Raw genomic sequence first — 72089 nt, forward strand, 5'->3', positions numbered from 1 at the left:
ATTCTTTACAGAATCATAATGCAGCAGAGTATCCTAGCCATGAACTAGTGGTTCTAAACTACCTCATATCCTAAGAGCTCAGTATCTTTAATGGATATGTCCTGGCACTAACACTACATGCAGACATTTTGTGTGGAGAACCACAGCTGCTCTTTAGTGCTAGGCTATATAACATGGACCCATTCTCTGTCCTGAAGGCCAAGTTTTAACTGTAAACCCCAGGTTCAGGAGGATTGCTCACTGAACATTGTGTATGTCAAGCTGCCGATCCAGTCATATCAGCCAAGCCAGCCGTACTCATAGAGGTTTGCTGACACTAGTGTGGAATAGCATCATCTGTCAAATAGTTTACTGCCCCTCAGTTCTCATTTTATACTCAACAATATTTCTCTCTTTCAGACAACCAGTCCCAGGACTTGTCTGGTATGCTTCTCTTTTCCCTGCTCTTAAAGACTCAATACCCCAGGGAACCCTGGACCATGAGAACCTATTATATCAATAAGAATGTGAAGATTCATTTAGTGAGTTCTGAAGTAAATACTCAGTTCAAAGTCACAATCTTGGACATTTCAGGTCAAAGACCACAGAAGGAGACCACGTTGTCATTAGGTCCATTCCCCTTAATCCTACATCACTTTGAAGCTTTTATACTTAGGAAGCTGTACAATTAAATACACATTAAAGTTTCATTTCCTACCTGATATTGTCACAGAGATAAACAGGAGTAAATGTGTGGGATCTGGATAAAGGGATAAAATAAAGGCTTGTTGGGTTTCAGCTGCCTCAATTGGAAAATGATGTCTTGAAACAGGTGAAAGCCATAAGAGTTTCAGGAGTCAGTTATTAAAAGTGCCAAGTGGACAGCCTGCTTGAGAGAAAGGATGAGAAGCCCTATATGCCACAGTATGGACAACTGAAAACACACAACCCAGAGATGTCAGTTCATGGGTCCAAGACTCTTCAGGAAATGTGTCACATATTTCTTTCAAATGGTCTTTAATAAAGTCACATATCCTTGACATGTGACTTTCACATTATCACAGATTCTATTCTTATTGGTTAAATGAAGAGTTATGTCCTCGGTCAGCTAATTACTTACTATAAAAATTGTACCTCCCCATGGTAACTGTACATAAAGTGAATAATCGGGCTTGCTTATATTTGTCGAGAGACTCTCCATGGTGTCATGTCATCAAGCAGTCATCTTGTTGTACTCCTCAGAAGAATTGAGAGGATTTCATACTGAACCACAAGGGGCACGCAGAGAGACAGAGAGAGAGACAGAGAGAGAATGAGAAAGAGAGACAGATTCAGAAAGAGAGAGACCAAGACCAACAGAAACAATGATAGAATGTGACAGAAATCAAGAGACAAAGACTTTATCTTGTCTGGTCACATTCATTGGCATATCAAACTCATATGAAATCCTCCTGTAATGTAATTCCAATTATATTATCTAACAAGACCACACCTCCCAGGCCTTCCCAGACATTTCCCCAGTGGAAACTAAGCAGGTAAATAAATGTCCTCTTGAGCTTCAAGAGACTTAGCCCCGAAGTGGCACTGTTTATATAAGCCCTGGTCACACCTAAGTGACGTGTCATACCCTGATTGCCTGCTCACTCTTCACCCCGTCTGACGGCCCGGCTTGGACAGTGGCTTGGTGCGCTTTCGCAACCTGCACATGCGCCCTGGAGGTTCTTCACAGTTCTGAGGGCGGATGTCAGCACCACTAGATGGCGTCTGAGTCTCAGCTCTCCACATCTCCCCCTTTTGTTTTAAATATAGCAAGTCCCCTTTCGCCGACGAGGTGCTATGTCAATTTATTTGAGAGCATAACCAACGTCTGAGCCTGGTGGAAGACAATGCTCAGCCCTTACCCGTCATTGGAGCAACCTCCTCACAGCAAGGCTGTCCTGTCTTAGGTGGGCGGAGACTTATTTGCACTCTTCCGTCACTGACTTTCCAGACCATTTGATTTTTATACTCATGAGGAGACAACATGGGATTGCACCCATCCCATGCAATGGGAACATGTCCCCGGGAGAGCAAGGGCTGCTAATCCAGTCTCATCCAATTTTGTGGCACTACAACTACAAAGGCAGAGGTAACCTTGCTGTTTATCATTCTTTTAACATGGAAAGCCAAACCTCGGGAGACGAGCCTTGCTCTAGGTCTGCTAGTGCTTGTACGATCACCACCTTGTCACATTTTTGTTGGGTTTTGAGTTTGCAGAACAACCAGAGTAAAAACACTAAGCCACAACATAATGCTGCACCAAACATTCCAACCTCCACCCAATCTTTAAAATAAGAAAAGGTGGAAGAAACCCAGGATAATAAGCCATCTGAGAGCGATGAATCCACTCGAGTAGAATTAGTGGTCACCACCGCCGCCCATAATTCTTCAAGTAGTAGCAGGTGTAGTTGTTGAAAGATCATCTTCAGCTGTCACGAGCTTTCGCGTGAGGTGCTCTGGTACCCAGAATGGATTATTTTCTTCCTGTGGGAAAACACAGACAGCTCCCCTGGATCTTATTAAGATAGGATCCGGGCAATTCCATTGACCAGTCAAGACATCCTTCCATTTGACCATTTCCTTAGGCCTATCAGGCTCTAAGCAGTGGCGATCAGCCGCCGAGTGGCCCTGACTGTCCAAGTTTAAAAAATTGAGAGTAAAGAGTGCCAAGGAAACAGTCACTTGTGGCACTGAGGGCAGAGCCTCCTCGACTCCCCCTTTTTGTTTTATTAAGTAGGATTTTAGAGTGCGATGATCACGTTCAATAATACCCTGTCCTTGAGGGTTATATGGGAGACCCGTTAGGTGGGTCACTCCCATTTGATGACAAAACTGTCCAAATTTTTGAGAAATATAGGCTGGCCCATTGTCAGTTTTTAGAATTTTGGGCTTTTCCCAGGCACTCCATGCCTCCAGGCAATGTTGAATATCATGGGCTCCCTTTTCTCCAGTCAGGGGAGAAGTAAACATAACTCCAGAGCAAGTATCAACAGAAACATGCAAATATTGAAGTTTACCAAAAAATGAAATGTGGGTAACATCCATCTGCCACACTTGTAGCAGACGGATTCCTCTGGGATTAATCCCAACATGAGGCATAGGTAAGAACTGACAACAATTTTGACATTGGGTAACAATATCTCTAGCTTCTTTTCTAGTTATGTCAAATCGATGACGCAATGTCTCAGCTGTAACATGAAATTTTTTTATGAAACTCCTTAGCCAATTCTAAATTTGAAACGAGGGCAAATGCAATCATCTTTGTGGCTCGATCTGCCAGGTCATTTCCATGGGACATGGGCCCCGGTAGACCGGAATGAGCCCTAATATGTGTAATAAAAACAGGGGATCTTCTGGTAATTAAGGCAAACTGAATCCTTTGAAACATTTTTGCAAGCTTGCTAGATGCTTTAATCAATCCAGCAGCCTCTAAGATTTTGGTTGCATTTACCACATAACTAGAATCAGAAACAATATTTAAGGGACCTGGAAATTTTTCCAAAACTTTTAGCACTACTAAACATTCTACAATTTGAGGCGAGGTCTCATGATATTGCTTAGAAACAACTTTATTATTAACCACATAAGCTCCCACTCCTGTTTTTGACCCAGCTGTACAAACCACCAGTCAATTCCGAAGTGGTTCCTAGGACGTTACATGCGGGAAGATTACCTCTTGAGTTAAAGCAAATTGCAAAATAAGGTGTCGAGGGTAATGATTATCAATTAAACCACTAACGGAGGTAACTAGCACTGCCCAAGTATCAGAGGTAGCAGTCAATACCTGAACTTGGTGAGTTGTATAAGGCACTATTAAGAACTTTGGCTCCTTCCCAAAGTATGTAATGGCTGTTTTTAACCTATGAAGTGCAAGTTGAGCAACTGCATCCGGATACCATTCAATAATTTTTGTAGGAGAAGCATTGGGATGAACCCACACTAAGGGTTCATCTTGCCATAATACAGCAGTTGGTAAATGTTTAGTTTTAAGGACACACAGGTCAAAGTTCTTAGTTTCATCTACACGTTTTAATTGGGCATCTTGTAAAGCATTTTCTACCACTCGCAGGGTGCGGCTTGCAGCCAGTGTTAAGGCTCTGGGTGAAGAAATATGAGCATCCCCTTCCAAAATATCAAATAGGGGTTTTAATTCAGCAGAAGGAATCTTTAAAAACGGCCTAAGCCAATTTATATCACCCAATAATTTTTGAAAATAATTTAAGGTATGCAAATGATCCCTGCGAATTTCTATCTTTTGAGGAACTATTCGTTCCGGATAAATAACAGTCCCTAGAACGGAACCTAATTCTGAAATTTGGACCTTTTCAGTGGCAATATGCAATCCCCATTGTTGCAGGGTTTTTTGCAACAAAGGATATGCACCTTTCAAGATGACTAACTCCTCATGGCAGAAGAGAATATCTTCCATATAATGAATCAGCAACAAGGAAGGAAATTGCTGTCTAACTGGTTCAAGAGCCATTTGCACATACAATTGACACATGGTGGGGCTATTAGCCATGCCTTGAGGTAAAACCATCCATTGATATCTTTTGTCTGGCTCATGGTGATTAACAGCAGGTAGGGTAAAGGCAAATCTCTGTCTGTCTCGTAGGCACAATGGAATGGAGAAAAAACAATCCTTGATGTCTATTATTATAATTCTCCATTTCTTAGGCAGGGCTGAAAGCAGAAGCAAGCCTCATTGCACAGTTCCAAATAATCGCATCTGTGCATTAATAGCTCTCAAATCATGGAGAAACCTCCATTTTCCTGATTTCTTTTTTATAACAAAAATAGGTGTATTCCAGGGGGAAGTAGATGGTTCCAAATGACCAAGCTGTACCTGTTCTTTAACCAGCCTTGTAGCGGCTTCCAGCTTTTCAGAGGAAAGGGGCCATTGTGAGCCAAGATATGGGCATGGAACCTTCAATGGCAGTTAATGAAAACCCAGGCCTTGTTTCTCTGTATTATTTTCCTGTGAAGTCGGGTGTAATCTCCCTTGTTCCTGTTTTCCAAGGCCTTTTTTCTTTCTTATAACCCATCCTTTTTATTATATCAACCACTTGTTGAGAGTACTTATTGGTCAATGCTAATCCTAAATCCTGCAAAATATCTCTTCCCCAGAGATTGACAGGGAGAGGAAGAACATATGGTATGAAACTTCCTGTTTGACCTTTCGGTGCTTGCCACCTCAAAGAACATGAACTAACTCCAGGGCTGACCTCATATCCCAACCCTTGTAAGGAGTGGGATGATTGTGTAACAGGCCACGCCTTAGGCCACCAGGTGGAAGAAATAATGCTTTTATCAGCCCCTGTGTCCCATTTATTTTCTTCTATTTGTATTTGTAAGGTAGGTCTAGTCTTAAGATCAACTACCAAATGAGCAAAATCTGTTTCTGTGGAACCGAGTCCTTTTGTGCCCCTCGGTGTTCCGGTAGATGGAAAACAGTCATGAAGGCTTGGGAGGACGACTAATTGAGCAATCCTATCTCCAGGAGAAATAGAAAATATGCCTTGGGGGCAGGAACAAAGCACCTGGAGCTGTCCTGTAAAGTCCTGATCTAAAATTCCAGGATGGACCATAAGTCCTTTTAAAGTGAGAGAGGAGTGACCCAAAATAAGACCCACACTTCCTTCAGGCAGGGGGCCTTCAAACTCCACTGGGACAGGTCACACCCCCATGTGTGGCATTAATAAGAATTGGGAGGTGGAATGGAGGTCCAGGCCTGCTGATCCTCTTGTCGCTCTACAGCTAGATAAACCCTCCTGTTGTCTGCCTGTGTCCCATTTTTTGGGGGGCCCTGAGACTTGGGGCCCTGAGACCCGTTTTTTGGAATATTCTCATTCCTCTCATTAGGGGGGGGGTTTCATGCTGGATAAGTTTTCCCTGAATATCTCTAACTGAACAGCATTCATTAGCCCAGTGATTGCCTTTTTTACACTTAGGGCAAAGTCCAGGAACTTTCTTTTGCACAGACACATGAAAGTCTCTTTTAAAATGACCCATTTTGCCACAATTAAAACAAACTTTATTGTTTCCAGAACTTGGGTGTTTATTGCTCTGTAATATGGCTGCTGCCAGGCCGGCATTAGGTAAGCAGGACTCGGAGTCCTCAGCAAACCTTTATCCAATCTGTCAGTCCTTTGTTCCTTCTGGGGGTAATGACTGCCTTGCATTCTGGTGAAGCATTCTCATACACCAGTTGCTCTATCATTGGTCAGACCCTTTCCAGGTCTCCAAATATCCTGCCTGATTCATCTGTCATTTTGGCCACAAATTCTGGGAATGACTCCTGAGGACCCTGGATAATTTTTGTTAAATTGCCCTCGGTCCCACCCTTCTTTGAAAGGGCCTTCCATGCTTTAATTGCAGCAGCAGATATTTGGCCATACGCTCCCCAATCATAATCTGTCTGTTGCTGAACATGTGGACCTTTTCCTGTTAGTAGCTCAAAGTCCAGCGTCGTTGATTGTCTTCTGCATTGGCATTAGCCCTAGCTTGGGATTGACAGGCATCATGCCATAAGGCTTTCCATTCTAAATACACTCCCATATTAGGGAGGGCAGATTTCACTACAGTCTGCCAATCATTTGGGGTCATTGCTGTAGAGCCTAGCCTCTCAAGCTGCATAATTGTGAAATTAGCATCCACCCCGTACTTATTAACTGACTCTGCCAGTTCCTTGACTAGAGGGTAATCTACAGGTACGTGGACACGGTCTCCCTCCACATCTTCAAATACTGGAAAAGTCTGAAAAATTTTGTGTCTATCTTTTGTTGAAAAGAAGGAATCAGGACAGTGCCTCCCCGGTGTAATGTGGAGGAGCACTAGAGACAACGGGAGCCGCCGACTGAGAAAGTGTGCCCTTCCTGTTCCTCATACTACTTTGCTTCTGATACAACAGTAATGACCGCTCATCTGGATGGTATCGTTTTTCCTCATAGCGGGCTGCTTCCCCCTCCAAATCCTCTTCCTCAGAGGGATTTAGTTGCTCAGATTCAGGGCTTTCAGGCCCCAAAGCCACTAATTCTTTTACCGGATAAAGAGGCTTTTCTTTTGGGTTTTTTCTTCCCTTCTCACCTTTCTCCCCAGGGCATCTTTTCCCTTACCTCTCACTTCTGTGGCTTTAACATCCACAGAAGGGCCTTTTTTCTTAGAGACGTCTCTATTTCTATCCATTGGGGCCCCTAATCTTTTGTCACGTTCTGTTTCTGACATGCCGTCTTGTATCTCCTCTAACACTCCCTTAGTGCCTACTCTTAGCCTTTTGTTAATCTCTTCCCTTCCGAGGCTGCCCTCAAGCTTGTACGAAACCAAAAGAAAGAGGGCTATGGCAACGATCACAACAGGGAAGGCAATAAGGGCTTCTGCTAGCTGAAATGAAAAATGAGATAAATCAAGATCGAACATGCCTCTTAGGACTAACCTCAATGTTGCAGTTCTGAATCCTTCCCGCAAATGGGGGCTCTCCTCGATACCGGCCTTGGCAGGCTCCCTGCTTTCAGGGTGGTTCGATCCCAGGTTTTGGCACCAGATGTTTAAAGCTGCGTGATTGTCTCTCCAGCAAGAACGCACAGGGACAAAGGGATCCTTCTGTAACAGGCTTTATTACAGTCAAGCGATGAAAGGAAGAGAGACTTAGCCCCGAAGTGGTGCTGTTTATACAAGCCCTGGTCGCACCTAAGTGACGTGTCATACCCTGACTGGCTGCTCACTCTTCACCCTGTCTGACGGCCAGGGCTTGGGCAGTGGCTTGGCGCGCTTTCGCAACCTGCACATGCGCCCTGGAGGTTCTTTACAGTTCTGAGGGCGGATGTCAGCACCACTAGATGGTGCCTGAGTCTCAGCTCTCCACAGTGACCAAACCATTCTTCCACTAGGAGGGTTGGGTGGCAGTTATTTGTGTTGTTGACCAGGGCATCCTATCGAAATTTTCAAGTAACCCAGGCTGTTGTTATTAAAATGTATATTTTTTCTGGCCTCAACTGAGATCTGTGCCATGTTCTTAGATCCACAGAGATGCTTCCTTCTGCATCAAATGGGATTGCATACATAGACCCACAGTCCGATATTATGCAGAGAGAGATCTTAAAACACCCAGCTCTAAATGGGATTTCCCTATGAAATTCTACCTTCCCTCAGTTCTCTTTTAAGCCTGCAGAAGAGGAGGCAGGAAGAGTGTCATAATTAGAGGTAACTGAGGACTTGAGGAGAACAATGCCCTGAGAATAAGGTTGCAGAGGAAAATGATACAGCCAGTCTTTTTGAGACCTGATAAGCTAGGTTTAGAAAGAAGTGTGAGGAGGACATACCCTTTCAGGTAACTAGAAAAAGGGAATAGGAATAGAGAAAGGAGGGTGGGTGGAAATGGATGGAGAATATGGAGGGGACAGCAGAGGGGATACAAAGTGAACAAATTGTAATAAGTAAATTGATAAGAAACACTGCTTCTGGGATAGCTCACTTAGGATGATCTTTTCCAGATCCCACCATTTACCGGCAAATTTCATGATTTCCTTGATTTGTATTGATGAGTAATATTCCATTGTGTAGATAATTTGTGTATTCATTCCTTCATTGGGGGACATCTGGGTTGTTTCCTGGTTATGGCTCTTACAAAAAAACCTGCTACAGACATTCTTGAACAAATGTCCTTATTGTGTACTTGAGCCTCTTTTGGATATATGCCTAGAAGTTGTATAGTTGGTTCTTGAGGAAGTGCTATTTCTAGTTGTCTGAGAAAGCACCAGATTGATTTTAAGAGTGAGAGATTTTTATACCTAACCACAAGTGGCAGTCAAAGAGATGGAGACTCAGAGAGAGAAGGAGAAAGAGAGAGAAAAAGAGCTAGAGAGAGAGAGATTCAGTAATAGAGAGACCAAGACCAACAGAAACAAAAATAAAACATGTTTTAGACTTTCAGCAGAACTGAGAGCTTTTTACACAGAACCATAAGCAGCAGGCAGACAGAGGGAGACTGAGAAAGAAAGAGCTAGACAGACATATTGAAAAATAGAGAGACAGAGACAGACAGAAACAAAGATACAATGTGACAGAGACTGAGAGACAGAGACTTCATTTTGTCTGGTCACTTTCATTGGCATATCAACCTAAAAGCACACCCTCCTATAATATAACTCCAATAGGAATTAAATTATCTAACAAGGCCATACCATTTAACTTTTCCCAGACTTTTCCTCTCTGTGGACTAATCTTGTAAATAGAAGAGCTTGAAGATGACATTGCAATTCAAATCACCAGGAAGTGGAAGAAATTAGAGGGACCTCTAGGCTAAAAGAACATAGTTATCCTGAAGTTTCTCATTCAATACAATGATTGAAGCCCCAGCAACTTCCAAAGACTAAAGAACAGGACTGACAATCTCCTTGGGGGAAATGTGAAGTATTTCCATAACGAAGTACTATTCATATAGAAAATGACATTGTGATATTTCCAGGCATATGAATGGAACCAGGAAAAATCATCCTGGGTGAAGTAACGAAAATGCAGAAAGACAAAACTGGTATGTGTTCACTTATTTTGAAGTCTCCAAATAGTAGGGGATAAAGTTCCAATAAGCCATCTATTGTGAACAAACCAGTCTTTCACTAAGCAAATAAGGTGGCAGTAAATTCAGTTGTTGGTTCATTATATGAAATTTTTCAAGCAACCCAGGTTGTTGTTATTAAAATACGCTGCTCTCTGCCCTCAACTGATAGATTAGTGTCATGTTCTTGGATCACAAAGTTGTTTCATTCTGCTTCAAGTGGGATTGTATACAGAGACCCACGATCTAATATTATGCACAGAGAAACCTTAAAACACTCAGTTCTAAATGGGATTTCCCTATGAAACTCTACCTTCCCTTAGTTCTCTGCTAAGCCTTCAGGAGAGAAGGCAGAAAAAGTATTATAAGTGGAAGGAATTGAGGACACAAGTAGAAAAATGCCCTGCGAATCAGGTCACAGAGAAGCTGATACATCCAGCCTTGATAAGTCCTGATAAGCTAGGTTCAGATAGAAGGGGAGGAGGACCTCCCCTATCAGGGAAGTAGAGAAAGGTCATAGGATTAGAAGATGAAGGTCAGACTGGAAGGAGAAGAGGAAGGAGGTAGCAGAGGCAATTCATAGTGAACAAATCATAATAAATACACAAGAAAAACTGTGATCAAGAGGATGAAGTATAGACCTCTTCCTGATCTATGACTTCTTGGAGTTGGTTGCAGGGTATAGCAAGGATGAACTCAGTTTTCTTTATGGGACCTAGACTGAGATTTGATCATGTTCCAGTGATTATATAAACACATACTTGAATTGGTGTATTTTAAACAACAACAAGAAAAATTTTAGTGTGACACATGGTTATGAATTTGTACCTGTGAGCAATATAAAAGGAGTGTATCGTATATTATATGAAATTCCAACATAATCAGTAAAATAATACGTTGACAACTCATACAATGACTGTGAAAATGGAGAAAAGATTCTGCTAAACAAGCAGTCCTGGCACTTACACTACATGTAAAGGGTTTTTCTGGAGCACCATTGAAGGAAACAAAGCTGCCCTTCTGTCCTAAGCATATACCACAGACCCATTTCTCTGTCCTGAAGCCCAAGGTATTAATATAAACACCATGACCAGGATGGTTCCTCACTGAAAACTGAGTAGGATATATCTTGCTTGAGAGAAAGCCTGAGCAGCCCTCCATACCTCAAACTGGGCAGCTGATAACACACAACCCTAGGAATGACAGTTCCTTTCCAAGACTCTTAGGTCAGGAATAGTGTCACATATTTCTTTTAAGAGGTCATTAATAAAATCGCCTGTTATGACAGCAAAATAAAATTTTGACATTACAATGGTATTATGATATCACAATGCTACAATGGCATAGCAATACTATTATGACATCACAATTGGGGGAATGAGTTCAATATGCTATTATGATAACACATTGATATTATGACATCATATGGAAATTATGATGTCACAATGTTAATAAGACCTCATATGGTATGATATCAAAATGGAATTATAACACCACAAAAATAATATAACATAACAATGCAATTATGACTGACATCATAATGCTATCATGACATCACATAATTGTTATCATATCACAATAGTATTATGACATGACAATGTCATTATGACATCATTGTTTTCTGACATGACAATAGAATTTCAACTTCACAGTGGCATTATGACCTCAAAATACTATTGTATCATTACAATGATATTATGACATCACAATGGTATTATGATATTAAAATGGCATTATGACATCACAATATATGACATGTCAATGCTTTGATGACTTCATAATGGTATTATGACATCACCATGTTATGAGACAAGGCAATGTTGTCATGATATCCCAATGGTATTATGATATACCGATGCTATTATAATATCACAATACTATTATGACATCATAATGCTATTATGATAACCCAATGCTATTGTATCTTCACAATAATATGGGATGGCAATGATGTTATGAAATCACAATGCTATAATGGCTTAACAATGGCATGTTCTGGGTGATGATTAATATTTACTATTGGTTTATCTTTTATTAATCCTTGCTATTAATTCTAAACAGCTGTATAACCAATTCACCATACAGAGACTGGATTTATTTAGTTAACTTAGAACAAAATGCTGGTCAATAGTTACTGCCTTCTCAACCTTCAAGCCCTCATAGTTTCCTAATATTTAGATTTTACCCGTTATACTTTCTTAGAAGTTTTAGGTCTGGTTTATTCTCTCCTTGTTGTTCCAAGATCTCTCTTCCCTCTCTGCTTTCCAATCTCTGCTCCATTATCATCTCTCCTCCCACTCATTTCCTTCCCTTTGGCTCCTCCAATTGCTTAATATTGTGGCTAGTTGCTTTATTTTGGCCTGTTTACACAAAGTTGGGACAGGCTGCATAGAATAAATATCACAATGCAATATCTGAATTGAAGCCAGAGAAGGGGTGTAGAAATCAGCATTTGAATGTACAAGGGTAAGGTATATACATTTCAAAAGAACATTTTACCAATATTTCCCTGATTAAGAACTGTTGGTATAATGTTCTTTTAAAATGTATATGCCTTACCCTTGTTAATTCAAATGCTGATTTCCCCTCCCCCAACTCTCTGGTTTCAATTTGGATATTGCATTGTGGTACTCACTATAAGCATCCTGTCTCAACTCTTGTGTAAAGAGGACACAAATAAAGCAACTAGATACAATGCTGTGCAATGGGAGGAGCCAGAGGACAGGAAAGAGGGGAGGAGCTAGAGAACAGGGAGGAGTGAGAAGGAGGAGGAGCTAGAGGAGAGGGGTGCACCAGGAGAGCAGAGCTGGTGGAGAGCTTGGAGGACTTGGAGCATGAATCAGACCTAAGATTTCACAAAAAGCAAGTATAATGTGGGAAATCTAAATGTTAGGAAACTGAGGGCATGGAGGTTTAGGAGGGAGTAAATATTGCCCAGCATTGTGTTCTAGGTTAACTAAAAACCCAGTCTCTGTGTGGTGATTTGGTTTTACAGCTGCTGAGGATTAACAGCAGTGATACCAGAAGTTAAACCCATAGTAAATATTAATAACTTTTTACAACAAAGTACAATAAAATGCTCCTTTTATGTCATTACAATAATAATTATAAAATTATGAAAACTATTAGGTAAAGTCTACATGTGCAATGTCCAGTCCATGTGCAGTTAGGAACTTAGGAGAAATTATCCAATTAGCCTATCAATCTTGACAAGTTCAGATTTCTAAACATAAATTAACTTTTATCCTCATTGGCATTTCTTAAATGAAAGCAGTTTTTAATTTCTAAACAACTTAAGCTTTTTTGTGGCCTTATAGCTGTTTGGTATAGATCATCAGAGACTTGAGAAGAAATAAAATTAATTACTAGAGTAAATATGAAGTGCATGTTAGCAGCTTCCAAAAATTAAAAATTGACAGAAACAATTTGTTGCCTGAAGACATCCATAACTCTCTGTAATGTTGGATCATTATCTCCAGCACTCTGGCTCAGAATATTTGACAGACATATATGTGAAGGACGAACTATTTAGGACTTGATTGCCATGTCTTGGCAGAGTCAGGCAAAGGTATAACATCTCAATGCTCTGATAACAGCCCAGTGTTATGATATCACAATGGTATTATGACATCACATTTGTATGAAACCTCAATGCTATCATGACATGATTTTGGAACATTATAAAAAAGGAATTTTGACATCACATAGCTATAACAATATCACAATACTATTATGATAAGATATTTTATGACATCACAAGGGAATTATAAAATCACAGTGCTATTATGATACAACAGTGCCATTATGCCATCACAAAAGGATGATATTTCAATACAAGAGAAGGCTGCCCACTCTCTCCATATCTCTTCAACATAGTAGTTGAAGTCCTAGCCAGAACAATGAGACAACTAAAGGAGATTAAGGGGATACAAATCGGAAAGGAACAGGTAAAAGTGTCACTATTTGCAGATGATATGATCGTATAAATGAGCGACCCCAAAAATTCAACCAGAGAACTCCTTCTTCTGATAAACACCTTCAGCAAAGGATACAAAATCAACTAAAAAAAAAATCAGAAGCCTTCCTGTAAACCAAAGACAAAAGGGCCGAGAAAAAAATAAGGAAGCAACACCCTTCACAATAGCCATTAATAACATAAAGTACCTTGGGGTGACACTAACCAAGCAACTGAAAGACCTGTTTGAGAAAAATTTCAAATCTCTGAAGAAAGAAATCGAAGAAGATATCAAAAGATGGAAAGATCTCCTGTGCTCATGGATTTGTAGGATTAACATTGTGAAAATGGCCATCCTACCAAAAGCAATCTACAGATTCAATGCAATTCCCATCAAAATACCATCTCAATTCTTTTAAAAATTCTCAGCTTCATATGGTGAAACAAAAAACCCAGGAAATCCAAAACGATCCTGTACAACAAGAGATCACCTGAATATATCTCCATCCCCAATCTCAAGCTGTACTATAGAGCAATAGTAATAAAAACTGCATGGTATTGGCATAGAAGCACAAAGGAGGACCATTGGAACAAAATAGAAGACCCAGAAATTAACCCACACACCCATGAATACTTGATTTTTGACAAAGAAGCCAAAAACATTCAATGGAAAAAAGACAGCATCTTCAACAAATGGTGCTGTTCCAACTGGATGTCTACATGCAGAAAAATGAAATGTCACCATGCACAAGAGTAAAGTCCAAGTGGATCAAAGACCTCAAAATAAAACCAGATATTGTAAATCTGTTACAAGAAAAAGTGGGTAAGAGCCTAGAACTCATTGACACAGGAGACTACTTTCTGAAAAGAACACCAATAGCACAGGCTCTATGAGCGACAATCAATAAAAGGGACCTCATGAAATTGAAAAGTTTCTGTAACGCAAAAGACACTGTCATCAGAGCAAAATGACAAACCACAGACTGGGAAAGGATCTTCACCAACCCTATCCCTGACAGAGGGCTGATATCCAGAACATAAAAATAACTAAAGAAGTTAATAAGCCATAAATCAAGTGATCCAATTAAAATTTGGGGTACGGAGCTAAACAGAGAATTCTCTGTAGAGAAATATAGAATGGCAGAGAAACAACTAAAGAGAGATTCAACATACTTAGGCATCAGGGAAATGCGAATCAAAATGACCCTGAGGTTTCACCTCACATGCATGAGAATGGCTAAGATGAAAAACTCAAGAGACAACACATGCTGGAGAGGTTGTGAAGAAAGGGGGACCCGCTTCCACTGCTGGTCAGAATGTAAACTGGCACAACCACTTTGGAAGACAATCTAGTGCTTTCTCAGACAATTAGGAATAGTACTTCCTCAAGATCCAGCTCTACCACTCCTAGGCATATACCCAAAATTTGCTCAAGTACACAACAAGGACATTTGCTCAACCATATTTGTCGCAGCTTTATTTTTAATAGCCATAACCTGGAAACAACCTAGATGTCCCTCAACGGAGTAATGGATGCAGAAATTCTGATACATTTACACAATGGAACACCACTTAGCAATCAAAACCAAGGAAATCATGAAGTTTGCAGGCAAAGGGTGTGATCTAGAAAAGATCATTCCAAGTAAATTATTCCTGAAGGAGAAAGACAAACATGGTATATACTTACTTACATAGACCTACAAGATATGATAAACATGATTCTATACACCTAAATAAGATAAACAAAAAAAAGTAGACCTGGGGTAAGATCATCAATCCTCAGTTAGAAAGACAAATGGTATGTGCATTGGATATATGACAGGATTCTACCACAGAAAGCATCTGAAAGAACATATCTAACAGTGATTCAAAACAGATACTCATAACCAAACCTTTGGCAGAAGGGGAGTTAGTATGACATGGAAAGGACAGCAACTCCACAAGGATAAAATATATCTGGGCACAGTGGTCTTTTCTGAGACTGACATTCCACCAAAGACCGTGTATGGATATAACTTAGAACCTTTGCTTGGATAAAAGCCTGTGGTAGCTCAGTAACCAATTGGTTTCCCATAGTAAGAGGAACAGAGACTATTCTGACAGGAACTCAATGGCAGGCTTTTTGACCTCCCCACACCCCAAGGGAGGAACACTCCTGTTAGGCCACAGAGGAAGACTCTGGAGATATCTGATAAAACAGGGTCAGATGAAAGGGGAGGAGGTCCTCCCCAATCAGTGGACTTGGAAAGGGCCAAGGAGGATATGAGAGAGGGAGGATGGGATTGGGAGGGAATAAGGGATAACTTGGATTCAGAGTTAATAAAATGTAACTTATAGTAATAAAAAATTAAATTAAAAATAAATCACAATTGTATTATGACATCATAATGTTATTATGACATCACAATGCTATAATGACATGATGATGTGATTATGACATCAATATGCTATTATGACATCACAATTATATCATTGTTCACAAAGGTATTACTTCATGATAGTAGGACATTACATTTCTATGATGACGTCACAATGCTATGATGACCTCAAAATTGTGTCAAGACTTTCCAATGGCATTATGACATCATAATGTTATGATGACATCACAATGTTATTATTACATGATTGTGTTATATCATCACAATAGAATTATGACTTTACAATTCTATTATGACTTCACAATGGTTTGAATTTACAATGATATTAGGATATCTCAATGCTATGATGACATTAAAGTGGTATTATGCTCTCATAAGCGTGTTTGGACTTCACAGAACTATGATGACATTATAATACTATTATGACATCACAGTAGTATTTTGACTTCACATTATTATTATGATATCACCATGCTATTATAACATCATGACATGATTGTGGTATGATATCACAATGGAATTATGACATTACAGTGCTATTACAACTTCACAAAGGTATGACTTCACAATGATATTAGCACATCATAATGATTTGATGACATCAAAATGCTATTAAAATATTACAATGCTATTATGAACTCACAAAGGTATTACAACATCACAATTCTATTTTGATATGATTATGACATCCCAATGGAATTATGATATTACAATGGCTATTACAACTTCACAATGGCATAACCTAACAATGATATTAGGATATCTCAATGCAATGATGACATCATAATAATATGGCTTCAAAATTTTGTGACATTTCAAAGCTATTATGAGAGCAGAATGACATGACATCAGAATGCTATTATGACATCAAATGATATTTCGATATCATGATGCAAATATGACATTAAATGCAAAGATCACATCATATTATATAATATCACAATGGAATTATGACATCACAATGGTATTATGACTTCACTATGATATTCTGACATCACAATATTATGATGAAATCACAATGGAATTATATCACAAAGAATATTCTCTTATGATATCTCAATGCAATAATGACATCATATGGTATATGACATCACAATCCTATGATGACTTCCCAATGCTATGATGACATTCCATTAAATTTGTATCCCATTAAAATTGTATGATATCTCAGTGGTATTAATAGATTACAGCGTTATTCTGACTTCACAATGGTATTATGATTTCAGAATGTTATTATGACATAACAATACTATCATTTATATACAATGGTAATATCATGTCACAAAGCAATTTTGCCATCCCAATGCTATGACATCACAAAGCTATTATGACTTCATAATGGTATTATGACATCACAATGCTATTATCACATCCCAGTGTTATCATTATATAACAATGCAATCATGACATCACAATGATGTGATGACATCGCAATACTAGTATTTCATACAAAGTTTTAAGGACACCACAGTGCTATAATGACCTCAAAATGCTATTATGACACCACAATACCTAATGATATCACAATGCCCTTATGACACCACAATAGTATGACATTACAATGCTATGATGACATCATAATGCTATTTTTGTTTTATAACCAGATGACTTCACAATGGTATTAAAACCTTACAATGCTATGAAGAGATCACAATGCTACAATGACAACACAATACTATTACTTCATCACAATGCTTTGATGACATCACAGTGCTACTATGACATCGAATTGTATTTTGACATTACAATACTATGATGATATCACAATGCCTTTATGACATCATAATGATATGATATCACAGTAGTTTTATGACACCACAATAGTATGACATTAGAATGCTATGGTGACATCACTATCTTATTATAATTGTATTATGATATCACCATGCTATTATGATATCTCAATGCAATGATAACATCAAATTGCTGTTATAATATCACAATGGTATCACATAACAATTCTATGATGAAATCACATTGGTATTATGACATCACAATTTTATTATGCCATTCCAATGGTAATATTACATCACATTGTTGTCATGAGATCCCAATGCAATTATGTCATTATTATGATATGACCTTACAGTGGTGTTATGACATCATATTATTATGACTTCACAATGGTATTATTACATCATATCAGTATTATGACATCCCAATGGTTTTATGATTTTATATTGGTATTATGACCTCAAATTTGTATTATGACATCCCAAGGGAATTATGATTTCACCATGTTATTATAACATCACAATGTGATTATGACAGCAAAATTTAAGGTATATGAACTAAAGATAATTGGGACCAGGGCTGGAAATGTAGCTCAGAGTTTAAAATCTTTGGTTACTCTTACAGATGTCTTTCTTCAATTCGCATCAATCACACTGTGGCTCACAATCTATAATGAGACCTGGTGCCCTCTTTTAGCATGCCGGCAGAACACTGTATATGCAATATATATATATTGAATATATATATAGATAGATAGATAGATACATATATAAAATAAATAAGTAAATAAATTGTTGGTACAAAGTTCTTTTGGAATATATACAACTTACTCTTGTTCATTCAAATGCTTCTTTCTGTCCCACACTCTCTAGTTTCAATCCAGAAATTGCACTATGGTGCTTATTCTAGGCATCACCTGTCTCAAATTTGTTTAAACATGCCACCATTTGTTCTCTGTATTTTCAATAAAAAAAACCAGATACACCGCTGAGCAATGGAGAGGATAGGGTGGGACATCCTGGTCCATAGTGGGAGGAAGAAGAAGGAAGCAGGGAAAGAGTGGTGGAGAATCAGCAGGAGAGGTATTGGAACCATGTGGATGATGGACCCTACCGGCGAAATGCATGTATAATGAGTGAAATATGGATGGTAGTAATGTATGTGGGTTTGAAGGTTTAGGATGGAATAAAGACTGCCAAGCATTGTGCTCTAGGTTAATTAAATAAATCCCAGTCTCTTTGCTGTGATTTGGGTATACAGCTGGTTTCTGAATAACCTCTGCTCATAGTCTGAGAAATTTCAGATCCAAAACCAAAGTAGGAGACTTCCTTTCATTTAGTTCATTCTCCTTAATTCCACACGATTTTGAAGCTTCCCTACTTAAGAAGCTGTCCAATTAAATTAACATTAAAGTTTCATTTCCTACCTGACATTGTCACAGAGGTAAACAGGAGTAAAGGTGTGTGATATGGTTAAAGGGATGAGATAAAGGATTGTTAGTTTTCACAAGAAAACGTCATATATGCACAATATCAGAGATACTGGACAGTGAGGAAAGTTTGTTTACTCATCTCCATGGAATCCTCAAGAATTCCTCAGGTGTTGATTAGCTGAGATCAAAAATGATGTCATGAAATTGGTGAAAGGCAGGAAGAGATACAGGAGCCAAGTATTAAAGGGGTCAACTGGAGAGCCTGCTTGAGAGAAAGCCTGAGCAGCCCTATTGAGCCCTATCGGCCTCAATTTGGGAAGCTGAAAGCACAAACATAGAGATGACAGTTCCTGTGTCCAAGTCTCTTATTTCAGGGAAAGTGTCACATATTTCTTTTTCTTTCAAGTGGTCATTACTGAAGTCACCTGTCCTTGTCAACATTCATGTTATCACAGACTCCATTATTATTTGTTAAATGCACAGCTATGTCCTCAGTCAGTGAATTACATACTGTGAAAATGCTCTTTGAATAAAAACAGTTTCATTGGTAGCTAGCTTATATTTTTAGAAAGACTATCCAGGATGTTACAAAGAAGTAATCTTGCTGGAGTCCTTCAGCATAACTGTGATTGCTTCACAGCCACAGTCTGAGAGAGTGATACAGAGAGAAAAAAAGGAGAAAGAATTAGATATGCAGATTCAGATGGAGAGAGGGAGAACAATGGAATCAAAGATATAAAGTGACAGAGATCGAGAGACAGATTCTCCATTTGTCTGGACACATTCATTGGCATATCAACATCAAAGCACACCCTCTTATAATATAACTCCAATAGAAATATTATTATCTCACAAGGCCCTACCTCCTAATCCTTCACAGATATTTCCTCACTGGGGACTCCACATTTAAATAGACGATCTTCATGTTTATATTGCATTTCAAATCATCAACAAATGGAAGAAGATGAAGGGACTTCTAGGCTAAAAGAACATAGATATCCTGTTATTTTGTCATTCAATAAAATGATTAAACTCCCAGCAACTTCCAAGCTCTAAAGAACAGGACTGACAATCTCCTTTGGAGAAAATGTGGACTATTTTCATAATGGAATATTATTCTGCCAAGAAAATACCATCATGATATTTCAGGCAAATGAATGGAACCAGGAAAAATCATACGGGTTAAAGTAACTAAAATGCAGAAAGATAAATATTGTGTGTATTTACTTATTAGGAGGTTTCCTAATAGTGGGGGATAAAGTTCCAATAAGCCATCTATTTTGATCAAATCAGTCTTCCACTAGAGGAATAGAGTGGCAGTGAATTTAGTTGTTGGGCAAGGTCATCTATAGAAATTGTCAAGAAAACCAGGCTGTTGTTATATAATATGTTGCTCTCTGCCCTCAACTGATAGATCAGTGGCATGTACTTGTATCCACAGAGATATTTCCTTCTGCATCAAATAGAATTGCATATAGAGACACACAACCTGAAATTATGCAGAGAGAGAGATCTTAAAACATACAGTTCTAAATGGGATTTCCTATGAAATTCTTTTTTCCCTCAGATATCTGGGAAGCCTGCAGGAGAGGGGGCAGGAAGAGTGTCATAAGTAAAGGGAATTGAGGACACCATGAGAACAATGTACAGAGAATCAGGCAGCAGAGGAAGATGCAGCCAGACTAGATGAGACCTGATAAGCTAGGGTCAGATTGAAGGGGGAGGAGGTTCAACACCTATCTGTGAACTAGAAAAAGGGCATAGAAGACGAAGTCTGGGGGGGGGGTGCTGAAAGGAGAAGAGTGAGGGGGCAGCAGAGGTGATACAATGTGAACAAGTCATAATAAATACAAAAAACTGTGATCAAGGTGATGAATGATAGAGCACTTCAGGACTGATGGTCTTCTTACTGGTGATGCCAGTGTGTGGCAGGGATAAATTGAGTTTTCTTTAAGTAACTTAGCATGGAGACTCTATCCATGAGTATATGAATATATGAACAACACATACTTCAATTGATGTATTTTAGAGAAAAATAAATTATGTGTGACACATGGGTACGAATTTAAACCTGGATCAGTAGAATAGGTGTAATGTATATTATATGAGATATCCAAATAAGAAAAATAATATGTTGACAAATTTAACAATAACCTTTAATATGGAGAAAAGATTCTGCTAAAGGTGGGCAGAGTTTAACTTTGCATTCATTCCAGGAACTCATTATGTAGCAGAGAATCCTAGCCATGAACTAGTGTTTACCCAGCTCCCTGAAACCCAATGAGATCAGCTGACACCTCTGAAGGAGCAGTCCTGGCACTACCACTACATTTAAAGGGTTTGTCTAGAGGACCTGAGCATAAATCACATCGGATCTTGTTTCCTAAGCATATAACAGGGACACATTTCTCTGTCCTTAAGGCACAGTTTTACCTGTAAACCCCAGGAACAGGAGAGTTCCTGACTCACCACTGAATAGAACACACCTGTCAATCCAGCCAGGTCAGAGAAGGCAACCCAGCTCATAGAGGGTTGGTAACACTAGTGTGGAATAGCACCAGGTGTCAAATAGTTTATTGCCCCTCAGGTATCCTCTTACATACACCTATGTTTCTCTGTTTCAGCCAAAGCAGTCCCAGGAATTGTATAGTTGCCTTCTCTTTTCCCTGCTCTTAAAGACTCAATACCCCAGAGAACCCTAGACCCTGCCAGCCTCTTATATCAATAAGAACGTAAAGGTACATTTAGTGAGTACATGAATAATGCTCAGTTTAAAGTCACACCTAGGAAATTTAAGATCCAAGACTACTGTAGGAGACCAGCTTGTCATTTGGTACATTCCTCTTATTCCCATGTCACATTGACCCTTCCCTACTGAGGATGCTGTCCAATTAAATAAACATTAAATTTCATTTTATACCTGACATTGTCACATAAGCAAAGAGGATGTAAAGGTGTGGGATCTGGATAATAGGATGACATAAAGTTTTGTTGGGTTTCACAAGAAAAAGTCACATATGCATTGGATCAGAGATACTAGACTTGATGAAAGTTTGTTTACCCATCTCCATGGAAATCTCAAGATTCTCTCAGGTGCAGATTGGCTGAGGGGGAGAATGATGTCATGAAACAGGTGAAAGCCAGTAAGAGTTTTTGGAACCAGTAATTAAAAGGTTGAAGTGGACAGTTTGCTTGAGAGAAAGGCAGAGAAGTCCTACATGCCTCAATTTGGGTAACTGAAAGCACACAGCTCAGAGATGACAGTTCCTGTGACAAAGACTATTTTTTTCTTTCTTTTTATTTATTTTTTAAACTTATTTTTTATTATTTTATAAATTACACTTTATTCACTTTGTATCCCCCCATAAGCCCCTCCCTCCTCACTTCCTGGTCCCACCCTCCCTCCCCCTTCTTCATGCATGACCCTCTCCAAGTCCACTAACAGGGGATGTTCTCCTCTTTTTCCTTCTGATCTTAGTCTATGAGATCTCATCAGGAGTGGCTGCATTGTAATCTTTTGCCTGGTAAGGCTGCTCTCCCCTTAGGAGTAGGTGATGTGTCATGTATTTTTTTTTATTTGATTTTTTTTAATTTTTATTAATTATACTTTATTTACTTTGTCTCCCCCCATAAACTACTTCCTCCTCTCCCAACCCTACCTTCCCTCTCCCATATTGATGCATGCCCCTCCCCAAGTCCATTAATAGGGAAGGAATTCCCCTCCTTACATCTAGTCCTAGTCAATCAGATCTCATTAGGAGTGGTTTCTTTGTCTTCTCTGGTTTAGTAAGGCTGCTTCCCATCCGGGAGAGGTGTTCAAACATCAGGCTAATTAGTTAATGTCAGAGGCATTTCCTGTTCCCAATACTGTGGAACCCACTTAGACACTGAAGTGCCATGGACTACATCTGTGCAGAGATTCTAGGTTATCTCTATGTGTGGTACTTGGTTGTATCATCGGGTCAGGAATGAAACCTGTGCTCAGATTTTTTTTCATTCTGTTGCTCTAATTGTAGAGTTCCTGTCCTCTCCAGATCTTTGTATTTCCCACTTCTTTCATTAGATTCCATACACCCTGTCTAACAGTTGGCAATAAGTCTCAGCATGTGCTTTGATAGTTTGCAGGGAAAACCTCTCAGAGGCCCTCTGTGGCAGGCTCCTAACTTGTTCCCTGTTTTCTCCTTCTTCATATGTTCATCCTCTTTGCATTTCTGGAAGGGAATGGAGAATTTTAGCAGAGTCCTCATTCTTGATTAGTTTCCTTAGGTCTGGAGATTTTAATACATTTATCCTATATTATATGTCTATATAAGTGAGTGTATACCATGTGTGACTTTCTGTTTCTGTGATAGCTCACTCAGGGTGATTCTTTTTGGTTACCTCCATTTAACTGCAAATTTCATGATTTCCTGTTTTTTATTACTGAATAATATTCCATTTTGTATATGTACCACTATTTCTGTATCAATTTTTCAGTTGGGACAGCATCTGTTTTTTTTTTTTTCCAGGTTCTGGCTATTACAAATAAAGCTGCTACAAACATGGTTGAGCAAATGTCCTTATTGTGTACGTGAGCCTCTTGGAAATATGCCTAGAGGTAGATAGCTGAATCTTGAGGAAGTGCTATTCCTAGTTGTCTGATAAAGCACCAGATTGATTTCCAGAGTGGTTGTACAGGTTTACATTCCTTCTAGCAGGGGAAGAAGGTTCCCAGTTGTCCACAATCCCTCCAGCATGTGCTGTCACTTGAGTTTTGATCTTGGCCATTCTGATGTGTGTAAAGTGAAATATCAGGGTCTTTTTGATTTCTATTTCCCTGATGGCTATTGACGTTGAGCATTTCTTTAAGTGTTTCTCTGCAATTTGATATTCCTCTAGTGAGAATTCTCTGTTTAGCTCTGTTCCCCAATTTTTAATTGGAATCCTTGATTTGTTACTTTTCAACCTCTTTAGTTTTTTATATATTCTGGATAATAGCCCTCTGCCGCAAAGAGGGTTGATGAAGATTCTTTCCCAACCTGTATGAATTCCTTTTGTTTTGATGACAGTGTCCTTTGCTTTACAGAAGCTTTCAATTTTATTTCGTCCCATTTCCTGATTTTTTCTCTAAGAGTGTTGGTGTTCTGTTCAGTAAGTTATTTCCTGTACCAATGTGTTCAAGGCTCTTTCCCACTTTTTCTTCTAAATGATTTAATGTGTCTTGTTTTATGCTGAGGTCTTTGATCCACTTGGGCAATAGTTTTGTGAAGGGTGATAAATATGGCTCTATTTGCATTTTTCTACATGTGGCTATCTGGTTAGACCAGCACCATTTGTTGAAGATGCTATCTGTAATCCATTGTATGGTTTTGTCATCTTTGTCAAAATTCAGGTGTCCAAAATTGTGTGAGTTTATCTCTGGGTTTTCTATTTGGGTCCATTGACTCACTATTCTGTTTCTATGCCAGGATTCTATGCAGTTTTTAGTATTGTAGCTCCATAGTAAAGCTTGAGATCAGGCATGGGGATAACTTCAGGAGATCTTTTATTATAGAGGATTGTTTTTGCAATTCTGGGTTTCTTGTTTTCCTATATGAAGTTAAGAATTTATCTTTCAAGGTCTATAAAAATTGTTTTGGTAATTTGATGTCAATTGCATTGAATCTTTAGATGGCTTTTGGTAAGATGACTATTTTTACAATGTTAACCCTGCCAAGACATTAGCATGGGAGATCTTTCCATCCTCTGATAGCTTCTTCTAATACTTTTATCAGAGAATTGATTTTTTTTTTCATACAAGTCTTTGACTTGCTTGGTTAGGGTCATACCAAGGTACTTTATGTCTTTGACCAAGTACAGGAACACATCAAAGACATCATCCACTATCACCAAGTAGGCTTCATCCCAGGTATTCAGGGGTGTTTCAACATACAGAAACCCATCAGTGTAATCTACCATATTAAAAAATTAAAAAAATACCCACATGATAATCTTCTTAGATTTTGAAAAAGCACTTGACTAATTCCAACATCCATTCATGGTTAAAGTACTGGAGAGATCAGGGATACTAGGCACATATCTAAATGTAGTAAAGGCAATATATAGCAAGCCTATAGCTAACACCAAACTGAAAGGGATAGAATGCAATCCCAATGAAATCAGGGAATAGCAAAGCTGCCCTCTCTCTCCATATCTCTTTAACAGAGTTCTGGAATCCTTGCTAAGATAATTGAAGGAGATCAAGGACATACAAATCAGAAATGAAGAAGTCAAAGTATCATTATTTGCAGATGATATGATACTATACCTGAAGGACTATAAAATTGTACCAGGGAACTCCTACAGCTGATAGCTGATAAACACCTTCAGCAAAATTGCCTGATTCCATATCAACTCAAAAAAATCAATAGCCCTCCTGTATACAAAAGATAAAAAGGGCTGAAAAAATTAGAGAAACAAAGTGAATTATATTATAAAATAAGGCCATACCTCCTAACCCTAATCCTAACTGGACATTCCCTTGTTAGGGACTCCACATGTAAATAGAGTAGCCCCAAGGAACAGTGTGATTCAAATCATGAGGAAGTAGAAGAAGATGTGGGAATTCTAGGCTAAAAGAACATTGTTATGTTTGTCATTCAATACAATGATTAATGTTCCAGCAACTTCCAAGTTCTAAAGTACAGGAGTGACAATCTCCTTTGGGGAAAATGTGGAGTATTTCCATAATGGAGTAATATTCAGCTAAGAAAATGACATCATGATATTTTTGGCAAATGGATGGATCCAGGAAAAATCATCTTGGGTGAAGTAACTAAAATGTAGAAAGACAAATATGGTATGTATTCACTTATTAGGAGGTCTCCTGATAGTTGGGAATTAAGTTCCAATAATCCATCTATTGTGACCAAACCAGTCTTCCACTAGGGAGATTAGATTGCAGTTAACTGAGATGTTGGGTCAGTGCCTCTTACAGAAATTGTAGGAGGCTATTGTTATTAAAATATGTTGCTTTCTGCACTCAGCTGATAGATAAGTGTCATGTTCTTGGATCCACAAGTATGCCTCCTTCTGTATCAAATGGGATTGTGGAGACTCACAGTCTTATATTATGCATAGAGTGACCTTAAAACACCCAGATCTAAATGGGATTTTGTAATGAAATTCTACCACGCTTCTGAGCTCCAGGAATCCTGCAGGAGAGGAGGAAGGAAGAGTGTCATAAGTAGAGGGAATTGATGACACAAGGAGAACAATGCCCTGAGAATCAGGCCATAGAGGAAGATATTGGAGCCAACCTTGATGAGGCCTGATAAGCTATGGTCAGATAGAAGTGTGAGGATGACCTTCTCTATCACAGAACTAGAAAAAGGACATAGGGATAGAAGGAGGAGGGTAGGTGGGAATGGAAGGAGAAGAGGGAGAGGGCAACAGTAGTATTACAAAGTGAACAATTCATAATAAATATATACATAAGAAAATCTGTGACCAAGTTGATGAAGTATAGAGCTCTTCAGGACTGATGACTTCTTCTTGGCAGTGGTGACAGTGTGTGACGAGGATGAACTCAATTTTCTTTAAGGAACTTGGTACTCAGAATCTGATCAGGTTCCAATGAGTATATGAACAACACTTACTTCTACTGATGTATTAAAAAAAATTAGTGTGACACATAGGTAGGAATTTGGACCTGGGTGCAATGGAAAAGGAGTGTAATATATGTAATATAAAATTCCAACATAATCAATAAATACAATATGTTTTTATCATACAGGTCTTTCAGTTGCTTGGTGAGAGTCATTCTGAGGTACTTTATTTTATTAGTGGCTATAGTGAAGGGTGATGTTTCCCTAATTGCTTTGACTTAATTTTCTATCCAGCCACTTTGCTGAAGTTGTTTATCAGCTGAAGGTGTTCTCTGGTTGAATTTTTGGGGTCGCTCATGTAAAATCTCAATCTGCAAATACTGAAACTTTGACCAATTCCTTTCAAATTTGTACTCCCTTGACCTCCTTTAGTTGTCTTCCACTAGCTAGGCTTTCAAGTGCTACATTGAAGAGATAGAGAGAGAGTGTTCAGCTTTGTCTTGTCCCTGATTTCAGTGGGATTTGTTTAAGTTTCTCTCAATTGATTTTGATGTTGGCTATAGGCTTGTTGTATATTGCCTTTACTATGTATAGGTATTTGCCTTGTATCTGTGATATCTCCAAGAATTTAAGCATGAATGGGCATTGGATATTGTCAAAAGCTTTTTCAACATTTAAGGAGATAATCATGTGGTTTTCTCCTTCATTTTGTTTATGTGGTGGATCACATAGATGGATTTCCATATATTGTACCTTCCTTGAATGCCTGGGATGAAGCAAACTTGTCATAGTGGATAATATCTTTTAAGTGTTCTTCGATTTGGTTTGCCAGTATTTTATTGAGTATTTTTGTCTCAGTGTTCATAGGAGAGATAGGTTTGAATTTTTTTTGTGTGTGTGTGTTGGGTCTTTGTGTGGTTTAGGTATCAAGGTGACTGTGGCTTCATAGAATGAGTTTGGTAATGATTCTTCTGTTTCTATTTTGTAGAATTGTTTGAGGAGTTTTGGTGTTAACACTTCTTTGAAAGTCTGGTAGAATTCTGCCCTGAATCCATTTGGCCCTGGAGCCTTTTTTGGAAGGGAGACTGTTAATGACTGCTTCCATTTCCTTGGAGGATATAGGGCTATTCAGTCTTTCTACCTGATCTTGACTTAATGTTGTTAAATTGAATCTATCAACAAAATTGTCCATTTCTTTTAGATTTTCGAATTTTGTGGCATATAGGCTTTTTTAGTATGACCTAATGATTGTTTGCATTTCCCCAGTGTCTGTAGTTATGTCATCCTATTCATTTCTGATTTTGCTGTTTTGGATAGATTCTTTCTGCTTTTTAGTTAGTTTGGCTAAGAGTTTGTCTATCTTGTTGATTTTCTCAAAGAACCAGCTTTTTGTTTCATTGATTTTTTGAATCATTTTATGTGTTTATAATTGATTAATTTCAGTCCTGAGTTTGATATTTTCCAGCTGTCTGCTCCTCTTGGGTGTATCTGCATCTTCCCCCACCCCTTGGGTTTTCAATTGGGCCATTAATTCGTTTGTAAATGATGTTACAAATTTCTTCTTGAAGTCACTTAGTGCTATGAATTTTCCTCTGAGCACTGCTTTCAATGGGTCCCATAATTTGGGTATGTTGTACCTTCATTTTCATTGAATTCTAGAAAATCTTTAATTTCTTTATGTCTTCCTTAACCTAGATGTCTTTGAGTAGCAAGATATTCAGTTTCCAAGTGCATGTAGGCTTTTTGATATTTCCATTGTTGTTGAAGTCCAGCTTTAGTCCATGGTGGTTGAGTAGAATACAAGGGATTATTTCAATCTTCTTGTATCTGTTGAGGCTTGCTTTGTGACAAACTATATGGTCTATTTTAGAGAAGTTTCCATGAGGTGCTGAAAAGAAGGTATACTCTCTTGAGTTTGAGTGAAAAGTTCTGTAGATATCTATTAGGTCCATTTGATTTAGTGACTCTGTAAGTGCCTTTATTTCTCTATTTGGTTTCTGTCTAGTTGATCTGTTCCTTGGTGAGAGTGGTGTGTTGAAGTCTTCCACTATTAAGGTATTAGGATCAATATGTGATTTAAGCTTTAATAATGTTTCATTTATGAATGTAGGCACTCCTGTATTTGGGGCATACACGTTCAAAATTGTCATGTCCTCTTCATGGATTTTTTTCCTTTGATGAGAATGTAGTGCCCTTTCTTATATTTTTTGATTAATTTTGGTTGAAAGTCTATTTTATTAGATATTAGGATAGGTACTCCAGTTTGTTTTCTGGATCCATTTGCTTGAAAAACCTTTTTCCAGTCCTTTACACTGAGGTGGTGTTTATATTTGTTGTATAGGTGTGTTTCTTAAATGCAACAGAATGCTGGATTTGTTTCTGCAACCATTTTGTTAATCTGTATCTTTTTATTGGGTAGTTGAGTCCATTATTTTTCTTTTTTTTATTATTTATACAGTGTTCTGTCAGCATGTATGCCCACACACACCAGAGGGCACCAGATCTCACTATAGATGGTTGTGAGCCACTGTGTGGGTGCTGGGGATTGAACTCAGGACCTCTGGAAGAGCAGCCAGTGCTCTTAACCTCTGAGCCACCTCTCCAGCCCCAGTTGAGTCCATTAATGTTGATAGATAGTAATGACAAATAAATATTCCTTTCTTTTGATTTGGAAGATCACCTTGTCATTTGGTACCTTTCCCTTAATTCCTCATCACATTGAAGTTTCCTTTCTTAGCAAGCTGTCCAATTAAATAAACACTAAACTTTTGTTTCCATCCTGACATTGTCACAGAGGTAAACAGGAGGAAAGTTGTGGGATCGGGATAATGGGATGAGATAAAGGCTTGTTGAATTTCACAAGAAAAAATCACATGTGCACAGAATCAGAGATACTGGACACTGAGGAAATTTTGTTTACTCATCTGCACACAAACCTCAAGATTCTCTCAGGTGCTGATGGGCTGAGATTTAGATTGATGTCATGAAACAGTTAAAAGCCCGTAAGTGCTTCTGGAGGCAGTTATTAAAAGGACCAAATGGACAGCCTTCTTGAGAGAAAAGCTGAGTAGCCCTACATGTGTCATTTCTTGGCAACTGAAAGAACACAACACAGAGATGACAGTTCCTGTTTCTAAGACTCTTAGTTCAGCAAAAGTGTCAAATATTTGTTTCAAGTAGTCATTAATAAAATCATGTTTCTTGACATGTGAGTTTCCCATTATCATAGATTTCATTATTATTTGTTAAATGAACACATATGTCCTCAGTCAGTGAATTACTTACTGTGAAAATGATCCCTGACCAAGACAAATCTTCAAACAAAATCATTTAATTTGTAGCTTGTTTATATTTTTACAGAGACATTCCCTGATGTCATGTCATCCAGAAGTCAAATTTTTGTAGTCCTTCAGCATAACTGAGCGCTTTTCATACTAAAACACAAGTGGCAGGTAGAGAGAGGGACAGAGAGAGAAAGAGCTAGATAGATGGATTCAGAAATAGAGAGACTGAGACCAACAGAAAGAGAGATATAAATTGACAGAAACTGAGAGACAGAGACTCCCTTCTGTCTGGTCACTTTTATTGGCCTATCAACCTCCATGCATACCTTCCTATAATATAACTCAAAAATAAATTATATTTTTCATATTTATTTTATAAGTTTCATTTTTATTAATTACAATTTGCTTATTTTCTATCTCTCTATAAACTCCTCATGTCTCCTCTCTCCATCCCACCTTCCTAGTCAATCAGATCTCATCTTTATCTTTTTACATTGTGGCTTGGTAAGGCTGCTCCCTCATCCAAGTGAGATGATCAATGAGCAGGCCAATCACTTCATGTCAGAGGCAGACCATGTTTCCATTACTGTGGAACCCACTTGGACACTGAACTTCCATTGGCTACATCTGTGCAGGGGTTCTAGGTTATCTCCATGCATTTTAATTGGCTGGAGCATGAGTCTCAGGAAAGACCTATATGCTCAGATTCTTTGGTTCTGTTGCTCTCCTTGTGGATCTCTTGTCCTCTCCATGTCTCACTATTTCCCACTTCTTTATTAGATTAAATGCACTCTGTCCAACAGTTGGCCATAAGTCTCAGCATCTGCTTTGATAGTCTGTAGGGCAGAGCCTCTCAGAGGCCCTCTGTGTCAGGCTCCTAACTTGTTCCCTGTTTTCTCCTTCTTCTGATGTCCATCCTCTTTTTCCTTTGGGAAGGGTATTTAGCATTTTAACCAGAGTCCTCCCTCTTGAAAAGTTTCTTTAGGCATACAGATTTCATTAGGTTTATCCTATATTATATGTCTGTATGAGTGAGTGTATACCATGTATGTCTTTCTGCTTCAGGGATAGCTCAATTATCTTTAATATTTTCCAACCTTTACCTGCACATTTCATGATATACTTGTGTTTTTTTTTCCTGAGTAATATTGATGAATGAGCAAGCAGTCATCTTGCTATAGTCCTTCACCAGAACTGAGAGCTTTATATACTGAACCACAAGCAGCAGATAGAGAGAGGGAGACAGCCAGAGACAGAGAGAGAGGAAGAGTTAGAGAGACAGGTTCAGAAATACAGAGACTGAGATCAACAAAAACATAGGTATTAAGTGACTGAGACCTAGACACAGAGACTCCATTCTGCTGGTCATTTTCATTGGCATCTCAACCTCAAAGCACAGCCTTCCATAATATAACTATATTATATTATATTATATTATATTATATTATATTATATTATATTATATTATATTATTCTATACTATAGAATTATATTATCTAACAAGGCCATATCACCCAACCTTTCCCAGACTTTCCTCTTTGGGGACTAAACATGTAAATAGATGAGCTGCAAGGGGACAATGTAATTCAAAACACCAAGAAGTGGAAGAAATTGAAGGGACTTCTAGGCTAAGAGAACATAGTTATCCTAATAGTTTGTCATTCAATATAAATGATTAAACTCCCTGCAATTTTGAAGTACTAAAGAACAGGCCTGACAATCTTCTTTGTGGAAAATGTGGAATATTCACATAACAGAGAATTATTCAGCTGAGAAAAGGTCATCATGATACTTTCAGGCAAATGAATGGAACCAGAAAAAATCACCCTGGGTAAAGTAACTAAAATGCAGAAAGATAAAAAATGGTATGTATTCATTTATTAGGAAGTCTTCTAATAGTGGGAGTTAAAGGTATAGTAGGACATCTATTGTGACCAAACCAGTCTTCCACTAGAGGGATTGATGTCAGTTAACTGAGTTGCTGGGCCTGATTGTTCTATGAAAATTGTAAAACAATGGAGGATGTTGTTATTAAAATATGTTGCTCCATGCTCTAAAATGTTTGATTAGTGACATGTTCTTTCATTCATTTAGATGTTTCCTGCAGCTTCAAATGGGTTTGCCTACAGAGACTCAAAGTCTAATACTATGGAGAGAGAGAGAGAACTTAAAACACCCAGCTCTCATTGGGATTTCCCTATGAAATTCTTCCTCCCCTCAGAGTTCTGGGAAGCCTGTGGGAGAGGAGGCAGGAAGAGTGTCATAAGTAGAAAGAATTGATTAAACATGGAGAATAATGCCATAAGAATCAGGCCACAGAAGAAGATGATGCAGACAGCCTTGATGAGAGCTCATAAGCTATGGTCAGTTAGAAAGGGGAGTAATACCTATCCTATCAGGGAACTGAAGAAAAGGCATACGTCTAGAGTCAGATAGAAGTTTGAGAAAGAGGACTTACCCTCTCACAGAAATAGAAAAAGGACCTAGGGTTGGAGGAGTGTACTGGGACTGGGAGGAGATGAGGGAGGGGACTCCATTTGGGAATCAAAGCCAACAAATCCTAATAAATAAAAACATATGAAAACCTATCATCAAGTGGATGAGTATACAGCTCTTCAAGATTGTTGGCTTCTTCTTGAGGATGGTGCCAGGGTATGGCAAGGATGGACTCAGGTTTCTTTAAGGGACTTGGCACTGAGACTCTGATCATGTTCTAATGAGTCTATGAATCACACACACATCAATTGAAGTATTTTAAAGAAAAAAATATTTTAGTTTGACACATGGGTAGGAATATGAACCTGGGAGTAATGGAAGAGCAGTGTAATGTATATAACATGAAATTTCCAAATATTCCATAAAAATAATATGTTGACAACTTTTACAATGACTTTTAACATGGAGACAAGATTCCTCTAAGGAGGATAGAGTTTTACTTTGTAAGACATGCTTTCCATTATTTCATTATGAAGTAGAAAATCTTAGCCATGAACTAGTGGTTACCCAGCTACCTCAGACCCCATGAGCTCAGGTGGCACCTATGAACAAGCAGTCCTAGCACAAACACTACATAGAGATTGTTTGTCTGGAGCACCACTGAAGGAAACATAGCTGTTTTGGTGTCCTAGGCACATACATGGACCCATTTCACGATCCTGAAGGTCCAGTTTTAACTGTAAACCCTGGACCAGGAGGGTTCCTCACTGACCACAGAGTAGGACACAGCTTCCAATCCAGCCAGATGACCCAAGGCAAACCAGGTCAAAGAAGGTTGGAAACACAAGTGTGGAAGAGCACCAGCTGTCAAATAGTTAATTGTCCCTGTTTTCCTTTTACATAGAAAGATCTTTCTCTGACCCAGCCAAACAAGTCCCAGTCTCTATAGCTGTTCCTATGGACTCAATTCCACAGGGAACCACAGACTCTGCCAGCCTATCATATCAATAAGAATGTGAAGTTACATTTAATGAGTATGCCAGTAACTGCTCAGTTCAAGGTCACACCTAGAAAATTTCAGAACTAAGACCACAATAGGAGACCAGCTTTTCATTCAGTACATAAACCTAAATCCCAATGAAATTGAAAATTTCCTACTTTGGAAGTTATCTAATTAAATAAACCTTAAAGTTTCATTTCCAACCTGACATTGTCACAGAGGTTAACAGGAATTAATTTGTGGGATCTGGATAAAGGGATGACATAAGGGCATGACGAGTTTCACAGGAAAAAGTCACTTGTGCACAGGATTAGGGATACTGGACACTGAAATTTTCTTTACTCATTTCCGTGAAAACCTAAGATTCTCTCATATGCTGATTGGCTGAGAGGCAAAATAATGTCATGAAACAGGTGAAATCCAGAAAGATTGTCAGGAGCCAATTATTAAAAGGCCTAAGTGTACAGAGTCCTTGAGAGACAGGCTGTGCAGCTGAAAGCACATAATACATAGATGACAGTTCCTAAGTCCAAGACTCTTACTTCAGGAAAAGTGTGACATATTTCTTTCAAGTGGTCATTAATAAAGTCACATGTCCTTGACATGTGAGTTTCACATTCTCACAGATTCCATTGTTATTTGTTAAATGCACAGATATATCATCAATCAGTGAATTACTAATTATGAAAATGTTGCTTTACCAAGGCAAATATGTGAACAAAAAGCGTTTAATTGTGACCTTGCTTATATTTATACAGAGAACACCCCTGATGTTACATCAGCAAGTAGTCATCTTGCTGTAATCTTGAGCAGAACTGAGAGCTTTTTATACTGAACCACAAATGTTAAGCAGAGAGAGGGAGACTGAGAGTGCCAGAGAAAAAGAAAGAGCTAGAGAGACATATTCAGAAATAGAGAGATCAAGACCAAAAGAAACAAAGATAAAAATTGACAAGAGTCTGAGAGAAAGAGACTCCATTCTGTCTTTCCTTTGCATATCAACCTCAAAGCACACCCTCCCATAATGTAACTCCAATAGTAATTATATTATCCAACAAGGCCATACCTACTAATCCTTTCCAGATTTTCCTCACTGGGGATTAAATATGTAAATACATGACCTTCAAGGGGACATTGCAATCTGAATTACCAGGAAATGGGAAAAGATGTAGGGACTTCCAGGCTAAAAGAACATAATTTGTCATTCAATACAATGATTAAAGTCCTAGCTATTTCCAAACTATAGAGAAGATGACTAACATTTTCCTTTGGGGAAAAATGGAAGGTTTCCATAATGGAATATTCTTCAGCTAAGAAAACAACATCATGTTTTTGTTTTTTTTTTTTTTTTTTCAGGCAAATGGATGGAACCAGGAAAAATTATCGAGGGTGAAGTAACTAAAATGTGTAGAAAGACAAATATGATATATATTCACTTATTAGATGTCTCCTAATAGTAGTGAGGGATAAAGTTTCATTAGGCTATCTATTGTGAACATACCATTCTTAAAATAGGGGTATTGGTTGGCAGTTAATTTAGTTGTGGAGCCAGGTCATCATATGGAAATTTTCAGACAAACCCAGCTGTTGTTATTAAGATATGTTGCTCTCTGCCCTCAATTGATAGATCAGTGTCATGTTCTTGTATCCACAGAGATGCTTCTTTCTGCATCATTTGGGATTACTTACACAGTCCAATATTTTTCTCAGAGAAAACTTAAAACACCCAGCATTAAATTGGCTTTCCCATTTAAAATTATGCCTCCTCTCAGAGCTCTGGGAAGCTTGCAAGAGAGGAAGCAGGAAGAGTGTCTTAAGTAGAGAGAACTGAGGACACAATGCCCTGAGAATCAGCCAGCAGGACATGATTATGAAGACAGCCTTGATGAGACCTGATAAGCTAGGATCAGATAGAAGGGGGAAGAGGACCACCCCTATGTGGGTAGAAAGGCATAGGGCTTGAAGAAGTAGGGTGGGTGGGACTGAAAGGATAAGAGGGAGGGGACAGAAGAGGGGATACAAAGTGAACACATCATGATAAATAAATATATAAGTATAACTGTGATCATGGTGATAAAGTATAGAGCTCTTCAGGACTAATAGCTTCTTCTTGTGGGTGGTGCCAGGGTTCAGCAATGCTGAACACAGTTTTCCTTAAAGGACTTGGCAATGAGACTCTGATTATGTTCCAATGAGTAGATGAACAACACATACTTCAATTGGTGTATTTTAAAGAAAAAAAGATACTGTGACATATGGGAAGGAATTTGAACCAGAGAGTAATGGAAAGGAGTGTAATGTATATTATATGAAATTCCCCTATAATCAAAAAAAATAAAAAAGATAATATGTGAATAATTATACAATGCCTGTGAAAATGGAGAAAAGATTCAGCTGAACAAGCAGTCCTGACAATAACACTATGTTTAGAGTGTTTGTCTGGAGCACCACTGAAGGAAACAGAACTGCTCTTTTGTCCTAGGCTTATATCACATACCCAATTCTCTGTCCTGAAGGCCCAGGTATAGTAAATCCCAAGACCAGGAGAGTTCCTCACTGATCACTATGTAGGACACAGCTTGCTTGAGAGAAAGTCTGAACAGCCCTACGTGCCTCCATCTGGGCATTTGATAGCACACAACATAGAGATGACAGTTCCTGTCCAAGATTTTTGGTTCAGGAATAGTATCACATATTTCTCTCAAGAAGTCATTAATAAATTCATCTGGGATTTTGATAACACAATGGTAGTATCATAATGCTATGATGAATCGTAATGCTGTTATGAGATCACAATGGGGCTATGACCTCAACATGCTGTTATGGTATCACATTGAGTGTCCAATACTAATATTTCAGTTAAACTGTCACATATTTCTTTCTAGTGGTCATAAATTAAGTCACTTATTCTTTATGTGTGAATCACATTTTATCATAGATTCCAACATAATTTGTTTAATGCACAGATAAGTCCACAGTCAGTGAATTACTTATTGGGAAAACATTCCATGACAAGGCAATTCTTTGAACAAAAAGCATTTAATTGGGATTTTGGGTATGTTTTTACAGAGACTACCCATGATGTCACATCAGTAAGCAGACAACTTTTTGTAGTTCTTTCAGAAGAACTAAGAGCTACCACAAGTGGAAGGAGATAAAGGGAGACTGAGAGAGACAGAGAGAGAAAAGAGCTAGGGAGACATATTCAGAAATAGAGACACCTAGACCAACAGAAACAAAGTTATAAAGTGACAAAGACAGAAACAGAAACTCCATTCACTCTGCTCACTTTCATTGGAATATCAACCTCAAAGCACACCCTCCTATAATATAACTCCAATAGGAATTATATTATGTAACAAGGCCATACCTCCTAATCCTTACTAGATATTTGCTCACTGGGACTCAACATGTAAATAAAAGATCCTCAATGGGACATTGCAATAGAAATCACCAAGAAGTGGAAAAAGATGGAGGGATGTATAGGGTAAAAGAACATAGTTATTCTGATAGTTTGTCATTCAATACAATGATTAAAGTCCCAGTAACTTGCAAGGACTAAATAACAGGACTGACAATCTCCTTTGGAGAAAATGTGGAATATTTCCATAAGGGAGCATGATTCAGCTAAGAAAATGACATCATGATATTTTTCAGGCAAATATGTGGAACCAGGAAAAATCATCCTGGTGAAGTAACTAAAATGCAGAAAGACAAATATGGTATTTTTTTACTTATTAGAAGGTCTGCTAATTTTGGAAGACAAAGTTCCATTAGGCCATCTAATTGTGACCAAACCAGTATTCTTCTAGGGGTATAGAGTAGCAGTAAATTGTACTGTTGGGCCAGGGCATCCTACAGAAATTTCCATGCAGCACAGGCTGTTTGTATTAAAATATGCTGCTTTCTCCCCTCAACTAATAGATCAGTACCATGCTTTTGCATCCAAAGAGATGCTGCTTTCTGCATCATTTGGGATGGTATACAGAGACCCCAGTCCGATATTATGCAGAGGTAGAGACCTTAAAATACCCATTAAATGGAATTTCAATATGAAATTTTCTCTTCCCTCAGAGGTCTGAGAATCCTGAAGGAGAGGAGGCAGTCAGAGTGTCATAATTAGAGGGAATTGAGGACAGAAGGAGAACAATGCCCTGAGAATCAGGCCACAGAGGAAGATGATGCAGCCATTCTTTTTTTTTTTTATTTTTTTTTTATCAGTTACATTTTATTAACTCTGTATCCCAGCCGTGTCCCGATCCCTCATTCCCTCCCAGTCCCTCCCTCCCTCCCTCCCTCATCTCCACCGTGCCCCTTTCCAAGTCCACTGACGGGGGGGACCTCCTCCCCATTCATCTGATCCTGTTTTATCAGGTATCTTCAGGACTGGCTGCAAAGCCCTCCTCTGTGGCCTAACAGGACTGCTCCTCCCTTCGGGGGTGGGGAGACCAAAGAGCCAGTCATCGACACTTGCTCAACCATGTTTATAGCAGCTCTATTTGTAATAGCCAGAACCTGGAAACAACCCAGATGTCCATCAACGGTGGAATGGGTACAGAAATTGTGGTATTTTTATACAATGGAATACTACTCAGCAATCAAAAAGGAGGAAATCATGAAATTTGCAGGCAAATGGTGGGATCTAGAAAAGATGCAGCCATTCTTGATGAGACCTGATAAGCTAGGGTGAGATAGAAGAGGGAGGAGGACCTTCCCTTCAGGGGAACTAGAGAAAGGGCATAGGGGTAGAAGAAGGTTTTGGGGTCGGACGAGAATGAGAAGCAGAGGAGGCAGCATTGGGGATAAAATGTGAACAAATATTGTTATAAATAAATACGTCTTTGATGAGTTCTTAGATTCGGTTCGTATTTTATTGAGTATTTTTACATCAATGTTCATGACAGAGATTGACCTGAAATTCTCTTTCTTTGTTGGGACTTTGTGAGGTTTAGGCACCAAGGTGATTGTGGCTTCTTAGAATGAGTATGGTAGTGTTCCTTCTGTTTCTATCTTGTGTAATAGTTTGAAGAGTATTGGTGTTAGCTCTTCTTTGAAGGTCTGGTAGAATTCTGTGCTGAAACCGTCTGGCTCTGGGCTTTTGTTGCATGGTAGACTTTTGATGACAGCTTCTATTTCCTTAGGGGTTATAGGACTATTTAAATGGTTCACCCATTCTTGATTCCAGTTTGGCATGTAGAATTGGTCAAAAAAAATTGTCCATTTCATTCAGATTTTCAAATTTTGTGGCATATAGACTTTGGAAGTAAGATTTAATTATTGTTTGGATTTCTTAAGTGTCTGTGGTTATGTCCCCCTTTTCTTTTCTGATTTTGTTGATTTAGATAGATTTGCTCTGCCTTTTAGTTATAAACCTACTAAAATCTGTACACCTAAAAAAACTAATCAGGAGGGAGGACTCTTTGCTAAAATGCTCAATTCCTACAGATAAACGAAAAGAAGCTGGACATCAGAAGAAGAAGAAAAGAGGGAACAAGTCATGAGCCTGACACTGAGGACCTCTGAAAGGCTCTGCCCTACCGACTATCAAGGCAGATGCTGAGACTTATGAACAACTTTTCGGCAGAGTGCAGGGAATCTTATGAAAGAAGTGGGAAACAGTAAGATATGGAGAGGACAGGAACTTCACAAGGAGAGCAACAGAACCAAAAAATTTGAACCCAGGGACCTTCCTGAGACTGATACTTCAACCAAGGACTATGCATGGAGATAACCTAAGGCCCCTGCACAGATGTAGCCCATGGAAGTTCAATATCCAAGTGGGTTCCATTGTAACAGGTACAGGGACTGTCTCTGAGATGAACTGATTGGTCTGCTCTTTAATTACCTCCCCCTGATGGGGAAGCAGCATTATCAGGCCACAGAAGAAGACAACACAGCTACTCCTGATAAGACCTAATTGACTAGGATCAAAAGGAAGGAAAAGAAGACCTCTCCTCTCTGTGAAATTGTGGGGAGGCATGCATGAATAGGGTAGAGGAATGGAGGGATTGAGATGGGAGGAGGAAGGGAACTGCAGGGGGGATACAAAGTGAATGAAGTGTAATTAATAAAGAGAAAAAGGAAACAAAGGAATAAATACATAAGAAAAACTGTGATAATGGTGATGAAATATAGCACTCTTCAGGATTGATGGCTTCTTTTGGGGGTTGTACCAGCATGCAACAAAGATGAACTCAGTTTTATTTATGGGAATTGGCACTGAGACACTGATTATGTTTCAATGTGTATATGAACAAAACATACTTCAATTAATGTATGTTAAAGAAAAAATAATTAGTGTGACACATGGGTAAGAATTTAAACCTGGAAGCAATAGAAAAGGTGTGTAATGTATATTATATGAAATTCCCACATAATCAATAAAAATAATATGTTGACATCTTTTACACTGACTTTAACATGGAGAAATGATTCCACTAAAGGAGGACATAGTTTGAATTTGTAAGGCATGCTTTCTAGGAAGTCAATACATAGCAGGAAATCCCAGCCATGAACTAGTTGTTATCCAGCTACCTAAGACCCCATGAGCTCAGGTGACACATATGAATCAGCAGTCATGGCACTAACACTACATTTTAGGGGGTTTGTCAGGAAGACCACAGCAAGAAATACAGCTGCTCTTGTGTCCTAGGCATAAAACACAAACCCATTTCTCTGTCCTAAAGGCCCATTTTAACTGTAAACTCCAGGACCAGGAGGGTTCCGCACTGACCACAGATTAGTACTTATCTGCCCATCCAGCCATATTGACCATGTCAACTCTGTTCATATAGTGTTGGCAATACTAGTGTGGAACAGGATCAGCTGTGAAATAGTTTATTGCTTCTCAGTTCTTCCTTTGCACTGACCAGTATTTCTCTCTTTCAGCCAAACCAGTCTCAGGTTTGTCTGTTTTCCTTCTCTTTGCCCTCCTCTTAAAGACTCCATATCACAGAGAAGCCTAGACCCTGTCAGCCTATTATATCAATAAAGATATCAAGGTACATTTATTGAATATATGAGAAACTGCTCATTTCAAAGTCACAACCTAGGAAATTTTAGATGGAACACCATGTAGGAAATCACCTTGTAATTTAATACATTCCCCTTAATCCCACATCACTTTGAAGTGTCCCTACTTAGGATAATGCCCAATTAAATAAACATTACTGTTTCATTTCCTTCCTGAAATTGTCACAGATGTAAACGGTAGTAAAGGTGTGGGATCTGGGTAAAGGGATTAGATAAATGCTACATGTGTTTCATAAGAAAAATGGACCTGTGCACAGGATTGGAAATACAGGACACTGAGGAAAGTTTGTTTACTCATCTTCATGAAAATCTCAAGATTCTCTCACGTGCTGATTGGCTGAGAGGGAGAATAATGTCATGAAAAGGTGAAAGCCAGTAAGAATTTTGGAAGCCAGTTATTAAAAGGGCCAAGTGAAATGCATGCTTGAGAGAAAGTCTGAGCAGCTCTACATGCCTCAATTAGGGCAGCTAAAAGTAAACAACCAGAGATGACAGATCCTGTGTCCAAGAATTTTAGTTCAGGAAAAGTGTTACATATTTCTTTCAAGTGGTCTTTAACAAAGTCACATGTCCTTGACATGTGTTTTCACATTATTACAGATTCTATTAATATTTGTTAAATGCACAGATATGTCCTCTGTCATGGAAATATTTACTGGGAAAATGTGCCCTGACCAAGGCAACTCTATGAACATAAAGAATTCAATTGGGACCATGCTTATATTTTTAAAGAGACCATCCAGGACATCATGTCACCAAGCAGTCATCTTTTTAATCTTCCAGCAGAACTGAGAACTTTTCATAATGAACCACAAGCAACAGCAAGAGAAGGTAGACTGAAAAAGAGAGAGAAAGAGAGCTAGAGAGACAGATTCAGAAATATACCAAGACTGACTAAAACAAAGAGACAAAGTGAAAGAGACTGAGAGACAGAGACTCCATCTCTTTAGTCACTTTCATTGCCATATCAATCTCAAAGTGCACTCTCCCATAATATAACTCTAAAAAGGATTATACTTTATATTTTTTATTTTTATTTTTATCAATACACTGTATACCCCCATAACCCTTCTCCTCTCAGAATCCCACCTTCCCTCCCACTTTTTCACTCATCCTCCCCCTCCAATCCACTGATAGGGGAGGACTTTCTCTCTTTCCTCCTGATCCTATTCTATCATATCTCATCAGGAGTGTCTGCATTGTCTTCTGTGGCTTGGTAAGGCTGCTCGACAATCAGCGTTAGGTGATCACAAAGCAGGCCAATCAGTTTATGTCAGAGGCAGTCCCTGTTCCCATTACTATGGAATTAACTTACGCACTGAACTGTCCTGGGCTACATTTGTGGATTTTTGGTTCTGTTGCCCTTCTTGTGGAGCTCCTGTCCTCTCCAGATCTTACTATTTCCCACTTCTTTCATTAGATTGCATGCACTCTGCCCAACAGTTGGCCATAAGTCTCAGCAACTGCTTTGAAAGTCTGCAGGACAGAGCCTTTCAGAGACCCTCTGTGGCAGGCTCCTAACTTGTTCCCTGTTTTCTCCTTATGATGTCCATCTCTTTTGCCTTTTGGGAGGGGGATTGGGCATTTAAACCAATTTTCTAGCAACACAGTAAGTTGTTATTGAAATATGTTGCTCTCTGCCCTCAACTGATAGATCAGTCCCATATTCTTGGATCCACAGAGATGCTTCCTTTGTATCAAATGGAATTACATACAGAGACCCACACTCTGATATTATTCAGAGAAAGACCTTAAAACACAAGGGCTATAAGGGGGATTTCCATATGAATATCTCCCTCCCCTCAGAGCTCTAAATGTTTCTCAACATTTAGAAGAAATAAAAACCTTGAATAAAAACATTTGAAGAAATAAAAAACCTTGGTATTTATTTTATTAAGCTTACAAAGTAAAACCAAGCCATGCTGTTAAAGCCAATTAAATAAAAACTGCAGTCATTACAGTATATTCATGTAAAAAAAAACTATAAAGTATGTTGTTTTTCATTTTAAAAGGATGGAGATTCTTCAATGCAAAATGTTTGCTCATGCTCTTTTACAGGATAAAAAGGCCTACACTTTCTTGTTAGCCCAGGTTTATGCAGGGTTATATTTTGATCATTGTTAACCATTATGTAAAGTATATGACTGGATGCCAGTACCAAATGAATGATTTAATGCTGTTTATTTCTGCTTGTAGTTTTGGAATGGCCAGAAGAGTGCATTTTTGATGAGGGCTACAATCTAAGTTTAATTTTCTGTTTAATGTTAAATGAAACTTTTGTCCTTTCATTTTTTGCTATTAAGTATTAACACAATGTGATAGAATTAATAAGATTTGCTAGGCCCTTTATAAATTATGCATCATTATTTTTTTCTTTGATTTTAGTTTTAAAAGAGCAGATTTAAAGTTATGCTAAAGATTATAGTTGAGTACAAGAGAGAGTTTTACATAGTCTCTTTGTTTAGGTATTTTTTTTTCTTCGTTAAATCTAAAATTGGAACCATAAAGTTTGCTTATATAGATCTACCTAAGGTTTGGTTCTAAAACATACATTTAAAAAATATGCCAAATTTGAGATCATAGCATCCTGTTTTATAGGATGAAGTTTAGAGCAGATGATAAAGGTAGAAAAAGGGTAACTCACATATGCTGGCCCTTAGACTTCTCAGAGATCTGATAAATATGGCATTTTAACATATGTAAGCTTATTATGACAAAGTCAAACCTGTTGAGGCATTTAAAAAAACAAATTAATTCAATTTTTATAGGCACAACTTATAGTTTTTTCATTTAAAATAAAGTTAGCCCAATATTTGATATTTTAACTCTATTTACTGATGGTTCAATATGTGGTGTTGCTGCCTGTGCTTATAAAAGTAAAACAATATTTTTGCAAGTTCCTAACATATCTGAATTATTGGATGTATTTCAAAGTTTTAATAACTAGTCTTTGAACATTTTTACAGTTAGTGCATATGTAGCTCAGTCTTTGCCTTGGATTGAGACTGCAGGACAAATTCAGACATCTTCTCCTGCTGGAATTTTGTTTTTATAAATTCAAAATTTGATTAAAAAAACCTTTCTCTGTTTTTATAGGAAATTTGAGGGCTCATTCTAATTTGGCAGGACCCCTGTCTAAAGGAAATGTGTTGGCAGATAAAGTTACCAAAGTTTATTGTTCACAGCTAAAAAGAGCCCAGTGTGCCCATAATATGAATCCTCTTAATAGTCAAACCTTGAGACTTAGATATGGATTGACTATGGAACAGGCCCATAGTATAGTCAAAGCTTGCAGTACTTGTCCTTAGTTTCAGCCTGTTCCTCATTTGGATTGTCTCCAAATCAGATTTGGCAAATGGATATTACTCATATTCCAGAATTGAAACAATTATAATATGTATATGATTGCATAGATACCTATTATGGATTTATTTTTGACACTCCTCAACCAGGAAAAGCTGCAAAGAATGTTATTGTTTCTTGTCTACAGGCTTTTAAAGTTCTAGGAGTTCCTAAGCAATTTAAAACTGACAATAGAACCGGATATTGTAGCAAATCTTTTAAAAAGATTTTGTCAAAAGTTTCAAGTTTCTTATATAACTAAAATACCTTACAATCCTCAAGGACAAGGCATGGTAGAGCATGCCCACTAAATAATTAATATTTATTTGCAAAAAAAAGAAAGGGAAGCTACTTGGACACCTAGAAATCCTCTTAGTCATGTTCTTTTCATTCTGAATTTTTAAAATTTAGATAAGCATGGTAAATCTGCAGCAGATAGATTTTAAAATACAGAAACCAAAATAAACCTTTTGCTAAAGTGAAATGGAGAGAACCTTTAACAAATCAATGGCATGGACCCAACCCTGTACTCTGGATGAGGATCTGTCTGTTTTTTTTTTTTTTCCTCAGGAAAGTGATGCAGTTCGATGGCTTCCAGAACATCTGGTGCTACAAGTGGATGAGAAATTTTCTCCTGACAATGAGGAAGTCAATGAAGACCCCTCTGGTCAAGTGAAGATGACTGTTTTTTGTGGGTATGTTCCTAATCTACCTCTACTACATCCAGTTTCCTGGGATGATCCATAAGTCCTTGTTTATGTCAATAACACTTCATTGCTGGGTTTTCCTGCTTTTGAAGGAACACAAGTAAAACAGACTTTTAAATTTTCAGGACTAGGAAGAGGTCATCCTCTTTGCTTTAACAGAGAGAGTATTCATCAGGACAGCTTACCAGGTTTCCCTCTCCAGGTAATAGGTCAGAATGCCTACTATTCTAAAGTTTTGGTGGCAGCTCAAGCCTCTCTTTGTAACCAGACAAAGAGGATCATTGGAGGTATAGTATTGTCACTATTTAAGGGAGTTAATTAATAAAGAAAAAAAAGAAAAGAAACTGCCTTACACAGGAAAACAAACAAACAAACAAAAAAGAATGACAGTCTTACATCTCCAATGAGTTACCCACCCTGTGAGAAAGAGAATCAACACAACTGTCCTTCACTGATGTTTCCTTGGACAAGATTTATCAGAGAAATGCCCACCATCTACTAATGGGATAGTGACACTGCATTTAGAGTTGTGGACTGGATTGGTCTATTGTTAAGGGTATTAAGAACTTGGCTTATGGTAAAGGCAGTCAAAATTCATTTGTTTTAGAAAAATCTTTTAGTGCTGGACTTTGGAGGACTTCAAATAAAAGTTGGCAAATCTATGTATGGAAATTGGGGGCTGCATTGGGATATATAGGCATTCTCTCTGGGACTACAAGCTTTGCTAAATTAATGAAGTATATTTCTATTTTGGCATGTTTAATCCTCCTCGTTAACTGCTAATTGGAAACATTGCAGTAAGATATTTTAAGAACAAAGATACCTTTTCAATTGAATGTGTATATTACAATCTTACTAATTGTGTTAGTGTTGATAATAATACTCTTTCAATATTTCTTGTTAAGCAACCTGCTTTTGTTATGAATACTGTTGAGGTTTGTGATTCTTGTTCTGATGAAACAGAATTTAATTGGACTCAGGTTCAGAATCACCTTGCAGGTATTTAGTCATAGCAAAAATTTGTCATTGGACATGTTAACGAAAAGAAATAAGATCCGTGACATACAGTCTCTCAAGAAGTTTAGGTTTGAATTTGCCAATACAGCCTGGGATATATTTACTAGCCTCAGGATGCACTTCCCACCCTTTGACTGTGCTTAAGTGGGGACTGACACTTGAGGGCATGGTGGGTATGGGTTTGTTGGTCTGTGTCTGCCTCCCTGGTGTGTTACAGTTCCTTCTTCAACAACTTCAATTAGTTCAAGTGCAGCTGCATGAATTTAAATTAACCATTTCTAACAACCACATTGCAATTAAAATCACCAGGACATGGAAAAAGTTGGAGGGACTTCTAGGCTACAAGGGCCTCTGAAAGGCTCTGCCCTACAGACTACCAAAACAGACACTGAGACTCAAGGCCAACTGTTAGGAAAAGTGCATGGAATCATAAGTAAGAAGTGGGAAATAGTAAGATCTGGAGAGGACAGGAACCTCACAAGGAGAGCAACAGAACCAGAAAATTTGAACACAGGGGTCTCCCCAGGGACTCATATTCCAACCAAGGAAAATGCATGGAGTTAACCTAGAACCCCTGCACAGATGTAGTCCATGACAGAATAGTATCCATGTGGGTTCCATAGTAATGGGAATAGGGACTGCCTCTGACATGATCTGATAGGCCTATTCTTTGATCACCTTGTCCTGAGGGGAGAGCAGCCCTACCAGGCCACAGAAGATTACAATGAAGCCATTCTTGATGGGATCTGATAGACTAAGATCAGAAGGAAGGAGAGGAGAACCTCCCCTATCAGTGGACTTGGGAGGGACAATCGAGAAGAAGGAGGAGGGAAGGTGGGGCTTATGGGGAAATACAAAGTGAATAAACTGTAATTGATAAAAAATTAAAAAAATAAGAAAAAATTAAAAAAAGAGTACACTATATATACACTCTCAGGGCTGGGACCTTTGTGTGTTCCACAGTCTCTTTGATTTCATATATGCATAAACCCTGTTTGTCTGGAAGATGCTATGTCCTTGAAGTTATACATCACCTCTGTCTCTTACAATCTTTCTGCCTATTCTGAGCCCCAACGTGAAGAGATTAATGTGATATTCCATAGTATATGTTCATTGGTTTGTCTCACCATTTACACATTTACTCAGTGAGCATTTGAGCTGTTTTTAATGGGAAAGCATATTGTGAACATGTGTGTATAGCTTTGTTTTTTTGTAAAATCACACTTTTCAATTTTTCTCAACTAAATACCTAGAAATACATTTACTAAGTCATATACTAGTGATGTACATAATAGTCTATCTACCAAACTGTCATATAGAGATTCTGTGTAATTTCACTTTTCCACCATTATTATATTGAAAATCTCATTTCAATAAATATCTGTAGAACTTAAAAAAAAAGAACATACTTATCCTGATAGTTTGTCATTCAGTATAATGATTAAAGTCCCTGCAACTTCCAAGTTCTAAAGAATAGCACTGATAATCTTCTTTGGGGGAAAATATAAAATATTTCCATAATGGAGTTTTATTCAGTTGCAAAATGACATCATGATATTTTCAGGCAAATGGATGGAACTAGGAAAAATCATCTTGAGTGAAGTAAGAAAAGTGAAGAAAGATAAATATGGTTTGTATTCACTTATTATGAGATATCCTAATGGTGGGGGATGAAGTTACCATAGGCCAACTATTGTGACCAAACCAGTCTTCCACTAAGGGGATTGGGTGGCAGTTAATTGAGTTGTTCTGCCAGGGCATACTAAAGAAATTTTCAAGCCATCTAGGTTGTTGCTATTTAAATATGCTGCTCAATGCCCTCAACAGATAGATCAGTGCCATGTTCTTGGATCCACAGAGATGCTTCCTCTGTATCAAATGGTATTGCGTCTAGAGACCCACAGTCTGATATTATGCAGAAAGATTCCTTAAAACACTCAGGTCTAAATGGGATTTCCCTATGAAATTCTCCTTCCACTGAGTGCTCTGGGAAGCCTTCAGGGGTTGAGGCAGGAAGACTGTCATAAGTAGAGGGAATTAAGGACACAAGGAGAACAATGCCCTGAGAATCAGGCTGAAGAGGAAGATGATGCAGCCAACCTAGGTGATTCCTGATAAGCTAGGACCAGTAAGAAGGGGGTGGAGGAACTCCAGTATCCGGGGAATTATGGAAATTGCAAAGGGCTAGGAAGGAGGCTTGGTGGGACTTGAAGGAGATGAGTGAGGGGGGCAGCAAGGAGTATACTATGTAATCAAATCAAATAAATACATAAGGAAAACTGTGATCTAGGTGATCAAGTAGAGAGCTCTTCAGGACTGATGTCTTCTTCTTGGTGGTGGTGCCAGGGTCCAGTAAGGATGAACTCAGTTTTCTTTAATTGACTTGGCATGGAGAGTCAGATCATGGTCCAGTTAGTATATGAATAACACATACTTGTATTGGTGTATTTTAAAGAAAAAAAAATAATGTGACACATGGATTGGAATATGAACCTGGGAGCAATGTAAAAGTAGTGTAATGTATATTATATCAAGTTCTCACCTTAGCAATAAAAATAATATGTTGACATTTACAATAACTTTTAACATGGAGAAAAGATTCTGCTAAAGAAGGCAGATTTTTACTTTATAAGTAATGCTTTCCAGGAACTCGTTATGTAGCAGAGAATCTACCTCAGATCCCATGAGCTCAGGCGGCACCTCTGAACAAGCAGTCCTGGCAATAACACTACCTTGTGAGAGTTTGTCTGGAGGATTATATCAGGAAACACAGCTACTCTTGTGTCCTAAGCAAATAACACAGATGCATGTCTCTGTCATGAAGGCCCAGTTTAATTGTAAATCCAGGACAAGGAGTGTTCCTTACTGACCAATGAGTAGGACACAACTGCCAATACACCTTGGTCAGCCAAGACAACTCTGCTCATAGAGGGTTGGTAAACCTAGTGTGGAATAGCAATAACTGTGAAATCATATCTTGCCCCTAAGTTCACACTTTGCACTCACAGATCTTTCTCTCTTTCAACCAAATCAGTCCCAGGAATTGTCTGGTTCCCTTCTGTTTTTCTGTCTTCTAAAGACATGATAACCAAGGGAAGCCTAGACCCTGCCAGCCTATTATATCAATAAGAATGTGCAGGTACATTTAGTCAGTATGCCAGTAACTGCTCAGATCAATGTCATACCCAGAAAATTTTATATCAAAGACCACAATAGGAGACCACCTTGTCAATCAGTACAATCCTTTAATCCCACATCACATTGAAGCTTCCGTACTTAGGAAGCTGTCTAACTAAATGAACATTAATTTTCTTTCCCTACCTGACATTGTCACAGAGATAGCAGTAGTAAATTTGTGGCATCTGGATAAAGGGATGAGATAAAGGCATGGTTGGTTAGGGAGGGGCTTATGGCGGGATGCAGAATGAATAAAGTGTAATTGATGAAAAATTAAAAAAAAAAGAAAAGGAAAAAAAATAGGGGAGGAAGTCTTCCCCTATCAGTAGAATAGGGGAGGGGCATAGGGAAAGAAGACGGAGGAAGCATGGGGTTGGAAGGAGATGAGGGAGAGGACTACAGCTGGGATAAAAAGACAATATAGTGTAATAAATAATAAGTAAATAAAATTTTTAAAATAACCACAAAAAAAGAAAAGAAAATTTCATATGTTGATAAGATCAGTGATAGTGGACAGTGAAGTAAGTTTTCTTTACTCATCTCCATGGAAACCTCAAGACTATCTCAGGTGCTGAATGCCTGAGGGCTAAATACTGTCATGCAACAGTTGAAAGCCAGTAAGAGTTTCAAGAGCCAGTTATTAAAAGAACCAAGTGGACAGCCTGCTTGAGAGAAGGGTTATGCAGCCCTACATGCCTCAATCTGGGCAGCTAAAAGCAGCAACACAGAAATGTCACTTCTTGTGTCCAAGACTCTTAGTTCAGGAAAATTGTCACATATTTCTTTCAAGTGGTCATTAATAAAGTCACATGTCCTAGATATGTGACTTTGACATTATCACAGATTCCATTAGTATTTGTTAAATGCACAGATATATCCTTAGTCAGTTAATTACTTACTGTGATAATGCTCCCTGACCAAGGCAAGTCTTTAAACAAAAAACCTTTAATTGGGAGTGTGCTTATATTTTTACAGAGACCATCCAGGATATCATGTAATCAAGAAGTCATCTTGTTGTAGTCCTTTAGTATATCCGAGAGCTTTTCATACTGAAACAGCAGTGGCATGCACAGAGAGGGAGACAGAGAGAGATTGAGAGAGAAAGAGCTAGAGAGACAAATTCAGAAATATAGAGATCAAGACCAACAGAAAAAAAAAAGAGAAAGTGTCAGAGACTGAGAAACAGAGTCTCCATTCTCACTGGTCAAATTCATTGGCATATCAACCTCAAAGTACACCTCCTATAATGTAACTCCAAAAAGAATTATATTTTTAAATAGTTTTTTTTTAATTTTTAAAATTGCACTTCATTCACTTTGTCTCCTTCCATAAAACTCCCCTCTTCCTCTCATTATCCAACCTTTTCTCCTCTTTCTCCATGCATGCCCTTCCCCAAGTCTATGGAAAGGGGGGTCCTTCTTTTCCTTTCTGATCCTAGTCTATCAGAAATCATCAAGAGTGGCTACATCATCTTCCTCTGTGTCCATCAGGGTGAGGTGATCAAAGAGTAGCCTAATCACTTCATGTCAGAGGCAGTTGCTGTTCCCATTACTATGGAACCTACTTGGATAGTGAACTGCCATGGGCTACAACTCTGCATAGGTTCTAGGTTATCTCTATGTTTGGTACTTTATTAAAGAAATCAGGAAAGACTCCTATGCTCAGATTTTTTTTTATATTGTACCCCTCCTTGTAGAGCTCCTTTCTTTCCAGATGTTACTATATCCCACTTCTTTCATTAGATTTCAGGCACTGTGCCCGAGAGTTGGCTATAAGTCTCATCATATGCATTGGTAGTCTGAAGGGCAGAGCCTTTCACAGGCCCTCAGTGTCAGGCTCCTGACTTTTTCCTTCTTTTCTCCTCCTTCTGATGTCCATCCTCTTTGCCTTTCTGGATAGGAATTCTCGATAGGAATTTTAGCAAGAGTCATTCCTCTTGATTCGTTTCTTTAGGTGTACAGATTTTAGTAGGTTTATCCGATATTATATGTCTATATGAATAAGTATATGCCTTGTGTGTCTTTCTGCCTCTGGGATGGCTCACCTAAGATGATCTTTTCCAGATCCCACCACATACATACAAATTGTTTTTTATTGCTGAGTAATATTCCATTGTGTAGATGTACCACAATATCTGTATCCATTCCTCCTTGGAGAGGTATCTGGGCTGAACATCTATGCCACAAATGCAAGGGCACCCACATTTGTAAAAGAAACTTTAATAAAATTTAAACCACATATAGACCCCCACACATTAATAGTGGGAGATTTCAATTCCCTACTCTCAACAAAGAACTGGTCAACAAAACAGAAATTAAAAAAAAAAAACAACCAATAATTCTGACAAAGGTCTTCAATCAAATGGACTACACAGACATCTACAGAACTTACACCCACATACAAAAGAATTTAACTTCTCAGCTCCTCATTCTGCAAAATAGATCATATAGTTGGTTACAAAGCAAGACATAAGAAGATGGAAATAACCTTATATTTCCATCTTATATCAACAGATATAAGAAGATGGAAATAATCCTTTGTATCCTCTGTGATCACCATGGAATAAAGCTGGACCTCCATGACAAAAATAGGAAAAGGCTTATATACACATGGAAACTGAACAACTTGCTACTAAATGACAGCTGGGACAGAGAAGAAATAAAGAAATAAATTAAAAACTTCCTAGAATTCAATGAACATGAAGGCACAACATACCCAAACATATGGAACCCAATGAAAGCAATGCTAAGAGGAAAGATCATAGCACTAAATGCCTTCAAGAAGAAATTCTAAATACCTCATGCAAGCAACTTAATGGCTCACTTAAAAGCCCTAGGAAAAAAAAAACTCCTACACCAAAGAGAAGTATATGGATGGACATAGTCAAACTCAAGGCTGAAATCAATCAATTAGATGCAAATAAAACATTTCAAGAATCAATGTAACCAACAGCTGGTACTTTGAGAAAATCAACAATATAGACAAACCCTTAGCCAAACTAACTAAAAGGCAGATAGACACTATCCAATTCAACAAAATCAAAAATGAAAAGGGGGATATAACCACAGACACTGAAGAAATCTGAACAATAATTAGGACTTGCTTTAAAAGCCTACATGCCATAAAATTTGAAAATCTAATTAAAATAGACAATTTTCTCGAACAATTCCATATGCAAAAGCTGAAACAAGACCAGATAAATCAATTAAATATCCTGTAATCCCTAAGAAAATAAAATCTGTCATCAAAAGTCTACCATGCAAAAAAATAAAGCCCAGGGCCAGATGGTTTCAGCACAGTATTCTACGAGACCTTCAAAGAAGAGCTAACACAAATACTCTTCAAAGTATTTCACAAAATAGAAACAGAAGGAACATTACCAAACTCATTCTATGAAGCCACAGTCACCTTGGCACTTAAAGCTCACAAAGGCCCAACAAAGAAAGAGAATTTCAGGCCAATATCCTGTATGAACATTGATGCAAAAATACTCAACAAAATACTTGCAAACCAAATACAAGCACCCATAATGATATCATCCACTATGACCAAGTAGGCTTCATCCCAGGTATGCAGGGGTGGTTCAGTATATGGAAATCCATCAATGTGATCCACTATATTAACAAACTGAAAGAAAAAAAAACATGATAATCTACTTAGATACTGAAAAAGCATTTAACAAAATCCAACATCCATTCATGTTTAAAGTATTGGAGAAATCAGGGATACAAGGCACATATCTAAACAGAGTAAAGGTGATATATAGCAAACTTATAGCCAACATCAAACTGAATGGAGAGAAACTTAAAGCAATCCCACTGAAATCAGGGACAAGACAAGGCTGCCCACTCTCTCAGTATCTCTTCAACATTGTTCTTAAAGTCCTTGTGAGAGCAATAACAAGGAGATGAAGGGGATAGAAATTGGAAAGGAAGAAGTCAAAGTATCACTATTTGCTGATGATATGATAGTATACCTGAGTGACCCCAAAAATTCTACCAGGGAACTCTTACAGCTGATAATCTCCTTAGATGCTGAAAAAGCATTTAACAAACATGCATTCATGTTTACAGTATTGAAGGATACTATACTAGGGAACTCCTACTGCTGATAGACACCTTCAGCAAAGTGGCTGGATACAAAATTAACTCAAAAAAATCAGTAGCCCTCCTGTATACAAAGGACAAAAGGGCCAAGAAAGAAATTAGGGAAACAACACCCTTCACAATAGCTGCAAATGGCATATAGTATCTTGGTGTAAACATAACTAAGCAAGTCAACATCTAAATAGATGAGCTTCAAGTGGATATTTCAATTCAAATCACTAGGAAGTAGAAGAAAATGGAGGGAATTCTAGGCTTAAAGAACTTCATTATCCAGATAATTTGTAATTCAGTATAATGATTAAAGTCCCAGGAACTTCCAAGGTCTAAAGAGCAGGACTGACATTCTCCTTTGGGAAAAATGTGGAATATTTCCATAACACAGTATTATTCAGTTAAGAAAATGACATCATGATATTTTCAGGCAAATGTATGAAACCAGGAAAAATTATCCTGGTTGAAGTAAATAAAACGTAGAAAGGCAAACATGGTATGTACTCACTTATTAATATGTATCCTAATAGTGTGGGATTAAGTTCCAAAAGGCAATCTGCTGTGAAAATCAGTCTTCTACTATGGTGGTTAAGTGGCAGTTAATTGAGTTGTTGGGCCAGGGCATCCTATGGAAATTTTCAAGCAACCCAGGCTGTTGTTATTAAAATATGTTGCTCTCTTCCCTCAAGTGATAGATCTGTGCTATGTTCTTGGATCAACAAGGATTTTTCCTTCTGAATCAAATGGGATTGCATAGAGAACCCCACAGTCTGATATTGTGCAGACAGAGAAAACTTAAAACACCCAGCTCTAAATGGGATTTCCCTATGAAATTCTCCCTCCCTTCAGAGCTCTGGGAAATCTGCAGGAGGGTAGGAAGGAAGAGCATCATAAGTATAGGGAACTGAGGACACAAGGAGAACAAAGCTCTGAGAATCAGGCCACAGAAAAAGATGATGAAGAGAACCTTCATGAGACCTGATAAACTAGTGGTACAGAGAAGGGGGGAGGACCTACCCTATCAATGAAAAAGAGAAAGGGCTTAGGGATAGGAGAAGTCGTGTGGTGGGACTGGACGGAGAAGAGGAAGGGGGCAGCAGAGGGGAAACAAAGTGAAAAAATTGTAATAAATAAATACATCAGACAAACTGTGATCAATGTGGTGAAGTATAGAGATTTACAGGGATTGATGGCTTCTTCTTTGGGGTTGTACCAGAGTACAGCAAGGATGAACTGTTTTCTTTAAGAGACATGGCACTGAGACTGCAATCATTTTGCAATTAGTATATGATCAACATATACTTAAATTGATGTATTTTAAAGAAAAACAAATTTTTAGTGTCACCCATGGTAGGAATTTGAACCTGGGAGCAATGGAAAAGCAGTTAAAGTATACTATATGAAAGTCCCACATAAGCAATAAAAATAAGCTTTGCGCTCAGCTCAGTGGTACAGACAAGCTGCGTGCCCCATTACAACAGGGACTGGGAACCCATGTCCAGAGAGGACCTCACAGAGAAGGAAGAAACCCTGCTGCTGGGGTCACCCAGGGAAAGTCTAGCAGACTGCAGATCACAAACAGGTGAGTACGGCCAGCCATCACAGATTTGGGCCCAAACAGGGAGCACAGAGTGATTGGAAACTCAGCTCCCACAGACTAGCAGGTGGGCGCACGCTCTGCCAGCCCAGAGGCCTGCTTTGTACCAACTACTCCTTACAGATAGAACTGTGTGCCCCAAGACACCCGAGAAGTACTCACACGCCACAGATTACAAAAGATGGAAACAACCCAGATGCCCCTCAACTGAAGAATGGATGCAGAAAATGTGGTACATCTACATAATGGAATAATACTCAGCAATGAAAAATAAGGAAATCATGAAATTTGCAGGTAAATGGTGGGATCTGGAAAGGATCATCCTGTATGAGTTGTCCCAAAAAGACACACATGGTATATACTCACTCATATAGACATACAACATAGGACAAACCCACTAAAACCTGTGCATCTAAAGAGACTAAGCAAGAGAGAGGACCCTAACTAAAATATTCAATCCCCATCTGGAAAGGCAAAGAGGATGGACAACAGAAGAAGAACAAAATAGGAAACAACCTAGGAACCTACCACAGAGGGCCTCTGAAAGCCTCTGCCCTACAGACTATCAAAGTAGATGCGGAGCCTGATGGGCAACTGTTGGGCAGAGTGAATGGAATTTTAGGTAAGAAGTGGGAAATAGTAAGAGCTGGAGGGACAGGGTCTCCACAAGGAGAGCAACAGAACAAGAAAATTTGAACACAGGGAACTTCCCAGAGACTCATACTCAAACCAAGGACTATTCATAGAGATAACCCAGAACCCCTGCACAGATGTAGCCCAGGGCAGTTCAAAGTCCAATTGGGTTACATAGTAATGTGAAGAGGGACTGCCTCTTACATGAACTGACTGGCCTGCTCTTTAGTCACCTCCTCTTGAGGGGGAGCAGCCTTACCAGGCCATAGTAGAGGACAATACAGCCACTTTTGATGTGAACTGATGGACTAAGATCAGAAAGGAGAGGAGAACCTCCCCTATTAGTGGACTTGGGGAGTGGCATGCATGCAGAGGGGGGAGGGAGGGTGGGATTGGGAGTGGAGGAGGGAGGGGCTTATGAGGGGATGCAGAATGAATAAAGTGTAATTGATGAAAAATTTAAAAAAAAGAAGGGAAAAATAATTTAAGAACCTTAAATGACTTTCAAAAGTGGAGGAAAACATGGAGTTAGTCAATTTACATGGAGCACGTCTCGCCGCTGGGGGAAATGGTCTCCTGAACCTACTCAGACCTCAGACACCACCACTGCTAGTTCTCGAACTGATGCAGGATGTTCCAACGAGGGGGTTAAGGCTTCTCATAATATTTCCTATAAGCCCACACCTGTTTGTTTATATCCCTCATTTTTATTCATTATTAGCCAGATAGAGCCAAGTAATTGTGGTAATGATACTTACTATTTTGCCCAATGCTGGAATGCTAGTAAATTTACTAGCTGGTTATTCTCATGCCTCGCTGGGTGCCTGTGCCCATTGATGTCTCCCATGCTATGACTCTCTTCAGACAGAAAAGGGATCTTGGAATTACAGCCGCCATTGTTACTGCCTTCTCATTGGCGGCTGTTGAAGCTACCACCGCGGCATTAGCCAGGAGTCATCTTGTGCAGACTGCTCAGACCCTGAATAACCTTTTGTAGCTCATGTCTTAGATGTACAAAAAGGAATTAATGCTCAACTAAAAGGAGGCTTGATGATGTTCAATCAGAGGATTGACCTCGTGCAGGAGCAAATTGATACCCTATGGCAAATCGCTCAACTTGGCTGTCAATGAAAGTATGCTGGACTTTGAGTCACTAGCATACAACATGAGAATTTTCCCTGTGCTGCAAATCTGTCTAAACAATTGTCTAGCTATATTTTAGGTAATTGGACTGCAGAATTTGATACTATGATGGAGCGGCCGAAAGTGGCCATTGTCATGGTAAATTCTACCAGAGTGGATGAAGGACTAGCCACAGGATTATCACCATGGATTGCTGCAGCCATGAATCATCTGAAGGAATGGGCTGGCATGGGAGCGTTAGCAGGCCTTCTGGTGTTGGTCTCCTTGGTTTGCCTGTGGTATATATGCAAGATTAGAGTCTCACAACAGCGTAATGCAGCCATGACCATTCAGGCCTTTATAGCCATTGAAGCAGGACAGTCTCCCCAAGCATGGTTGGCTACCATAAAAAGCTAAAATGTTATGCTCAGGATGTGAGGCTAAGTACTGCATTCAGGGTCAGCCACTTTTGACCCAGAGAAGAGCATGTCTGATTGCATTCGGGTTGATGCCCCAGGTCCCGCCTCTGAGAAAAAGGTATCAGACGGGTCTGATGCTCTTTGGGTGGATGACACCTAAATGAACATCAGTACAAAGTCCCAATTTATTTTTAATATCAGAGATCAGACCTCTACTCTTGCCTGATGCGTCTAAAACAATAAGGGGGAACTGCAGAGAGCTGTACAATGCCCCGCCTTAAAGATGGAGCTGGTTTCTGTCTTCCACCTTCCCAATGGTGAATGCTCTCTGTCATGAACAACTCCACATTTGGCTAAGGCTGAGGATCTGGCTTGCTTCCATGTATGTGGACTTATCTGCATTGCCCACATGGCATGCAGGGGTTGGCTACCCAGAGGCTATTTAAGCTGTGGGCTGGCTTTCCCCAGGGTCAAATGATTGTTCAAGGTTCCTGAATAAACTGCATTGAAAAAAAATATGGTGACAACATTTACAATGACTTTTAACTTAGAGAAAAGATTCTGCTAATGGAGGCAGGGTTTGACTTTGTAAAGCATGCTTTTCAGGACTCATTATGTGGCAGAGAATGCTAGCCATGAACTAGTGGTTACTCAGCTACCATAGACCCCATGAGTCAGGTGGCATCTCTGAACAAGCAGTCCTGGTATTAACTACATTTAGAGATTTTGTCTGGAAGACAAGAGCAGGAAAAACAGCTGCTCTTGTGTCCTAGGCACATAACATGGACACATTTCTTTGTCCTGAACATCCTATTTTAATTGTAAACCCCAGGAACAAGAGGATTTCTCCCTGACCACTGAGTAGGACACAGCTGCCAATCCAGCCACATCAGCCAATGTAACCCTGCTCATAGACAGTGGCAAAACTATTTTGGAACAGCACCAGCTGTCAAAAAGTTTTTTGCCCTTAAGTTCTCTTTTTACATACACTGATCTTTCTCTGTTTCAGCCAAAACAGTCCCAGGAATTGTCTGGTTTTCTTCTCTTTTCCCTGCTCTTAAAGACTCAATATCCAAAGGAATCCTCAGCCCAGCTTGCCTATTATATCTATGAGATTGTGAGTGTGTGAGTTAACTACTCAGTTCAAAGTCACAACTTAGGAAATTTCAGATGCAATACCACAATAAGATACCACCTTGTCATTCCATACATAACATTTAATCCCACATCACTTTGAAGCTTCCCTACTAAAGAAGCTGTGCAATTGAATAAACATTAAATTTTAATTTCCTATCTGACATTGTCACAGAGGTAAACAGGAGTAAACATGTTGGATCTGGATAAAGGGATAAGATAATGGCTTGTTGGGTTTCACAATAAAATGTCAGCTGTGCACAGGATCAGAGATACTGGACACTGAGGAAGTTTGTTTACTCATCTCCATGGAAACATCAAGATTCTCTCAGGTGCTGATTGGTTGAGAGGGAAAATGATGTCATGCAACATGTGAAAGCCAGTAAGAATTTCAGGAGCCAGTTATTAAAAGGGCCAAGTGGACAGTGTGCTTGAGAGAAAGTCTGAGCAGCCCAACATGCTTCAATATGGGCAGCTGAAAGCACCCAACACAGAGATGACAGTTCCTGTGTCCAAGATTCCTAGTTCAGCAAAAGTGTCACTTATTTTTTTCTAGAGGTCATTAATAAATGTCACGGGTCCTTGACATTTGACTTTCAAATTATCATAGATTCCAGTGTCATTTGTTAAATGCACAGATATGTTCTCAGTCAGTGAATTACTTCCTGGGAAAATGCTCCCTTACCAAGGCAAACCTTGGAACAGAAAGTTTTTAATTGTGTCCTTGCTCATATTTTTACAGAGATCTTTCAAGATGTCATGTTAGCATTTAGTCATCTTGTTGTTGTCCTTCAGCAGAAGTAAGAGCTTTTTATACTGAATCACAAGCATCAAGCAGAGACAGGTAGGCTGAGAGAGAAAGAACTAAGGAGAAATTTTCAGAAATAGAGAGACCAAGACCAACTGAAACAAAGATATACAATGAGAGACTGAGAGGGAGAGACTCCTTTCTGTCTGGCCACAATCATTGGCATTTCAACCTCAAATCACACTCTCCTATAATATAACTCCAATAGGAGTATATTATCTAACAAGGCCATACCTCCTACCCTTCCAGATATTTCCTCACTGTGGACTAAACCTGGAAATAGATTAGTTTCAAGGGGACATTGCAATTTAAATAAATAAATAAATAAATAAATAAAACAGGAATTAGAAGAAAATGGAGGGACTTCTAGGCAAAACAAAACAAAACATAGTTATGCTGATAGTCTTTCATTCAATAAAATGATTAAATTCCTAGAAACTTCAAAGGACTACAAAGGACTAAAGAACAGCACTGATAATCTCCTTTGGGAAAATGTGAAATATTTCCATAGGGAATATTATTCAGATAAGAAAATGACATCATTTTATGTTTAGCCAAATGGATGGAACCAGGAAATATCATTCTGGGTGAAGTAACTAAAATGCAGAAAGAAAAATATGGCATGTATTAACTTATTAGGAGGACTCCTAATAGTGGGGGATAAAGTTCCAATAGGCCATCTATTGGAACCAAACCAGTGTTCCACTAGTGGAATTGGGTGGCAGTTAATTGAGTTGTTGGGCCAGGGCATCCTCCAGAATTTTTCAAGCAACCCAGGCTGTTGTTATTAAAAATATGTTACTCTCTGCCCTCACCTGAAATATCAGGGCCTGAGATAGAACTGTGGGCACCAGGGCACCAGCGAATGGAGTTTCACTATCCAGTGCAAACACACAGGGAGGGTAACAGCTGGTCTGATCTCAGAGCACACAGCCAACACCCCCACCCAGAAAAGGTCTCAGGAAAATTACCCAGTTTAGGCAGATGCGCAGGCTCACAAAGGCTGGAAAGGCGGACACAGGCAGTTTTCTTTAATTCATATCCTTAAATTTTCAGTTTCATAATAGCATTGTGATATCATAATAATATTGTGATGTTATAATACCATGGTGAAATCATAATTCCATTGGGATATCATAATACTAATGTGAGGGCATAACAGCATTGTGATGTCATAATACCAGTGTAAAATAATAAAACCTTTGGGATGTCCTGATACTAATATGATGATATAATACCATTGTGATGTCATAATTCCATTATGCTGTCATACCTGCATTGGGATGTCATGATGAATGTAGATACCATAATGCCATTGTGATATCATCATACCACAGTGATGACATAACACTATTGTGAATTCATAATAGCAATGTGATGTCATAGTATTATTGTGATGTCATATCATTGTGAAGCATAACGCCATTATGTAGTCATAATAGTATTGTGATTTCATAATAGCAATGTGATATCATCATAGAACTGCGATGTCCTAATACCCACTATTGTGAATTAATAAAAAAAACAGTGATATCATAATACAGTTGGGATGTAATAATACCATTTGCATATCATACCACCGTGATGGCATAACTCCACTGTGATGTCATAACTCCATTGGGATGTCATAATATCATTATGATGTCACAACACCATTGTCATGTCATAATACCACTGTAATGTCTTCATTGCATTGTGATATCATAATACCCTTGGGATATCCTTATATCATTGTGATGTCATAATACCATCGTAATTAAGTGATAGGATTGTGATGTCAACATAGTATTGTGATGTCATAATAGCATTGTGACATCATAATACCATTATGAAGTCCGAATAACATTGTGATGTCATAATACCATTGGGATATCATACAATTGTGATGTCATAATACCTTTGGGATATTATAATAGCATTGGTATGGCATCATAGGTTTATGGTATAAAAATTCCATTGTGATATTATACCATATGATGTTACTATTGTGATGTCATAATAGCATAATGATATAATACTTTTTTGATGTCCTAATTCCACTGTGATTTTATCATAATATTGTGATATCAGACTACCATTGTGAACCCATAATAACATTGTGATCTTATAAAATCATCTTAATAATAAAATCCACTGTGATGTCATTATATATAATTTTGATGACATAATTCCATTGTGATATTCTTCACTATGACGTTGTCATTACATTGTGATGTTACAATAGCATGGTTATATCATAATAGCATTGTGATGTCATAATAGCATTGTGATATTTTGATGGCATTGTGATATCATAATATCATTGGCATGTGAAAATTCTATTGTGATATCATACTGTTGTGAAGTCTTAATAGCATTTTGATGTCATAATTTCATTGTGATATCATACCACAATCATGCTGTGATGTTACAATAGTATGGTGATATCATAATACAATTGTAAAATCATAATGCCATAGTGATGTCATAATAGCATTGTAATGTCATCATAGCATTGTAGACACATAACACCATTGTGATAGCATAAATGCATTGCAATATCATCACAGCATTGACATGTCCACATATCATTTGTAAAATCACATCATTGCCAAGTCATAATAGCATTGAAATGTCATAATTCCCTTGTGATGTCATAACACAATCATCTCGTAAGATCATTATGAAGTCATGGTAAAATTGTGATGTCATAATACCATTGGATGTTCTTGTCACAATTTTGATGTCATATAGCATTGTGATGTCCTTATAAAATTTTGATGAAATAATCACTTGGGGATGTCATCATAGCATTGTATTGTTCTAATATCACTGTGAAGTCATACATTTGTCAAGCCATAATATCATTGTGATGTCAAAATACCATGTTCATGTCACAACCCCTTTGTCATGTCTTAATAGCACTGTGAATTCACAAGAGCATTGTGATGTCATAATATCATAGTGATGTCAAAATACCATTGTTATGTCATACCACCATCATGACGTAATAGCATTTTGATATCATAATACTATTGGATGTCCTGATGAAGTTTGATGTGCTGATGTCATTTTGATATCATAATACATTGTGATGTTATTAAAGCATTATGAAGTAATTCTATTGTGATGTCATAATAGCATTATGATGTCATCATAACTTTGTGCAGTCATAATTCTGTTGTGATATCATAGTAGCATTGCAATGTCATAATTGCATTGTGAAGTCATAACAGCATTGTGATAGCATAATATCATTGTGATGTCATCAGAGCATTATGATTTGATAATAACATTGTGAAATCATAATACCATTGGGTAGTCATAAAGTTGTGATGTCATAATAGCATTGTGATGACAAAGTACCTTTGCTAAGTAATAATAGTATTGTGAATTCATACAATTGTGATGTCATAATAGCATTGTGAATTCATAATAGCATTATGATGTCATAATAGTATATGGAAGTCATAATCCTATTGTGATGTCTTCATCGCATTGTGATATCATCATTGTGATGTCCGAATACTATTGTGAAGTCATCTGGTTGTGAAATCATAATAGTATTGTGATGTAATAATAGAATTGTAATGTCATGATATCATTCTGATGTTATGATAGCTCTGTAATGTTATAATATCATTGGTGTGTCATAATATAATTGTAATGTCATGACACCCTTTTGATGTCATCATAGCATTGTGATATACTATTACTATTTTGATGTAATAATACCATTATGATGTCTCAGCATCGTGAAGTAATAGAATTTTGATGTCAAAATTCCATTGTAATTATATACAACATTCATGTTGCAATGCCATTTTGATATCATAATAGCATGGTGATGTCATAATACCATTGTGAGGTCATCATATCATTGTGAACTCTTAAAACTATTGTTATGTCATAACAATGTCATATATGTCATAACAGACTATTGATATCATAAAACAATTACGTCAGAAAAGCATTGTGATGTATTCATAAGAGCATTGTGACATATTAATATCAATCTGATGTCAAAAATCCTTTGTTAAGTCATACCACAATCATGTCATAATAACATTGTGATGTTTTAACAGCATTGTGACATCAAAATACCATTTTTCTTACACAATGGCATTGTAATGTCTAATAACATTGTGATGTCCTAGCAACATTGTGATATCATAATAGTATTGTGATGTCATAATAGCTTTGAAATGTCCTAATATCATTGTAAAATCATAATAGAATTGTAATCTCACAATTCCATTGTGAGATCATAAAAAATTCATGTGTGATAGCATTGTGATGTCATAATACCATTGTGATATCAAAATTACATTGTGATGTCATACCACAATCATGTCTTAATAGCATTGTGATGTCATTATATCATTGAGATGTCATGATGGATTTTGATGTCATAATGCAATTGTGATGTCATCACACCATTGTGATGAAATAATACCATAGTGATTTCATAATAGCAATGCAATGTCATTATAGCGTTATGATGTCATATCATTGTGAAATCCTAAAAGCATTGTGATGTCATAACAGCATTGTGGATTCATAGCACCATTGTGTTGTCATAACAGCATTTTAATGTCATAATAGGATTCAGAGGTTATACCATTGCCATGTCATATTAGCTTTGTGATGTCATAATAGCATTATGATATCTTAATTGCATTGTGATGGTCTAATACCAATTGTGTTGACATAACTCCATTATGAAATCATAAAAGCAATGCAATGTCATAATAGCATTGGGATGTCATAATGAATTTTGATGTCTTGATTATACTGTGATGACATGAAAGCATTGTGATGTCATAATAGCATTTAAGTGTCATGCCGTTGTGATGTCATAATACCTTTTTGTAGTCATAATAGCATTGCAATGTCATAATAGCATGGTGATGTCATAATAATATTATGATGTTTTAATAGCTTTACAATGTCATAATAGCATTTTAATGTCTTCATAGCATTTTTGTGGTCATAAAGCATTGTGATGTCATAATACCATAGTGATATCATAATAGAATTGGGATGCCATCATAGCATTTTGATGTCCTAATATCATTTGTGAACTCATAATAGCATTTTGATGTCAAAATTTCATTGTAATATCATACCACAATAATGTCATAATAGAATTGTGATGTCATAATGTCATGGTGATGTCATAATACCTTTGTAATGTCATAGTAGCATGTGATGTCATAATGGCATTGTGAAGTCATAACACCCTTTTGATAAGATAACAATATTGTGATGACATCATAGCATTGAGATGTCCTCATATCTTTGTAAAGTCATACCATTGTGAGGTCATTATAGCATTGTAATGTCATAATTCCATTGTCATGTATTACCACAATCATGTTGTAATAGCATTGTGATATCCTAATAATATTGGGATGTCATGATGAATTTCGATTGTCATGATGTCATTGTGATATTATCATAACAGTGTGATGTCATATCATTGTGATGTCATAATAACATTTCATAACTATTATGATTTTATAATAGCATTGTGAAGTCATAACACGACTGTGATGTAATAAGAGAATTGTGATGTCATAAAGACATCATGATGTCATATCATTATAATATCATTATAGTATTGAAATGTCATACCATCATGACTAAACCTTTGGCAGAGTACAGGGAATCATAAGAAAGAAGGAGAGTTAGTCTGATGGGGAAAGGATAGGAGCTCCATAAGGACCAAATATATCTGGGCACAGGGTCTTTTCTGAGACTGACATTCAAACAAGGACCATGTATGGATATAACCTAGAACCTCCGCTCAGATGTAGCCTGTGGTAGCTCAGTAACCAATTGGTTTCCCAAAGTGAGGGGAACAAGGACTATTTCTAACAGGAACTCGATGACTGGCTCTTTGGTCTCCCCACCCCCGAAGGGAGGAGCAGTCCTGTTAGGCCACAGAGGAGGGCTTTGCAGCCAGTCCTGAAGATACCTGATAAAACAGGATCAGATGAATGGGGAGGAGGTCCCCCCTATCAGTGGACTTGGAAAGGAGCACGGTGGAGATGAGGGAGGGACTGGGAAGGAATGAGGGAACAGGACACGGCTGGGATACAGAGTTAATAAAATGTAACTGATAAAAAAAATAAGAATAAAAAAAAACACTTGGATGTCATGATGAATTTTGTGTCTTGATGCCATTGGGGTATCTTAATAACATTTTGTTGGCATCATAGAATTGTGATATCATAATACCACTGTGATGTCATAACAGCAATGTGATGTAATAATATTTTGATATCAAAATTACATTGTGATAACATACCAAAATCATGTATTTATACCATTGGGCTGTCAGTATGAATTTTGATGTTATAATGCCATTGTGATATCAAAATAGCATTGTGATCTCATAACAATATTGTGATTTCATAACAACATTGTGATGTCATATCATGGTGATGTTATAAGAACATAATGATGTGATAGTAGCTTTGTGATATCATAATAGCATTGTGATGTCATAATACCATTGTGATATCTGAATATCATTTTGAGGTCGTATTAGCATTGTGATGTCAAAGTACACTTTTTTATGATAATAGCTTTGTTATTTCATCATATCACTGTGATGTCCTAATACAATTCTGATGTCCTAATACCATTGTGAATCATGCAGTTGTGAAGTCATCATAAGAGTGTGATGTATTAGTAGCATTGTGATTTCATAATATTGTGATGTCAAATAGCATTGTAATGTCTTAATAGCATTGTGAAGTCAAAACATCAATGTGATACATAATAGCATTGTGATGTCATCATAGCATTCTGATGTCATAATACCATTGTGAATGAAATGATTGCATTGTGATGTCTTCATAACATTGAGATGTCTTAATATGATTTTAAAGTCATACCTTTATGAAGTCATAATAGCATTGTAATGTCAAAATTCCATTGTGATATCAAAGACCAAGCATGTCATAATAGCATTGATATGTCATAATAACATATTGATCTCTTAAACTCATTGTGATGTCTGTCTGCCGCTTGTGTTTCAGTAAGAAAAGCTCTCAGATCTGCTGAAGGACTACAACCAGAAGACTGCTTGCTGACATGACATGATGGGTGGTCTCTGTCAAAATATAAGCAAAGTCACAAATGTTTTTTGTCCAAAGGGTTACATGTAGGGCTGCTCAGCCTTTCTCTCAAACAGGCTATCCTTTTAATAACTGGCTCCTGAAACTCTTACTGGCTTCCACCTGTTTTATGACATCATTCTCCCTCTCAGCCAATCAGCACCTGAGAGAATCTTGAGGTATCCATGTAGATGAGAAATCAAACTCTCAAAAGTATCCTGTGTCTCTGATCCTGTGTACATGTGACTTTTTCTAGTGAAAATCAGCAAGCATTTATCTCCTAATTTTTCCAGATCCCACACCTTTACTCCTGTTTAACTCTGTGACAATGAAAATTTTAGGTTTAATTGGACAACTTCCTAAACAGGGAACTTCAAAGTAATGTGGGATTAAGGAGAATATACCCAATGCCAAGGTGGTCTCCTACTGTGGTATTGGATCTGAAATTTCCTAGCTTATGACATTGAACTGAGAATTTACTCACTTCCTGACTAAATGTACTTTCACATTCTTAATGATATAATAGGCTGGCATGGTCTAGGGTTCCCTGGGGTACTGAGTCTTTAAGAGTAGGGAAAAGAGAGGGATGGCAGACAATTTATGGGACTGGTTTGGTTGAAAAAGAGAAAGAATTGCCAGTGTAAAAGGAGAAGTGATAGACAATAAACGTTTAGACAGATGGTGTTCCAAGTAATAGCATAATTTCTGTCTGCATTTTAGTTACTTCAACCAGGAGAATTTTTCCTGGTTCCATCCATTTGCCTGAAAATATAATGATATCATTTCTGTAGCTGAATAATACTCCATTATGGAAATATTCCACATTTTTTTCCAAGGAGATTGTCAGGTCTGTTCTTTAGAACTTGGAAGTTGCTGGGACTTTAATCTTGTATTGAATCACAACTATGCATATATCTATAAGGCTAGAAGGATATCTTTAAGGATAGAAGTTTCTCCATCATCTTACACTTCCTGGTGGGTTTAACTGCAATGTCTCCTTGAAGCCCAACTATTTACCTGTGGAGTCTCCAGCAAGGAAATGTCTGGGAAGTGTTAGGAGTTATGGCATTTTTAGATAATATAATTCCTTTTGTTTCCCTTATTTCTTTTTCAGCCCCTTTGTCTTTTCTATGAAGGAGGGCTACTGATTTTTTTTTTTTCAGTTAATTTTGTATCCACCCATTATGCTGAAGTTGTTTATCAGCTGTAGGATTTCCCTGGTAGGATTTCATGGGGTAAATCAGGTATATTATCATATCATATGCAAATAGTGATAATTTTACTTCTTCCTTTCTGATTTCTATCCTCTTTGTCTCCTTCAATTGTCTTATTGTTCTAGCAAGGACTTCCAGAACTATGTTGAAGAGATATGGAAAGAGCTGGCAGCCTTGCCTTGACCCTGATTTCAGTGGGATTGCTTTAAGTTTCTCTACATTTAGTTTGATATTGGTTATAGGCTTCCCATATATGGCCTTTCCTATATTTAGATATGTGGCTTGTATTCCTGATTTCTCCAACGCTTTAAGCATGAATGGATGTTGGACTTTGCCAAATGTTTTTTAACATCTAAAGAGATTATCATGTGTTTTTATTTTCTTTCTTTTTTTAATAGGGTGCATCACATTTAAGGATTTGCACATATTGAACCACTCTTGCATACCTGGGATGAAGCCTAGTTTGTCATGGTGGATGATATTTTTGATGTGTTCTTGTATTCAGTCAAAGACATAAAGTACCTCGGTGTAACCCTAACCAAGCAAGTCAAATATTTGTATGAAAAAAAATTTCAAGTGTCTGAAGAAAGAAGTAGAAGAAGATATAAGAAGATCAAAAAATCTCCCATGCTCATGGCTTCGCAGGATTAACAATGTAAAAATGACCATCTTACCAAAAGCCACCTAAAGTTTCAATGTAATTCATATCACAATACCAACACAATTCTTTACAGACCTTGAAAAATCTTCTCAACTTCTTATCAAAAAACAAGAAACCTAGAATTGCTAAAACAATACTCTACAATAAAAGATCTTGTGGAGGTTTCACCATCCCTGATCTCAAGCTGTACTATAGAGCAACATTAGTACATACTGCATGGTACTGGCATAGAAACATAATGGTGGATCACTGGAACTGAATAGAAGACCTAAAAATAAGCCCACACACTCATGGACACATGAGTTTTGACAAAGATGCCAAAACCATACAATGGAAAAAAAAAAGATAACATCTTCAACAAATGGTGCTGGTCTAACTGGTGCTGGTCTACATGTAGAGAAATGCAAGTAGATCCATACTTATTAGCCTGAAGAAAACTAAAGTCCAAGTGGATCAAAGACCTCAACATAAAACTGGACACATTAAATCAGTTAGAATAAAATTTGGGGAAAAGGCTTGAACTCATTGGCACATGAAACAACTTCCTGAACAGAACACCAAAAACACTGGCTCTAAGAGCAAATGGGACCTCATGAAACTGAAAAGCTTCTGTAAAGCAAAGATCTTAGTAAGAAATCCTCTAATAGAAATATTGTTAGTGCCCGAACTGCTTGTTCATAGGTGCCACCTAAGGTAGTGTGGTCTGAGGTAGTTGGGTAACCACTAGTTCTTGGCTACATGAGTTCCTGAAAGGCATGCCATACAAAGTCAAACTCTGCCCTCTTTAAGGGGAATATTTTCTCCATGTTAAAAAAGTCATTTCAAAAGTTGTCAACATATTATTTTTATTGCTTATGTGGAAATTTCATATAATATACATTACACTCCTTTTCCATTGATCCCATGTTCAAATTCCTACCCATGATTCACACTATTTTGTTTTTCTTTAAAATACATCAATGGAAGTATGTGTTATTCATCTTCTCATTGTAACAGGACAAAATTCTCAGTGCCACAGTTGAAGGAAAGTGAGTTCATCCTTGCCACACCGTGCCACTACCCCCAAGAAGAAGCCATCAGTCCTGAAGAGCTCTATACTTTATTATCTTGATCTCATTTTTTTTGTATTTATTTATTATGATTTGTTCAATTTGTATCCCCTCTGCTGCCCCCTCCCTCTTTTCCTTCCAGTCCCACCCACCATCCTTTTCCTACCCTTAAGCCCTTTCTCTAGTTCCCTGATAGGGGAGGTCCTCTTCTGCCTTCTATCTTATCCTAGCTTATTAGGTCTCATCAAGTCTAGCTGCATCATCTTCCTCTACGGGCTGATTCTCAGGGTATTGTTCTCCTTGTGTCCTCATTTCCCTCTAATTATGACACTCTTCCTGCCTCCTCTTCTGCAGACTTCCCAGAAATCTGAGGGAAGGGAGAATTTCATAGGGCAATCCTACTTAGAGCTGGGTGTTTTAAGGTCTCTCTGTGCAAAATACCTGACTGTGTGTCTCTATATGCACTCATATTTGATGCAGAATGAAATATCTCTATGGATGCAAGAACATGGCACTGCCTATCAGTTGAGGGCAGAGAGCAACATATTTTAATAACAACAGCCTAGGTTTTTTGAAAATTTCCATAGGATGCCCTGGGCCCTGAACATAATTAACTGAGACCCAATCTCCCTAGTAGACCACTGGTTTGGTCACAATAGGTGGCTTATTGGAACTTTATCCTTCACACTTAGGATATCTCCTAATAAATGAATACATAGCAGATTTGTCTGTCTGCATTTTATTTAATTCATCCAGAATGATTTTTCCTGGTCATATGCATTTACCTGAAAATATCATGATGTCATTTTCTTAGGTGAATAATACTCATTTATAGAAATATTCCACATTTTTTCCTAAGAAGATGATCATTCCTGTTCTTTAGCCATTGGAAGTTGTTGGGATTTTAATTATTGTATTGATTGACAAACTTTCAGGATAAACATGTTCTTTCAGCCTAGAAGTTCCACCATCTTCTTTCACTTCCTGGTGATTTGAAGTGCAATGTCTGTATAAAGCTCATTTATTTACTTTTTTGGTCCCCAGTGAGGCAATGTCTGAGAAGGGTTAAGAGGTATGGCCTAGTTAGATAATATAATTCCTTTTGGATTTTTATTATAGGAGGGTGTGCTTTGATATGCCAAGGAAATGACCAGACAGAATTGAGTCTCTATCTCTTGGTCTCTGACACTTTATATCTTTGTTTTTTGTCGGTTTCAGTCTATTTCTTTCTGAATCTATCTCTCTAGCACTTTCTCTCTCTGTCTCTCTCAGTCTCTGTCTCTTTGCCTGCTGCTTGTAGTTTAGTATGAAAAGCTCTCAGTTCTGCTGAAGGGAAAAAAAGTTAACTGCTTGCTGACATGATAACATGGGTGGTCTTTGTAAAAATATAAACAAGGTCCCAATTAAATGCTTTTTGTTCAAAGATTTGCCTTGGCCAGGGAGTATTTTCGAAGTAATTTACTGACTAAGGACATACCTGTGCATTAAACAAATAATAATGAAATCTATGATAATGTGAAATTCTCATGTCAAGGACACATGACTTCATTAATGATCATTAGAAAGCAATATGCCCTTTTCCTGAACTGAGAGTCTTGGACACAGGAATTGTCATCTCTGGGTTGTATCCTCTCAGCTGCCCAAATTGAGGCAAGTAGGGCTGCCCAACCTTTCTCTCAGGCAGGCTGTCCACTTGGTCCTTTTAATAACTGGCTCCTGAAACTCTTATTGGCTTTCTCCTTTTCCATGTCATCATTCTCCCTCTCAGCCAATCAGCACTTGAGAGAATCTTGAGGTTCCCATGGAGGTGAGCAAATAAACTTTCCAAAGTGTCCATTATCTCTGATGCTATGCAGAGGTAACTTTTCCTTTTGAATCCCAACGAACCTTTATCTCATTCCTTTTATCCAGCCAGCCACACCTTTACTCCTGTTTACCTCCAGATAATGTCAGGTAAGAAATGAAATATTTTGTTTATTTAATTTGAAGTAGGGAAGCTTGGAAATGATGTGGGATTAAGGGTAATGCATGGAATAATAAGGTTGTCATGTACTGTGGTCTTGGATCTGAAATTTTCTATGTTATAACTTGAACTGAGCAGTTATTTCTGTACTCACTAAATGTACCCTCATATTGTTATTGATATAATAGCAGGCATGGTCTAGGTTTCCCTGGAATATAGAGTCTTTAATAGCAGGGAAAAAGAAGGAACCCTCATAATTCCTGGGACTGTTTTGGCTAATACAGAGAAATATCAGTGATGGTAAATGGAGAACTGAGGGGCAATATAGTATTTAAAAGCTGGTGCTGTTCAACACTAGTGTTGGCTAACCTCCATGACCACTGTTGCTTTGGTTGATCTGGCTGGATTTGCAGGTTTGTCCTACTAAGTAGTTAGTGAGTAACCCTGCTATTCCTGGGGATTAAAATTAAAAATGTGCCTTCAGGACAGAGAAATGGATCCCTATCATATGCCAATGACACAAGAGAAGCTGTGTTTCCTTCTCTTGTCCTCCAGCAAACACTCTAATCATGCAGGTAATGCCAGGGCTGCTTGTTCAGAGGTATCACCTGAGCCAGGGCTGCTTGTTCAGAGGTATCACCTGAGCTCAGGGGATCTGAGGTAGCTGGATAACCACTACTTTATGGCTAGGATTCTCTGCTACATAATGAGTTGGGGAAAAGCATGCCTTATAATATAAGTCAAACTCTGCCCTTCTTTAGTGAAATCTTTTCTCCATGTTAAAGTCATGACTTTTATTGATTATGTGGGAATATTACATAATGTAATTACACTTCTTTTCCATTAGGTAGTTTCAAATTCTTAAACAAGTGCCACTCTATATTTTTTCTTTAAAATAAAACAATTGAAATAAATGTTGTTTATATACTCATTGGAACATGAGCAGAGTCTCAGTGACAAGTGTCTTTTTTTAATTTATTTTTATTATTATTAATTACACTTTACTAATTTTGTATCACCCCATAAGCATCTCCCTCCTCTCCCATCTTTCTGCATACATGCCACTCACCAAGTCCACTGACTTGGAGAGGAAGACCTCCCCTTCTTTCTGATCTTAGACTATCAGTTCTCAAAGAAGTGGGTGCATTATCATCTTCTGTGGCCTGGTAAGGCTTCTCCCCCCTCAGGGGAAGGTGATCAAAGAGCAGGCCAATCAGATTATGTCAGAGGCAGTCCCTCTTCCCATTACCAAGTAACCCACTTGGACACTAAACTGCCATGGGATACATCTGTGCAGGGATTCTAGGTTATCTCCATGAATAGAACTTGGTTGGAGTATGAGTCTCTGGAAAGTTACCTCTGTTCAAATTTTCTTGTTCTGTTGCTCTCCTTGTGGAGTTCCTGTCCTCTCCAGGTCTTGCTATTTCCAACTTCTTACACAAAATTCCATTCACTCTGCCAGACAGTTGGCCATCAGGCTCAGCATCTGCTTTGATAGTATGCATGGCAGAAGCTTTCAGAGGCCCTCTGTGGAAGGTTCCTAGGTTGTTTCCTGTTTTCTTCTTCTTTTGATGTCCATCTTCTTTGCCTTTCAGGATGGGGATTAAGTGTTTTAGTTAGGGTCCTCTCTTTTGCTTAGTTTGTTTAGATGTACCG

The sequence above is a fragment of the Meriones unguiculatus genome (assembly GCF_030254825.1).
Source record: "Meriones unguiculatus strain TT.TT164.6M chromosome Y unlocalized genomic scaffold, Bangor_MerUng_6.1 ChrY_unordered_Scaffold_23, whole genome shotgun sequence".
Taxonomy (NCBI): domain Eukaryota; kingdom Metazoa; phylum Chordata; class Mammalia; order Rodentia; family Muridae; genus Meriones; species Meriones unguiculatus.